This window comes from Corvus hawaiiensis, chromosome 18 (genome assembly GCF_020740725.1).
Source record: "Corvus hawaiiensis isolate bCorHaw1 chromosome 18, bCorHaw1.pri.cur, whole genome shotgun sequence".
In the NCBI taxonomy this organism is placed as follows: domain Eukaryota; kingdom Metazoa; phylum Chordata; class Aves; order Passeriformes; family Corvidae; genus Corvus; species Corvus hawaiiensis.
Genome location: NC_063230.1, coordinates 7,361,471 through 7,426,062, shown reverse-complemented (window position 1 = coordinate 7,426,062; position 64,592 = coordinate 7,361,471). Strand labels below are relative to the sequence as shown.

At 40.2% G+C, this 64,592-nt stretch overlaps 5 protein-coding genes across 8 annotated transcripts; 3 read left to right on the top strand and 2 right to left on the bottom strand.

Moving 5' to 3' along the window:
* Positions 1–7,271: 7,271 nt before the first annotated feature.
* Positions 7,272–19,609, bottom strand: CDC45 (cell division cycle 45). Its single transcript, XM_048322658.1, has 19 exons — positions 19,470–19,609; positions 18,172–18,231; positions 17,777–17,869; positions 17,190–17,327; positions 16,472–16,615; positions 15,504–15,559; positions 14,858–14,906; positions 14,189–14,250; positions 13,771–13,821; positions 12,875–12,994; positions 12,348–12,479; positions 11,875–11,973; positions 11,467–11,628; positions 11,138–11,276; positions 10,677–10,760; positions 10,088–10,206; positions 9,611–9,687; positions 8,934–9,000; positions 7,272–8,281 (listed from the first exon to the last, which is right to left on the bottom strand). Exons 1-18 carry the CDS (start codon positions 19,518–19,520, stop codon positions 8,936–8,938), a joined length of 1,701 nt encoding a protein of 566 aa, XP_048178615.1. The 5' UTR covers positions 19,521–19,609; the 3' UTR covers positions 7,272–8,281; positions 8,934–8,935.
* Positions 19,610–20,017: 408 nt separating this feature from the next.
* Positions 20,018–26,240, top strand: UFD1 (ubiquitin recognition factor in ER associated degradation 1). 2 transcript variants are annotated; one of them, XM_048323014.1, is made up of 12 exons: positions 20,018–20,124; positions 20,264–20,396; positions 21,110–21,142; positions 21,558–21,679; positions 22,002–22,132; positions 22,546–22,618; positions 23,123–23,191; positions 23,719–23,784; positions 24,072–24,119; positions 24,479–24,567; positions 24,942–25,023; positions 25,426–26,240. In XM_048323014.1, the coding sequence occupies exons 1-12, from the start codon at positions 20,122–20,124 to the stop codon at positions 25,498–25,500; spliced, it is 924 nt and encodes a 307-aa protein (XP_048178971.1). In that variant the 5' UTR covers positions 20,018–20,121; the 3' UTR covers positions 25,501–26,240. The 2 variants fall into 2 exon arrangements, with proteins under 2 accessions (XP_048178971.1, XP_048178972.1); XM_048323015.1 differs by lacking the exon at positions 20,018–20,124 and having other exon boundaries at positions 20,289–20,370.
* Positions 26,241–26,376: 136 nt separating this feature from the next.
* On the top strand, positions 26,377–28,044 carry C18H22orf39 (chromosome 18 C22orf39 homolog). 2 transcript variants are annotated; one of them, XM_048323017.1, is made up of 4 exons: positions 26,377–26,472; positions 26,559–26,726; positions 27,338–27,429; positions 27,693–28,044. In XM_048323017.1, exons 1-4 carry the CDS (start codon positions 26,446–26,448, stop codon positions 27,733–27,735), a joined length of 330 nt encoding a protein of 109 aa, XP_048178974.1. In that variant the 5' UTR covers positions 26,377–26,445; the 3' UTR covers positions 27,736–28,044. The 2 variants fall into 2 exon arrangements, with proteins under 2 accessions (XP_048178974.1, XP_048178975.1); XM_048323018.1 differs by having other exon boundaries at positions 26,378–26,472; positions 27,338–28,044.
* Positions 28,045–28,204: 160 nt separating this feature from the next.
* MRPL40 (mitochondrial ribosomal protein L40) lies at positions 28,205–30,957 on the bottom strand. Its single transcript, XM_048323016.1, has 4 exons — positions 30,898–30,957; positions 30,207–30,290; positions 29,021–29,176; positions 28,205–28,654 (listed from the first exon to the last, which is right to left on the bottom strand). The coding sequence occupies exons 1-4, from the start codon at positions 30,942–30,944 to the stop codon at positions 28,345–28,347; spliced, it is 597 nt and encodes a 198-aa protein (XP_048178973.1). The 5' UTR covers positions 30,945–30,957; the 3' UTR covers positions 28,205–28,344.
* A 366-nt stretch (positions 30,958–31,323) lies between these two features.
* Positions 31,324–63,980, top strand: LOC125335420 (protein HIRA). Of its 2 annotated transcripts, none has more exons than XM_048323032.1 (25): positions 31,324–31,459; positions 38,372–38,434; positions 39,200–39,310; positions 40,108–40,198; positions 40,700–40,794; positions 41,626–41,721; positions 42,550–42,710; positions 43,552–43,719; positions 44,249–44,362; positions 45,891–45,961; positions 48,300–48,405; positions 48,967–49,188; positions 49,795–49,880; positions 50,336–50,530; positions 51,919–52,089; positions 54,066–54,270; positions 55,044–55,148; positions 55,951–56,099; positions 56,817–56,978; positions 57,748–57,806; positions 58,780–58,885; positions 60,037–60,159; positions 61,097–61,260; positions 62,960–63,048; positions 63,551–63,980. In XM_048323032.1, the coding sequence occupies exons 1-25, from the start codon at positions 31,423–31,425 to the stop codon at positions 63,665–63,667; spliced, it is 3,066 nt and encodes a 1,021-aa protein (XP_048178989.1). In that variant the 5' UTR covers positions 31,324–31,422; the 3' UTR covers positions 63,668–63,980. The 2 variants fall into 2 exon arrangements, with proteins under 2 accessions (XP_048178989.1, XP_048178988.1); XM_048323031.1 differs by having other exon boundaries at positions 54,051–54,270.
* The last annotated feature ends 612 nt before the right edge of the window (positions 63,981–64,592 follow it).

Below are 64,592 nucleotides of genomic sequence, written 5' to 3'. Positions count from 1 at the left end.
AGTGTCTGAGGTGACAGAGAAGGCACAGACACTGTACACTGATAAACAGTTAACAGGAATGAGAGCCTGGAAACGGAAATGAACATATCCAGGGCAGAAGCAAAAACTAAAGAGCTCAATTAACTTAAAATGTAAATGTAGAACTGCAGTTAACTGTTTTTTCAGATTGTACCCAAGTTGAAAGTACAATAGGAAAGGACTTTTTTAACAGACTAGAAAATAGTACATAGAACATGTATGTAGGTAAGGCGGTGAACGCCCTGGACAGTGGGAGGGTTTAAAACTGATCTCAGCAATGTACAAGTTTTTTTGTTCTAAAAACAAAAGGATAGAACTAATATGAGTGATTGGACCCCGGATAAAAACCAGCACAAGTTACTAAATATAAAGGCATGAGATGAGACTAGATATTGCTTAGCTAATAACTAATTAACCTGTCACAGTAATGTCCTTTTGGGTCTCCCTGTCCATTTGAATGAGGTGCTCTCTAATGTCCATCCTGATGAAGGAAGAAGTTGAGGCAAAGAGGAAATACAAAGTTTAATGAAAGAAAAGACCACAAAAATGTGCTGAGTAACAAAAAAATGAGGGGTCATCACATTTTTTTTCCTAAGGGCTGTAATCAGGGAGGAGGAGGAGTAGCAGTGATTCTTAAATAGTTTCTGCCAAGTCAGTGCAGTACTCTTGGAGCCATGCACTGTATTTGCATCTTTGAAAGGCTCAGGCAAGGTACCCTTTCTAAAAAGGAATCATTTATTGGTTTTTTGGAGATAATGGAACAGATGAGTAAGCAGATACATACATACATGGAGACTGGTCAGAATGGGGTATCAGCCCAGAACACAAACAATGTCTACATTCACTGGCAAAAATTCCCAATGAAGAATTAAGAGGGCTGAGAGTTTATTAGATAATATGAGTTAAAAAAAAAAGAAGACAAGTTATTAAGACAAACAATGCTGGCTTCAGCTTCTAACTACTCCAAAAAGGTATACCTCTTCCAAACAGATCTTGTTGGCTCCTATCACCTCTTTGTGGAATGAGATGAGGGTTTTCAGACCGGGTAGATGACCCCCGTGCAGCTGTGCTACATTTCATTCCCCCTTTTGTTGCACAGACAGTTTAGTGGGACACACTCCCATATCCTATTCCCCTTCCCTCATTATTCACAGAAGAACCTTTCACTTAGCATTTCTAATAGCGCCATGTAGTGCTGTCGTTTCAGGAAATGCCTGGCTGTATTCACTGCTAAATCAAGCAGGAGTCGTGCTGGCAATTCAAGGAACACCTCATCAGAGGGAAAAAAGCAATTGCTGCTGAGCTATTGTTTTCCATTTCATTTCACACACTCAAAGAGCTCTGGTGACCACCCAGTGGGTGCCCTGAAATACAGATTCCAAGACACCTTCCTGAGCTAGAAAGGCACACCAGATTTACTGCTTACCCTCTATTGTTACTCAGTCTCTCTTTTCCTCTTAGTTCTTTATTTCCTATTTTTGTACTTCACCCTGTCATTTTCAGTCCTTTTCAGCTCCCCTTCTCAGTTTTGTATGCAACAGTTGGAAAGCTCTGTCCCTTTGACACAGTGTGCTATGCTCAGGGACTTTACTAAGGGGATATTCTCCAACAGGAGCCAGCAATTCCATGAGAGTCAGAAAAATGAGTCAGAATTCAGTAGCTTTTGCAAGGAAAAGGTCTCATAAAAAGGATATGTTCATTAAGTTATTGTTTTAACTACTCTGTCCTTAACACTGATATCAGCTAATCTACTTACATGGCTACACAGCAAGTGGAACCAGCTGAAACAACAATACTCTTCCCCTTCTTCGTGTTCATGAAACAGCACACAGTGGATTTGCAAAGCAGGTAACCAAATCCAACACCCATGTATGCTGTTTTTGTGGGTGTGAACAAACTGCAGCCCAATAACAGGATAAAGAAACCTAAACACGGGAGGGAGATTCAGCCCTTTGGTAGGAAGAATGGGAGGCAGTTTAGCTTAACATTGGAGGCAGATAACACAGCAGCAGAAAAATCTCACAAGGAGAGAAAACAGGCAGGCAGAGAGGGAAAAACTGCAGGATGGTTTGGCTTTTCCTTACAATGTTTTAGGGGGACAATATTTCCCTCCCTAGAACAGACATGTCTGGGAAATTCCATGAGTGCTTTACAATATGTGCATACAGGTCTTTAAAGGATTGTGCTTAATTTTTCAAAATGTAACTTTTACACAGTCCAGAAATGGTGCTGTTCTGATAGCACACACTTGCAGAGCCATTAACCCTGGAGGGTAATGCATTTTACTGACAAGAGCTATAAATAATGAAGAGCCTACCAGGTGTTGTATTTTTCAAGTAGAAAATGTTCTCAACCATGAAGATTTTGGCAAGTGAGAAAGTAAAGCTTGAGATGACAGGTAACATCTTAAAATTCCCAAAGAAAATACCACAATCAGTGTTGGGTGGTGATCTGGTCTGGTGCTAGATAGTCACCTGAACTCTCAATTATAGACAAAATTTGATCTTGTCTATAATCTGGATATTGATTTAACCTAGTAAGCAATGACTGTGTAATTGAGGCAAACATGGACAGTGTAAATTAAACACTAAACAACCTCTGGCTCTCTTTAGAAGGCAATTATTTGAGCAGTGTGGCACATACCAAATTGCACCATGAAACACCACAGTTCTCAACTAAAGTATCAGGTTGCAGAATCATATTACAGCACAAGTTCTGCAGCTGTTGAGATCTTGTTTCCATTGTAGGGCAACAGTTTTTCAAACTTGAGATCCTGTAAAAAAAAGCTCCTAAGACAGTCTGCCCCACACAAGGGATTAGCTGGACATTGCACTTGGCAGTTACCACTGGAAAAGACCAGAACTGTTGGGAGAGCATCTCCTTTTTTTTTTTTTTAATTTTAATGTATTAATTTTAACAGCTTCCATATGATGTAACAAAGCCACTTCCAGTTAAAAGAAACTTCCCTGAAGGAAGCACAGCAGCCTCAGGAAAAAATTTATAATGCTAATTTTTTTAAAGATGAATGTCATCCTGTACAATAAGGAGGGGACATTTTGGTCAGAGCATGTGTCTCAGACAAGGAACTTAGCCGGGGTCCAAGAAGGTCATCTCAGACCTCAGAGCATGCTTGATCCAGTGCATTATGGATTCTGGCTATTTGAGCCCTGAATTACTATACTGACCATTTTACATGCCCCTTCCTTCTAGGCTACTGATCCAGTTAGACTTTCAGATCAGACAGTAGATCGTTATTAATGGCATATTTATTTCAGGAGCCCTTTGGTGACTTCTTTCAGCAAATAAAAACATACTAAGAGCTGACTGTCCCTGTGAATTCTTTCCAATTCAATGGCAGGTACCTCCGATTTTCCACTGACATGCTGCAAATGAATGATTAAATGAAAGTAAATTCCACTGAGCTAAACAGTGGAAAGAGACACCAACACCACGAGGACTGGAAACACAGACAAGCTGCAGCAATGAGAAGAGGTGACTCTAAGTGCTACATCCACTTAAAAAGACAGCACCCTTTTGTTGTAAGGGAGTATTATCTCTTTTGCAAGGGCCAGAAAGGAATCATTTCAATTAAAACTGGTTTTGAAAAGAAAACAAATGACCCAGAATGTCATGGTACTTGTCTAACACAGGCAACCTAGCCATTAACGTGAAGGAATACCCAGAGAAGTCATCTACAGTTCTTAAGCAAGTGGCAAAGACTTCAGAGAAGGATGGTGTTGAACCAGGGAATAAAAAAATCCCCAGATCTCTTATTAAAATAAACCCAGACCCAGCACAGGAAGGAACTACGTTGTGATACAGCTTGTGTATACATTTTACCTTAGTTTAGTTCATGAGGTATGATTAGGCTTACCCATCGATTCCTACGGGATTGATTCTAATTCTGATTTAAGAATGACTTATGAGCCTTCAGCTCATTGAGAATAGCATGCATCAGCAACTCTGCTAAATGCTTGTTGTGATATCAAATTACCAGACAAGTCTTTGTCTCTCATTACTGAGATCACAGCGTATTGCCCAGCTACAAACCACAGGAGCAGACAGCAAGTCAAGGTAACATATGCCAGGATAAAAACCCAGCAGCCACAACTGCCTTGAGGGGGCAGAGGAAGTCAAAATTATTCTATCATACAGCAGCAGTGACTGGGAAACCCACATTCTCTGCTCTGTCAGACCTAGGGATGTCATGAGTTCGGGCACCATGAAGTAAAGGATCTTTTGCCTATTTTCAATATCTGACCTTTGCATTGCTTCTCTAATTCTGCCACCTTCTGAATGACAAAAATCAATAGTCAAATGCTTTAACAGAATGGGAGTCCAGTCTGAAATAAAAAGCTCACATAAATTTCTTTCCCTAGTGAATGTTCTGCAGAATTTCCTGCTAAGTGTTTATAACCCAAATGCTTGTACATAAAGGTGGCATTTTTGAGCTCCACCCTGGGCAGCTTTTTTTTCAGTTCTTGAATCTGCTCCAAGGGAACTTTTAGTACCACCTTGAAGCCAACAATGGTACACAAGTGCCAAGAGGGATTTCAATTTTTCCATTTAAAGAAACAAACATTTCACTGCTTTCTTTCCCTCAAGGCAAGCTTACTCACAAAGGAACTTTCAGAGGAATGTTTTCAAGAATATTCCTTCTATGAGGAAACCAAAACCATTGATTGACAGATGTACACATAAAATCAACAAATGATACTGTTTATTGCCGTGAGAACAGTCCTGGTGTTTTACGTTTTGATTCCTCCTCAGTTGTGATTACTCCATTTCCCTTTTAATAAATACTGCTCTGTACTACTCCCCTCTTTACAAGTTAGCACACCCTGAGAGGCCAATTCAACCCAACAAAACCATCTTCGAAGAACTTCTGTACAAAAGAGACTGATTTTAAAACTTCCTCTTCTGGACCTTACAACTGGGGTACTCCAGACTAGTGATTAGAGTGACGTAAAGTTTTATTTCTCTTGTATTTCTGGACAGGTTAGCATTGGAAAAGTTGTCCTGAAAACAGGAGTGGAAAAAGTGAAACTGGAGCATAAAAGATGTCAAACATGTCAATTCTAAGGTACTTTTCCTACCTGAGTTCTCTAGAGTACATGGGATTTAACTAAACAATCAAACAGCTCTCCTGCAATTCAACATTTTAAGACTGCAATGGCTCTCTCAGATCCTGTCAGGTTTACAAGTGATGATTGCTATCTACTAATATAAACTCAAATTGCTGATAGAGCAGCTAAAAACATCAGATTCTGAAGTAGCTCTGATTTATTGCATCTGCCATAAATGCAGAGCAGTAGGCTCTAAGAGAGTAGTCACAGGGAGTAGTGGGAAAAACCAGCAGAGACTGTAGCTAAATTTGATATGGCTCATGAACTAGAGCTCCTATTGTTGTAGTATCAACTACCTTTTCATCTAAGTACCAAAGCATAAAAGACAGTCTGATGATAAACATATATACTCCTGTAGATCAAGACAAAATCTGCTTATATCGCCAAATATTCAACCCAGGAATGTTTTCTGTTCTTTATAATAAAAAGTTTTATGATAGCAAGTAAAAATAATGAATATTTGCAAAGTAATTTGCTTAGAAATCACTGAAGAGATTTTAACTTCCATTAATAAGAACAATCAGCACTAATACACTATTCCATAGAGTTGTAGTTTTTCATACAATATCTAGCTAGGCTGCAGATCTACTCACCAAAAGATACTGCACAGGCAAGAATTTTGCAAGGATCTGGGAGGAAGTGAATCCAGATTCCCAGATAATGACTGACAGTGACCAAACACACAGAAACCACACCTGGCTCAGGATGTCCTTGAGCACAAGCACTGGGACAGCACTTGTTTGTATCTGGAAGGAAGCACCATATGCAACTGCTTTGTTTCTCTACCCTTCCCCAGCACCTGCTTCTGACATTAAAGAGGCCAAGCCACTGACCAAAGCCCACTGGCCTCCCCCTGTGGCTGTTACTGCCACAATCAAACTGGCACAGACCGTGTAGGTCTTTCATACAAGGAAGCTGTAACATTCCTGAATTTTCTTTTTTTTTTTTCCTCCTAAAGAGAAATAGGAAAGGAGGTAAGAGTGAATTCTTACCCACTATGCAACCTTGACATTGGTAGGTACAAGTCTATTAAGTCACCACAATTCTTTTGTGGAAAGGAATTCACTTCAATTCCAATCAGATCAGGTCCTTACTGTGCAATTTCAATTATGTGTAAATTTATCACCCCATAAAGAAACCAGCCATGAATTACTGAGCAGGAATGGTATAAATCAGCTTGTTCAGTCGCTTCAGTACTTTTGTATTTAAGGTTTTTCATCATTTTATTTTGTTAGAAAAACCTAAAACATTTTAAAGGATTTGTTTCATACTGCTATTGTTCTCAGATTAGCAGCAGCAGAAATATTTAAAGACCTGATTAGGAGGCTATTATTACAGCAAGCCAACATGTTGGAAGAGTTACTGCAGCTTCAATATAATCCTTAGGGAATGTTTCTATTTGCATTCAGAGATGGCTAGGTGGAATATAACTGTACATTTAAGAGGCTTAGTTGATTTCTCAGTGCTCTATTTATTTTAAAATGACTCATTAGAGCCGTAATTTCTGTTTGGGATCATCAGTCAAAAGCATAATTATCTCTTCAGGCAGAGATGGCAAGTGACCATGGGGTTTACCTAACCTCCACAAATTTCAGTGGGCCACTCAAACCATCAAGTTACTGCTGCTGAATGAAACTGCTCCATAATTTCCTCATACAATTATTCTCCAGGTAGTATTAACATATTAATCTACAAATTCTAGAGCCTAAAATAAACTACATAAGGAGCATTGGATTCTATTGCACACATTGTAAAATGCTGACATGCAAATTTTTTTATCTGTTGGCAGACTCCTACCTTTTACATATTAATTGGCCTGTTCAAAAGACAGCAGAAGCTTCTGTGTTTCCATTTCCAGAGATCTAAAGCCCAGTAAGGCACTTCGGAAAAGTGATAGAATTATTGTATGCTGTGTAAAACCCAAAGTGTGCTGGTAAGGGGCAATATCATTTATTGCCAATACTACCTAGTAAGCATGCAAAACCAAAATTGATAAAGCACTGCTTTATCTAAGGAACCACAATTTTTTGGCCATCCCAGCTTGGCACAGGGATTTTATTCAGATAAGATGACAACATATAAAACATTTTTTAAAAACTCAAACCAGGTTTTGTTTGAATAAAAATAGTTTAATTAGGTTTCTATTGGCTACATTTAAATCACATTTAATATTAAATTAATCTGTATTAAAATATGTACAAAGAATGATGTAATAATCCATAAACTACTTATTCATTATAATACATGAAAACATTGAAGTCACAGTGAATTCAAGCAAACACTTCAAGTAGAAAAGCATTCCACATGTACACATATACACACTCACCAATGCACAGCAGGGTAAGGCCAATAACCCATTTCATATGGCCAAAGTAAAATGAAAGCTGTTATGGAACAGGATAAGCTACTCTGTCAATATTTATAGCGCTACAGTCTACACAGAATTATCATAGTATTTCAGCCTCCTTCCAGGAAAACTATTCCCAGAGTCAAGCTACAAGTGACAATGCAGTATCACAATGCATGACTAAAAAGGCTTTATTAACACTGGCATTCCCCAGCTTTTTCATTTGGTATTTGGCAGTTACTCAGTATTTGGATTTTAAAAACCCTAAAATCTTAAAACTCCTCTCACAAAACAAGTCTTTCAATTAAACTACAAGACTTCAACCTGACAGTACTAAAAACCAGTTTCAATATTCTAGAACTTCAAGGAGAGTTTCAAATAGTTTGTTCAAAAAAATAAAAAGCATTCAAGACAATTTTAAAAGCACATTTGAATGGTAATATAAATATGGAACTTCAAAACCTATTTTTTGTTATGGGTCAACAACTGAACATCACAAGAGTATAGTCTACTAATAAAAGCAGGTCTGATAAATAGAAATCCAGTATACAAATACCAGGTGACAGCTTTTGCCATTACAAGGGTGGGATGTTTAGAAAATGATGTGTTCAGTATCTCTGTGCTGAGATCAAAATCCTTTTGACCTCCCAAAAGGCATAAAAACACCGGTCCAGGCCTGTACCAGTACCTAAGACACACCAAAACTGCAGCACCATGAACTTTGGAACATCCAAAATAATTTCAGAGGGTCTCATCCTCAGCTTCCAGCACAAGGAGCCAAAAGGCACCACTGCATAACAAGAGCAGAAGACAAAACAATCAGTAGTCAGAGTGTAAAGAAAGAAACAAACCAACATAGAAATCCTGTAAGCCATGCATGACTCTGCTGTCTAACAAGCAGCTTTGAACTAGTGTGAAGCTACTTGTCACAACTACGAGTCTTATATCCTCATCTCTGCTCCAGGCAAAAACTACACAGCAACATAAACTACAAACCTAACACTGTGAAAGAAAACTGCAAATTCTGCATTAATGTCAAAGCCAGTGGCACTGCTGTGGCCAAAATTCCATCCTGATCTCAAGCCATCAGAATTAAATGTCAGTAACAGAGTGTCAGCTACAATTGGCTAATATTGCCATTTCTCTCACAACACAAACACATGCTCCTTTTCCACCCTAAGTTAAAAAGCCACAAAAAGTTAAGAACAATGAAAGAGAAGCTCATGGATGACAAAACTTACATCTCTTAAGGAGGAAAAAATTTCATTTGTACATTGTTTGCCTCCTCCTCCTCCAAACGAAAACAATTGTCTTTGTAAGAAACTCCTAGCTTCAATTTATATTTTCACTAAAGGTTGCCACATTTTAAAAAAATATTCTACAGATAGCAGCAGGCTACTTGATTTGTAATAATTTTTAGATTAATCCTTACAGTGTCTTACCTTTAGGACAAGAGAGAAATGAGTGCATCCAGAAATTTGCTCCGATCTTCTGTTTTCAATTCAATTACTAAAATAGGAAATATTTTATTACAGGATGCAAATAACTGAAAGATATACCAGATGTCACACTTGAAGAACAATAAGCCTGAGTATACCAATTTATATTCTTACTCGACTTTAAAAAAGGAGAAGCTATTTGGACAAAATGCAGAAGAGATTGTTTATTTTGTGCTTAGATCTTAGCAAACTAATTTCTAGGTGCTCACTACACAATATAGCAGGCACTTCTTAAATCTAAGAGTATTTCTTTGTATGTTCAACATGCATAGATAAATATATATTGTTAAAAAAGCCTGTCTCTTTTTCAAGCATGTGCAAGTTGGGCTGATTTCATTGCCTAAGCGTCTCATCAGTACCATGCTTGGTTCGGCTGCTAAATTTACAGCCTTCACACATAACATCACGGACTGTAAAGTGAAGTGCAAATGTGAAAACCGTTGCTGCATGCAAAATGCAGACTGCCTCGAAAAGATAAGTTTTTGGTTTCTGCAGCCGGAGGCAGCGCTTTGAGCCCGGGCCGAGCCCTCCCGTGGGTTGCGTTTGCAGCACAGACCCGCACAAAGGAGCCGCGCCAGCACCGCCCCCTGCGGGCCCCGGAGCGGGGCAGCGCTACTCACTCGACATCTCGAAGTGGTTGTGCAGCGTCCGGGAGTTGGTGCTCTCCGCAGCCTTCTCGAAGGCTCTTCCAAAAAAGCTGAGGCAGAAGTAGAAATACAAATAAGCGTCACAGGAAAGGATGTTTGCCAAGGTAGAAGCATGGAACTTTTTCCTGGCTGAGAGGTGGAAATGGCTCCCAGATGTTTTTCCAGGTGTATTCAACACGCACCTCACTTATTCACGTGCACGATTATTTACATTGGAGGCTTTTAGAAGTGAAGTAATGGGCCATATAGTGAACTATTTCCCTTTTTTAAGAAGGAAGGAAAAGAAAAAGCCTTGTAAGGAAGGTCTTGAAGATCTGTATCTTCTCTTGAAGTATCTCATGCACACTGTATGCAAAAGGTGTGTTTTTGAGAAGGATACAATTCAAGTCAACATAATCAGTGTTAAATAAGTACAGGAAAGATATATTTGCTTGTAAACGTTATGCTTACTTCTTTTTGTCCGAGCTTTCTGTCTCCGGAGGAATCCCCACCATGATCACAGTTCCCTGTTCAACATCCATGGGTGCAGCCATGACCAGGGGCAGCAGCTTGCAACGCTTGTTTTTTGTCTGGAAGTCAGAAAGCCTCTTTGTTACACAAGGCTCAGAAAGCAATTTAATATCAGTTCTCCATGTGAGATAGTATTACAAATAGCCACCTAAGGATACAGCTATTCCACAGTTCAACAGAAGGTGGTTTCTTTACAGGATCTCTTAATCCACTTCTTCCTTACACTAAAAGTCACTTTAAGGACTAGTAGAAATTTCAGTGATGTACTCCCTCAAAACTTACAAAATTACACAAGTGTTTAGATTGTAATTATCTTAGTAATGAAAACTCAGTGCTATGAAGTGTCCCAAGTAGGTATCTTCCCTAGAGCAGCATTCACAACTATGCTAAAATCATCCAATCAATCAGCAGAAAAATATTATTAATAGTTTCATATAATGCTTTTAATAATCAGCTGCAAGTATCTGACAGAACAATAAGTACTACACCAGCCAGAAGGTTGAGAGTCAAAAGCTTTTGATTTACTTACAGAGCAAACAAACGATTTCAGTAAGTATTTACTAAGCAGGCACAGAGACACTGGTTTGGAAAACAGTTTCACATCTGGTGTGCCCTAGGAAAAGAAGAATTATTTCAATTACAATCCAAGATGATTCTTATACTTAATTAATAACTTAATTTTATTACCTACTGACAAGTCCAGAAGCTTTGTGTGGCTCAAAGAACACTAACAAGAACCATTACAATATAGGAGTTTGAGCTCACCCAGCTTTGCAGTGAAGCCCTCTCCTGTTTGTGAGGGCTGATTCTGCCTTAGGGAAGTTCAGAGCAATGTCGATATTGACCCATCAGAGGACAGCACGGTACAGAGAAATAGGTTCTTTCTTACAAAGTAGCTCTTACTGTGCCAAGCAGTCAGGGAAACTGCTACTCAAGGATGATACAGTCAAAAAGGAGAGTCAAATGAGAAGCCAAACACAGAATTCTGACCTCCATGAGGGCACAGTAGAGAAAGGGCCCCTGAGAAATGACAAGGTTGGTGCAAATACAGCTGGCCACTGTCTGCTGAATGGCACGTAACTGCTTTTTGGCTAGGTCCAGTCCTTGGTGCAGCTTGTCCAGGTTACCCCTGCAACAAAAAGAATAAAAATAGACACTTTCTTATTAAAATAAAGTTTTTCACATGAACACTATTCACGGAGATGTTTCGGTTTTTTTCTTCAATAGCTTATGAAGCAACAATTAATATTTTAGATCCATAATCCCAATACATTTCCCTAAATAAAATTGCAAAATACTTAAGAGGCATGTTTGAGTACCTGGAGAGACTGTCCAAAGCCTTAATGAAATTAGTTGTTTCAGGCCCCTCTTTCTCTATATTCTCCATGAGAGAAGTTGTTGCATAAACTATGTCACTTGCTGAGAATTTGTTCTTAAAGCCAAAGTGAATGCTGAAGGTCTGAACTCGTAAATCTTTCATTCTGCAAAATGAAATAAACCAGGAAAGTTTATCAACATTATCAACATTGACCAGTTGTCTCCTGAGTATGTTAATCTAAAGAACATGAAGAAAAGCCTTATCCTAACATTTGCAACAAGTCTAGTGTTACTTTGTCAATCTAAGAACCATATTTTTAAAAGAACATATTAGATCTTCTTCATACAAAAATATTTGAACTTAATTGAAAAGTACTTTGAGATAAAGTCTTTGTACTAAAACAATTTACCCAAATTTGTTTGCAGATTCTTCAATCATCTCCCGAAGATTTTCTTTCAAAGATATGTCCATGGAATTAAATTTCTGTTTCACTTGCTTCAAAGGCAAACTAAGAACAGAAGGAAAAAATTAATTGACAGGTATGCCAGAGGAAACAGGTATTTTGCCTTTTTCTCATAGGACTTATAAAATTATTAGATAATTTACTAAGGTTAAGTCTGACTAAACTTGCAGGCATTTGTTTTTTCAGTCATTGAAAAGTGGATGTGAGGAAGCAGAGGTTACTTTACTGATCTGCCATCCATAAAGGCATACAGCAAGCGTTCCTTGTAAACCAATACACAAGCTGTGTAACTCAGAGACACTGCCACCTATTCAGGGCCCCACAATCATATTTAAAAACCAACAGCTTGACTACTTGCAAGCTATATTTTCCTGTAAGTCACTGAAAAAAAAAAAAAGATCCAGATTTTTATAACTCACCCCATGTCTGCCAAAAACTCCTGGAGCCTCTTCTGCCCTTGTACAGACCAAAGCTTAAGGCTAGCAGAGGTGTATGAGGTGTTACAGAGACTTTCGTAGAGAGACCAGTGCTGATACAGTGCCAGGCGCAGGCTGAACAGGAGTTATGGCAAATAACTGCAAGCACAAATATCCTCTGACCCCACAAACTCCACAACAAGTAGGTAAGTATTCAGCTGCCCTTACACATTGCATGTCTGTGCTGCACAAGATGCAGTGAGAAGCTCAGGTGATGTAACACAAGAGGAGCAACACTGACCTCAGTACAGTACAGAACAGTAACCAGTTCTGAAAGGTTAAGCTGAACTGAAGCTCCACAAGCTGCTGAAAGAGGGATTCATGCACAACAAACATTCAGATTTCCCCTTATTTTATTTCCATTCTCAGCAGAGATGGTGCTGGGATTTTTTTTCCCCTAGATAAAAACTCCAGAGGGGTTCACCAGAGAGGGGTAGTGTGTATTTTCCCCAGACCTTCTTTAAGGATACTCATATTCAAATGCAATTCTCATGCAGTCAATGGACAGAGAATTCTCTTCATCCTCGTTGCGGTGGTTGTGGCGAGACACGTGGCGCTGCAGGACCCCAATGTCAGTCACATATTTCATTCTTAAACAAAAACAAGTTTGTCACTTCACTTTCTGCCTGGGAATTTTTGTTCTTGATAACAAGAACACAAAATTGCTTCCTAAAATCAGCAGCATGAAAACTGCAGATACATTTTTAAACCCCCCAACTTGTTAAATAATATTTTTTCAATATTCATCTATACACCCATGCAATTACAACAAAAACCAACAGACTGACCAATGAAATCAGTTACTTATTACATTTATCTCTTCAAAAAAGTCCATGTATTAGTAACAATAGAACACCAGAATTAAAGTCGACACATGTAACACTAGAATTCTGATCATATCTAGTAGGAAATAACAAAAAAAGAGGAAAAATATCTGAAATTTGTTCATTAAAACTGTAAAGGCAGCTGGAGGATACAGAACATACAAATTTTTCCTTTAATAAAGCTGTATCAAGTTCATGATTAGGTAAACTACTATTAAACACCATTTCTTCCCAGACCAGAGGCGATTGATTTATAATTTTGTGAAAAACAAAGTTAGCTTAAAAATTCTAAATAATAGAAAGTAATTTTTTAAGACATATATATTCTTATTTTTGGAAGGCAACAGATCACATTCAGGTATTAATATATTTAATATCACTGTTAGTTAATTACATCTGTTATAATAATACCCTTACGCTTCCTGATCTCTACTAATTGCTGTTAGTTACTCCCAAAACCAAAATTTTAAAAGATAGACAAATAAATAAGGAAGAAGAATAATAAAAAAGATAAATTTTAAAAAAACCAACATCTTTCTTACTGAGTGATTTTATCTTGGACCCATTGATCTGTTAGGCCAACAATAGCCCACCTAAAATTTTTTTGGAAGAAAAAAGAAATAGAAAAAAAAGGTTAAACTCACAAATATTCCAAGAGAGTGTATTATATTTAATCCTCTAAGTATGTAACAGAATGAATCAGAAACATTGTTTACTAGCAGTACATAGAAGTTAATAACAAAATCATCTACTATTATTCCCTTTTTTGCAGACATACACACATAGTACCATTCTCCCTTTTTCCTTTTAATTAATTTACACAGATGCATCCTCTAGTTGAAGACAAGTACAAAAGAAACTGAAATCTCATACTGAAACCAAATAATTTTGGGAAATCTTGCCTGTCTTTGCGACAGGTTTAAGCTTCCAAACGCTACAAAAATGATGATAGAAACCTACCACAACATGTCATTCAAGTCCTTAGACATTATCCATGCCAGATCAAACATCACCATCGCAGACTACAAGAGGGAGAAGCAAAAAAGACAGGATAAATGAGCACAAGACACAGTTCACTAAACAAATAGAACAGTTAAATCTGCCAAGTACTAGCACGTGTTATTAAAGCTCTAGAAATCACACTGGAGTCTGACAATCTGCCAGCTGCTTCCTAAGATACTAAGTAGAAAGAAAAATATTCTAGAGAGCTCTGTAAATCTGCATTATATATAAAGCAAACACTTAATAAAATATAATCAGAGAGGCCAAATGACAGAAGGAACAGTTTGATGTCCTAAGTGCTATGTTTAGGATAGCCTGACACTTTGAAAGACAAACAACTTTCCTACATGCTCAAGTCTTTGAGACAGTATTTTGTAAATTATAGATACCCTTTTAAAGATCTAAAAAACCCCATAAAACATTAAACTAAGTTAAACTACTTGTATATATATAATGTAGCTTATATATATATAACAATAAGATACAAAAATAGCAAGATGTAATAATATTATTATATTGAATAGTATTGTTAGGTAATTATATAATTGTAATTATAACATTGGATATTGTCCGATTACCTTTACATTCCCACCTTGAAGTTTTATAGCAAACAGAGTTTATACTTACTGAGGTCCCATGGTATTCATATTGCTCGTAATCAAAAAGAATTTCTCGTCTAAAATGGAGAAAAAAAACCACATTTGACTAAATGCTGAACTGGTCATTGGATCCTATGAAAAATATAAGCCAGAAATGGTGATTAATACTTAAATTCCATTTTAGCAATTAAAAATATTAAACTCAGGTTAGGAATTATCTGCAAAGCAATTAGTCTTTAGTAACAACGTGGAAGCCACAATGAAATGTACTCATAAAGCAAAAAGGAAAAATTTTTTACAGCATTATTCCTCAAATCCCATTTTATCTGATTTGTTTCTGCTCGTTCCTATTGACTACAGTGGAATTGTAAAAGTAGAAAACATAAGCACAAATTTCACCCCAAGACAGGTAAGAATATTACAGCTATTTGAAGTGAGCCAATCCACCTATTGGTACTCAAATTTTAAATTACTGTTTACAATTTCCTCCATTTAAACACTTTTTTATGTACTAAGTATCTCTCTCCGCTTTCTCTAGCTTTTGTAAACAAAATTACAACTAAAGCATCTTGCAAATCACAGCTTAGTATCTTGTGTTTGTATACTTAACACAATTTTAATCAAAGAATGAAAGAAGAAGATAGAAGCAACACACGAAACACCTATTTACACACCTGCGTGCTTCCCATTCTCGCCTTTGTCGCCTTCTCATTGTCCTCTCTATTACCTCCTGTAAATTAATTTACAGCATGTTAAAAAGCTATAAAAAATATTCTAACAGATTAGCATCCAAATACCTCAATTAAAACTTAATTTAAAAAATGTAATTAAAATTTTTGTTTTAAAGCTTTCTTTAAAAAAAAAAAAAGAAAAAAATAATATTGCCATTTACAACATCTAATGAGAAAAATATTACCAACAATATTTCCAAGGAACACACATAAGATCCTTGTGAAATATTTAATAGATTTGAGAAAAGTTTTTGTGTATTGGTAATTTTCCTTTGAATTTGGTATCTTCTTTTGCTAAGATAGTGCCTTTTTTACATTAGTAGTAAAAAAACATACAATGTTAATGGGAAGATAACGTGAAATATATATTAATCTAAGGATGTCTTCGTATTTAGTTGCCCCTTAATGTTGCTGGTCTCATTCCTCTGCTTGCTTCTATAATATAAATAGAAAATACGCTGCAAGTAACATGGCAAATTTAATTTCATGTGTACACTTAATATACTTTTGTTAGTTTACTGCTACAAGCACAGACAAAATGCATTGCTAAACTGTTTGAGCTTGTACCTTCACACTTTTGTTTTAGGAGTTCATATCTAAACAAGTTCTATTGCTAGACTGCCAAGCACATATTAGGAGATAGATCTCTCCAGTTCACTGATTATACAAAGAATTATGCATAAGCAAGTTCAAAACATTTTTTTATTTGGAGAAAATATTTCTGTGTAGTTCAGATAAATAATTTTTTTTTATGTGAAACTGTACCTGTTGTAGTAGATTATTTTTAAATTGTACACTTGGATTTGTGATCTAATGGAACACAATTTTAAAATTAAATATTATTATGATGTAAAATCTATGTAATAGCAGAGTTATTTTTCTTCCTTTCACAACACAGCAGTGAAACAAACCTCTTCAAAGCGTCTGCGCTTCTCTAAGGGTTCTGAGCCATCACTTTCATTCTCTGAGTCCTCTTCTTCATCCTCTTCATCTCTGAAGATGTCATCATAAGCAGGAACATCAAGATCATCATCTTGCTTGACTAACAGCTTAATCTAGCAAGAAGAAAACTGTATTTTAGAGTAAGTATCTTATATAGTGAGCAAAATGGACTCTTACTTAGTAAAAGAAACTAAAAATTCATTTAGGCTGTGATTGATTCCTGACATAAAAAAATATTGGTTTTTAGTACAAATACCATAGTGATTTATAGACAATAAGAGTAAAAATCCATATTCCTTTGTTACAGCATTACTGAAATAATTATCATTTTAATGCTTGTTAAAATCAAATAATTTGTGCTTAATACTTCAAATTCTGTGTGTTGCTAGATGCTGAGGGATAATACATGTTACATTCTGGAGGATGTTTATCCTCTGATTTATGGCAATTTGATTTATAACAACAAGATTAACAGGTGTTTACTACTGACAACTACCACATTGCTAACATTAGAGATTTTACTACTGGAAAAAGGATTTTTTCTGACCATGTACATTACTACTGCAAATATTTACTTACTAATGTTGCTTTCTGACCTACAAGCTAATGCTCTAATGTCTTGCAAACACAGAAAAGCACTACACTGCTCACCACCACACTGTGGGGAGAAGAAAGAAAAGCTTTTACCTGTGTGTCATTGTAAACATTCACTACATTGATTGGTCTGTGACTGTCACATACAAAAAAAAGAGTATCCTCTTCAGGCTGCAAGATTTCCAGGAGGTCAACATTGGCACCACAATTAATAAGAACAAAATATTTGAACTGCAAACAAAAGCAGAAAAAAAGAATCAGAGTGTTACTTAAATTGCCAGGAAACATGGAAAACTGAAAACACGTTTACAAAACCTCCAAAGCACTCATCATTGCCAAAACTTGTATTTACTTTCTGATATTTGATGTCTCTGAGACAGAAAAAAATTTTTGAGGCAAAACATACAATTCAGGGATGTTGGACATCCAGTATCACCACCTTTGTATCTCAAAATGTGTGCAAACTTAACTTGACTCTATCAACATTACAGCACAATTCAGTCAAGGTCATGTTAAAAACTTCACTAGTTTATTACTAGTATGTTGAAATGCAACCACAGTTTTGAAGTAACCACTAATAATCATGAGCTTAAGTGCTGATATTTTAAATTGGGAAAGGGAAGAAGTTTATCTTTACAGAAGATGAGCTGCAGCTTAAAAATTTTCCAGTATTTTTTCACCTGATCTTTATGCTCGAGAAAGGCAGTTTCAAGTTCTTGCCACCCAGACACTGGCACGAGTGTGTATTGCACATGGTCACATTGAAACAAAGCCTGCAAGGAAGCAACAGATGTTAGTTAGCAAAGGGGAGGGGAAAAAGCTTCTCCTGCAACGCTACACCACGCTATGATTCGACTCCATAAAAATCTTTCAAATAAAGACATCCAAAATGACAAATCTACACAAACTCTGAGAGTATGACTCACCAGATTTCAGTGCTATAACTCATGGTAATGAACGTTACAAAAGCAGATTAAACCTCCCCCCTTTTCCCAGTTCAAGCCCATTTATAGGATCCCAGGGCATACGTATTTCTCCTACGTTCAGCCTGCAATGATAATGAACCAAGACTTACTTGGAGTATTTTACAGGCACATAATGCATCAACATCTGAAGCAACAAGAAGAAGAACACGCTGCAAAAGCAACAAAATAATAGCATTAATATATTTATATAGGGGCCAAACAGAGTGTGCTGGTACATGAAATATATAGAACACTGAGACAGCAGAAATTCAGACAGAGATTATCATAAGCATAAAACGGGATTGCTTCTGAATGGACACTGCACCCAAAATTAACCAGTTTGGATACCTGTCAATATTAAAAATAAGCAACTCCACATACCCAAAAGATGTCAGCTGCTTTAGGGAGATGTAACTACTCAGACTCCTCTGAACCTCACATAGTTTTTAAGTTTCACAACTAGTCAAGCCCTACGATTATTTTCATTGTGTCTAGAATGGCATTCGTTTGCAGCACAGATCTGCAACAGAAAATCTGTAGCAAAATCAAGGGCAAGGCAAAGCAGGAAATAAATTCTTTTGCCTAAATTAAGGTTGGCTGGTATGGGTTTTTTTTTTTCGTTTCATGAGAGTGTTGGTTTTTTTCTCGGAGGGAGGGTGTTTTGAGATTTCCTCACAGCTGGAGAAATTAAGATAAATACTTCCATTTGCACAATCCATATCATTTCACTGGTAGAAATCACAAAAGACCGTCCAACAAAAGCTTCACCGCCTCACTGTACACATCCACTGTGAACGGAGTTAAGCAAGCCTGGGTTAAAAATAAAAGTAGTAGAGAGACGTGCCACAAGAAAGACTGCAAGAAAAACATTAAAGATGGCAGAAAACAGTATTTAGCGTCTGGGCAAGTAACACCGAAAGGGCTGGAAAGATACTTTAAAAAGTAGTTCAGAGATGTCATGGTTAAGCATGAGATCCAGAACACACAAAATCACTTGTGAGGAAGGAGGTGAACTGTAAGTGAAATCCCTGGCGAGCCCTCACCGCGCTGACGCTGCTTTGTCTCAGGTTCCCATGGGTAGAGAAGGGGAAAAATACCCAGGAAAGGGATTTTTAGGACCCGGGTGACTGCCGGGCCCGCTGCCCTCAGCGCGGCCGTCTGCCCGGTGCTCCCCGCGGCCGACCCCCGCCCCGCAGCCCCCGGAGCGAGGCCGCCACCGCCCCAGAGCACCGGAGGGCCTCAGCCACCGCCGGCAGAGCCGGGGACGCCCCGCACCAACCCTGCGCCGTGAGGCGGCGAGAACCGCGGCAGCCCTGAGGGGAGAGAGCCCTGAGAGGAGGCCGCTCCGCCCGCCACCGGGGCGCTTGGGGTGCCACTCCCTTCCCCGGTCACGGCCCGCTGCCCGCACCTGGGTGACGATCAGGTCGTAGAAATCCCGGCGGCAGTCGGAGACGAACATGGCGGGAACGGGCGCGCGCGGCGGGAACGGGCAGCAGCCACGGGCCGCCCCCGCTCAAACTGGGCGCCAAAGCAGCGCCGTGTCCCATTGGTCCGCGCCTCACAGAACGCTGGCCAATAGGAACGCGTCCACCTCAGCTCCCCTGCGCGAGCCGCCCAACCCCCTTCCGGGACTTCGCCAATGGGCTGGGGAGAAGGCGGTGACGATGCGCGCTGCTGGCCAATCCCAGGAGGGCCCCGGCCGGAAGCAGCCTCCTGGGTCTTGTCGCCGCGTCCGCCATCTTTGCTGCGGGCGAAGTGTTTACTTTGCCAATAACGCGAGCCCGGCGAAGAGGCAGCAGGGCCGCGCCAACACCCGGTGACCGAAGAGGAGCCAAGCGGGTAGAAGGGGCTCCCGGAGATGGTCGCCTCGGAGGGCTCGAGGGCTCGCGTTCCGCCCTCACCCGCAATGGCCGCGCGAGAGGCCGGCGCCGAGCGGCACTCTGGGAGGGGCGGGGCCGTGGGTGGGGCCCGGCAGAGCCCGTGAGGCGAAGGAGCGGCCCTGGCCCGGCCCGGCCCGGCCCGGCTGCCCCGAGGGAGCGCCCACCGCCGCTGCCGCCGCCATGGTGAGGCTGGGGGGCGGCCGGGGAGGTGCCGCGTCACGGCGGCGACACTTCAGGAGCTCTCAGTGGGTGCTGTGACACTTTGTGTGCTGTAGATACTGGTTAATGCGTTCTTCTCTGTGTGTTGTTTTTTCCTCTCTAGTTCTCTTTTAATATGTTTGACCACCCCATCCCTCGGGTGTTCCAGAACCGCTTCTCAACCCAGTACCGCTGCTTCTCGGTATCTATGCTTGCCGGACCTAATGACAGGTCAGATGTGGAGAAAGGCGGGAAGAGTATGTGCATGTTTTATTTTGACTAATAAACTAGTTGGAAGAATGTTTATGAATAGTGTCAAGTAATGCAGTTTTTGGCCAAGACAGCAGAAACACTGAAAACATGGTGACAGAGTGCTGAGCACCCTGGGTGGGGCTTTGAGGGAGGAGGAGGGGTCATCTTCCCTTGCATTACTCGGTAATTAAAAATGTTTACCAAGTGAATCGGGGTTTATGGGCATTAGAAGGAGACAGTCTTCTTTTATAAAGTTTCTTGTTACAATCTTCGATCTAGTGTAAGCCATGGAAGTTTATTACTTTCTGCCCCCACCGTGTTGTACCTCACTTAATCTGTATAAAGTAATAGATTGGCCAGCTTCATTTTCAGGTTGTCAGACTAATACTATGTTGTTTTGAGTTGGTATGGTTTGAAGAGCACCTGTGAGCCCAAACAAGTAAAATCAGCTTTGGGAAAATTTTTCTTTAGTAATGGTATTGTAAAACCTTGTCTTCTCTTTTATTTTTCCCCGATTATAATTCTGAAATCTCCACATAGCAGGGGTATTTGTCATGACTGATTCTACTGAAGTCTCTGCCTAAAAATGAATTTGCAGATTTTAGAATCTGCCCTTTTTTTAAAGGAGATTTTAGAGAAAGGAAGGATAAAATTGTATGTTATGTACTCTCATACAGACGTGCTTTTCCTAATTTTACATTCTTATTCATTTCTGCAGTAATTATGCCACCATCAGCTTTGGATCAACTCAGTAAGTGAATACTTTATTCTGGAATAACAACCTTAGAAATAGAAGCAAATGTATAGGCAAATACCACAGTATTTTAGTTATCTATTCAAGTCTTAAATAGAGACTGTGAGACTAATTAGTTTTAAAAAATGTATTTTGAAGGTATTTTTTCTGTCAGAATTAATGGGACTTGTCTGTCTTCAAGTACAGACATCTGAAGTCTTGGGTTGCCTGAGCATTTAGAGTTCTGAGTGTGATGCCAACACCGTATTTGTGTATCTGCTTTCTCTGTAGTTTTGAGCAGTTGGAATAATGGTGTGAGTGGAATCCTCTCCTATAGTCTGGCTCATTCTCTTGGTGATGTTTGATCTCTGAAAGCTTCAGAAATGTGCTAGTGGCTTTTAACAAAGAAAATTTTTTTTTCCTTTCTCACCAGGCCGCCTTAATATTACTTACCCCATGCTGTTCAAGCTGACCAACAAAAACTCAGACCGAATGACACACTGTGGAGTGCTCGAGTTTGTGGCTGATGAGGGCATATGTTACCTTCCACACTGGGTGAGTTGCCTCATGCTGGACTGTCAGAACCTGAAAAGTAGGATTAGCGAGTTGCCAAGTTTAATATTAGAGAGGTGGAACGTTTCCTGACAGTGCCTGTCTCTGCTGATCATGTTCAACAGCATGTTCAACAACAGCCTTCAGTTCTGGCTCAGGCTTCCCTCCACAGAAGTTTAACTGAGCAAAGCAGACTGCTTTTTAACATGCACCTGACTGTTCTTCCTGAAGTTGAATATACACGAGAACTGAGATACACAGGAGAGAGATTTGAAAACATCAGACATATTGAAAGGGCTTTGTTTGTTTGTTTCCATTCTTGCAGATGATGCAGAATTTGCTGCTGGAAGAAGGAGGCCTGGTGCAAGTAGAGAGTGTTAATCTGCAAGTTGCTACTTACTCAAAATTTCAGCCACAGAGTCCAGATTTTCTTGACATCACCAATCCCAAAGCTGTGTATCCTTCCTATTCAATTATGGAGTAAGGGGAAGAAATTTCTCTTCCAAATTGGAATGATCAAACAGAGCTAGTTTTTCAGGTGTGACTCATACGCTTCCAGTAGTAGGTGGCCACTGCTGCTCCTTCTGAAAATAGAAGGGATGGAGAGCTGATGTACAGAGATGTGATCAGCTGTTGGTACAAAGTGTGGTCTGGAGTGAAGAAGGAGGAGTGTTGGCTTAAAATCCAATGAGTTTTGAGTGTCCCTTTGAAAAACTTGTACACCCTAATATTTACTAAAATCCTATCTGCAGTACTGATGGCTTTTAAACCATGTTTGAGAAACCAGGGATTAGAGATCTACAGTATGGTAACTTTAAAGCTTTGATGTTTCTCTGAAAACAAATATTTTATCTTAACATACTCCAAAGACTGGAAAATGCATTGAGAAACTTTGCCTGTCTAACTACTGGGGACGTTATTGCCATCAACTACAATGAAAAGGTACAGTATAGGGTTGAGGGTTAGAGACTGAGTTCAGTTGTTGGATGTTGGTACTAAAACAATCAACCCAGAGCTGTGCCGTGCTTTGGACAAGTAATGCCACATGGCAGATTTCACAGTTGGTTTTCTATTGGAGGGAAAAAGGAGTCAGCTAAGTCTTTTTCTGAGCTGCTGTTTAAACTTTTAGAAACTTTAGAAACTTTAAAGAAAATAAATGTGCTGTTGAAGGTTTTACAAGTTAAGGGAAAGAATTTATCCTAAATTCAGAATTTGTTTTCAAAAATGTAGATTGAAGTACAGTAGGAGTGCAGCAAGGTACAGTAATTGATTCTCTGACTTCTAAGTTAAAAACTTTTGCTTTTAAGTTCTGTAGAGACCCTGAAGTGTACAGTCCTCAACCTAAAGAGCACTTACTGCAGTTTTCTTCAAGCTCTCTGAAGGGAAAGGTTTAGATATGCTTTTCTTATACACAAAGCAATCTTAAAATATCTGTTACTGTTCCAGATCTATGAGCTTCGGGTAATGGAGACCAAACCAGATAAGGCTGTGTCCATCATAGAGTGTGATATGAACGTAAGTTAAAGCTGATGTGGAAAGTCTGCCCTAACTGTGCCTTCCCAAGAGGAGAGGGCATTTGTGCAGGGATAGCTCTGCACACCCAGCCCCTCTGATGCTGCAAGAAAGGTGCAGTCCATGGGGTAGGGAAGATGACTCATTTGAGAGTACTCATGTGCCATTGTAACCCCATCTGTGATCTTGATTAGCACCTGGTGTACCATCAGGTGACTGCAGTGCCTAGAATTTAATGTTTGGCTTCAGCATGTTTTATCTGAGTTTTATTTAATAGCCGTGTCTTGACTCATACTCCAGTGATACTGTGATGCTGTTTTACTGCTCTGTTTCAATGACATGCTAAGGCTCGTTCCTAGGAGGCTTGGTCTTTTTTTAGTTCTGAGTAAAACGTTTAACAAGCAAACCTCAGTTCTTTTTAGATCAAATGTAGTGATAATAGTTCATGGAGTTTTGAGGAATAGTAGTATAAAGCTTACGATTTAAAGAAAAATATTAATTTTTTTTTTTCATGCTTTTTGTGTAAATAGGTGGATTTTGATGCTCCTTTGGGATACAAAGAACCAGAAAGAAGTGCACAACATGAAGAGTCCACAGTAGGTTAAGCTTCTCTTCTTCCAAAATGTATTCCCTAGAAGTCAGCATTGCTTGTGAAGGGGAGCAGTGAGTGCCAACATGTTTTTTCTTTAAACAAGTTCTTAAGGTTAAACTTTACTTACCAGAAGCTTTTGCATGTGTTACTTAGGAGATTGTTGTTTACCAGCTGTTGTTTTTTGAAAGGGATTGTTCTGAAGTTTTGTTTGGTCAGAAATACTTGTAACTGTTTTCATGTCATGTACATGTCAGAACATGAACACAATAAACTTGCTTTTTCCCCTCACAGGATGTGGAAGCAGACCACAGTGGATACGTGAGTGACATAGGATTTCGTGTAAGTCCCCTATTTCTGCTGGTTTGTGAATGCTGTAAAATGGTGAGGGAAAGTTGTTCTGAGCAACTACAAAATATTAGTACCTGTTCTTAGAGGTGCTTGTTATTTAACTGGCAAGTGCCTGTGAATGTTTTATGTGATCACAGCCAGGAACAGCATGACTTACTCTGCAAAGGGCAGATGGGAGACTGAAACAGACCCCTACACCCACGATTCATCAGCTTATGTGTACCAAAAAGAAGCATGCTGAAATAAATAACTAAATAAAAATTGCTGTAAGGTTTTACAGAATATAATGTCCTTGTGCAGGGTGCTTTCAAATGCCAGGAGTTAAATTAAAACTCATTATGTATCCACAGGCATTCTCTGGATCTGGGAACAGATTGGATGGCAAGAAGAAAGGTGTGGAGCCCAGTCCCTCACCAATTAAACCAGGAGACATCCGAAGGTATATCTGTTTCATTCAGTTGTCAGCAAGTGAAGGATCAGTGTGTGAGCAGTTTCAGTTTTTATCCCTGCTCCTGCAATATAGACAAACTAATTTCATCATGAGCTTGCCTTTAGAAAAGAAATATCTACAGGCTAATGGAAACATGCCTTTGGCCAAGCTTCCACAAAAACTCCAGTATTTGATTATTTACTTATCCAATCTGTGCCTACCTTCAGAAAATAATTCAGTGGTTTAACTCTGGAATTATTTAGAAAAGAAAATGTGCAGTCAGTGTTGGCACTACACTGACAAACAGAGAATAGGTCTCTCTGTGTTCAATTCAATGGTAAGTATAAAACTTAATTCATAATATTTTTATGCTTGTTTTCCAGAGGAATTCCCAACTACGACTTCAAGATCGGTAGAATCACATTCATTAGGAATTCACGTCCACTGGTTAAGAAAGTGGAAGAGGTAAATAAAGTTGAATCCTCCCCAGTTTTTGATCCAAGTTTATGGCCCCCCTCTCTTTTCTCTTGATTTTTTTACAGCATACTTCTGTTAAAAAGTGGTAGTAGTTTAGAATGGTTTGAATTACAGGAAGCAACCTCTGATGTCCTTGTTACTGATGGAAATAGATTGGCCTGATGTCGGTTTAATAAGCCAGTGCACACTTCTTTCGGTTGGCTGAAAGGTCACCAAAATGCTGTTTTACTTTCAGGAAGAAAGTAGTTTTTGTCTAGATTAAGGATGTGAAATATCTACAGTCAGTGGCTGCTCTGATGGAGTATTCTTGCTAACAATCATTCAGCTTTCATCACACACAAGCAGTGAGCAAAGAGGTAACAACCTTTTTTCCCTCTTTTGTTTTTCCAGGATGAATCTGGAAGCCGGTTTATTGCCTTTTCAGGAGAAGGCCAGTCCCTGCGCAAAAAAGGAAGAAAGCCCTAAGTTGTGGTACCTTCAGCTAGTTAGGGGGAAAATAAAATAACAGTTGCAGCATCTTGGGTCTTAGTTATTGCAGTTGAGAGATTGTTTTGCAACACTTAATAGGTGTTTTGGTTTTGGTTTCATGTTTAGAGCTGGAGATTTCAGGCTGTCTTGATTTTCAGTTGAAAATTAAGTTCTGGGAATTTGAAAGAAGCTTTTTGTATGTGTTGTAAAGATGGGAACATAGATCTCTGATAAATCTGAGAAGCAAAACTAACAAGCTCTACCTTACTAAGGGTCCGGTTCTTAGACTACATCCTCCCCTCATCTCCCGGGTGATGATGGTCTTATGTTGCTCTGTGCTTGATATTTTCCTCCCTCTGTATATATTTTGCCACAATTTCAGGTCAGCTTTTTTGGTGTGGTGTAAATGAAGGGTGACTTTGGTGTTTAGGACTTCTGTGCAGGGAGTCTCTTTGAGCTTAGCTTCGGGTGTTGGGTTATTAATCATTCTAAGCAAACCCCCTGTAACTGCTTTTTATATTTATAATTAATAACATGCCTTTTAATAGTTGAGATACTATAACGTAGTGTAGCAATCTCACGGTACGTGTAGGGAGAGGAGAGGCCCAGCTGCACTGCCCGGTGCCGCTTTGGAGCGGTGCGGGTGTATCCTGTGCGCCCTCTGGTCTGCCGGGGAGCGTACCGGGGTGCGGCCCCTGCGCTCTCCTGAGAGTCCGAGTAAAGGTTCCTCCTACCCAGCCGCGTCCCTGTGTGGTGATTTTGGAAAGACCGAAGGGCGGGGACTGCCGCGCGTCCCAGCGCCTCAGCCGGCAGCGCTTGTCACGTGCCGGCCGCCGCGCAGCCATTGGCTGGCGGGCCCGGGGCCGGTTTGTGCCGCCCCTCGCCATTGGGCGCGCCCGCGCGTGCAGCCGTAAGCGCGGCGGCCATTGGCGGCGGCGCAGCATGGCGGGCACGGGCGGCTCCTGGCGGGTGAGCGGGCGCGGGGCCGGGGGCGGCGGGGCCGGGAGCGGGCGGCGCGGCTCAGCTCAGCTCAGCCCGGCCATGTCCGTCCGCAGCCGCCGCGGTCGTGCGAGGACTACTGGGGGGAGTGGAAGCATTGCCGTGGGCTGCGCCACGCCTTCCACCACTACTACGCGCACGGGGAGCTGCCGGATTGCGGCCGCTGGCGGGAGGACTACGAGGCCTGCCGCGCCTGGGAGAGGGACCGCGCCGCCGCCGCGCAGGTACCGGCCCCGCTCCTGGTCTGTCCGGGGCTCTGTCGGCCGAGGCTGCTGGGACAGAAACCCCGCGGCCGCGGGGGTTGGGGAGGGTATGGCAAAGCAGGCGCCGGCTCGGAGCGGAGGTGGGTAGGGTTGTCTTAAAACGTAATAAAGGATCCAGGGAATATTTTCAGTTTTCAGCTGTAAAAGCTCTTGATTTCTGTTACTGTGACATTTCCTTCCTAATAAGAAAAGCCGCCACGTTACAGGCAAAAGTCATTCCTGAGGTGTCCAGAAATGCCGCTGGCTACAGCCCCGCGGACACTGGAGCACACGAGCCCTGCGGCACAGGCTACAGCGGAACTCCTCCCTCCAGCCAGCCAGGACAGCTGCTGGCAGAGACGGTTCCGCAGGAGTGGTAGTTTCCTTCATAACGTAGGAGCCAGGGGCAAAATATAAATATGAGTAAGTTAAAAACTTGTATCCTGGCTTAGATAGATAGCATTTAGCACTTCTGCTTAAGCATGATAAATTTCTATTTCTCCTTTTATCTCAACTATTCACAGCAAGAAATCAGCTCTGTATGACTGGAACATCCAACACTACTATGGCAATATTTTTTTCCTGTATTTCAGGAAGCTTTGTGCAAGAGTGAAAGAGCTCGAGTTATGGAAAAACAGAAATATGCTCCAGTGTGGAAACTCAGGAAGAGCCCACCACCTGACTGGTATCTACCACTTGACCATGACAAATCAAATTAACAAGACTGTTACCTGTGTTGGTCAGTAACATAATACACAATTCAGAATTATGCTGGCTTTTTTTTTTCCTTCCACATCATCTTGAAGTTATACAACTGTAGCTCTGCCCTGCAATACTTTAGCATTCACTCAAAAATAATGAAATTTTATTTAAACATGGAGTATATTTAAAGGGAGATATGAGGTGCTTAATTTGATTGTGGTCTTTTACTGCTGTCTTACACTTCAGGATTTCATCTCAGCAGGCAACTTCCAAATTAATGCACACATGATCTAGCTCTGAGGACGTCTTGCCCTACCAGCTGGCACTGAGCGCTTTTGGAACGAGGTACTGACCCCAGGCATGCCAGATGGAGAAAAAAAACCAAGCTGGGACTCTCCCCTGCCAGCTCAGGACAATCCCAAACACTGGCATTTAAAAGACATTTCCCAGAATCAGGATTGTGGTGGTTCAAGAGCTTCTCACCTGGGGAGAAGGTGCTGCACACCCTGAAACTGCCCCTTTGTGGAACTGCTCGAGTGGTGGTGTGTGTTGTGGCGATATTCAACACTACTGAAAAATAAAGGTTTAAATGAATGTAGAGAGAGATCTGGTTTGTTTTAGGGCAAACCCATGGAAACTTAGTTACAACAGTTACATGGCAATATAAGAAGATAAAAAAAATTGGCTTTGCCACTGTGTAAGGTCATGTAGCTTTGCTAGGCGTGTTGTTACCTGCATAGTCATTAAAAAACCCCAAACACAGAGATACTTCATTTATTTTTTTTACAGTCACATCCTGCAGTGTTGTAACCTGCAGGAAAAATGTTTATTCTTATTCCAATCTTTCTTCCTTCAGTCGGCTGAGCACCTCCTGGCAGCTGAAGCAGGACTTCCTCCATCACTGTGTGTACACCTTGGTAATGTCAAGGCACTTTCCTTCGGGGGGATCATAGCCAGGAAGGGGAGGGGTGTAACTGGGTCCGTCCCTCTCGAAGGGGAAAAGCCCCTCATCCCTTCGGATTGCTGCCTGGTACAGCTCCTCAGATTCCAGGCGCAGTTCCTTCAGTGCCTCTTGCTGAGATTCTACAAGGGCCTTAATTGCTTTCTTTTCTGCCTCATCTTGTTTCTGTTTAAACAAACACCACTTCTTCAAAAGTAAAACTCTTCTTTCAGACTCTTCAGGAGAAAGAGCGGGAAGACTTCTCACCCTGACGAAGAGAAGGATAACATGGGTAATAGAGGAATAGCCTGACTCCAAAGACCAAACTAAGAAAAACAAAATGCTGAAACCAGAAATCCCACCACCAAGCAAAAAAAAAATCCCCACCAAACCCAGAGAATACATTGAATTCACTAATAATTTAGTCAGTCTGTGAGGTCTTCCAGTCAATCTAACAGGAACTGCACATTACTGTTTTTTCATTACTTTTAGCAAGAACAAATAATATTTCCTTTCCACATTTTTGTCCTGATGGAAGTGGGTACGGTTTTGTGCTAAGGTCGGCACTATGTTCCAGTTGTGCAGAGAAAGAAATTCACTGTGAGTGCAGGTGCATGGTGAAAGACCTACTGACCTGTTGCTGTCTGAGTACTTAAGTGGTGTTATAAAATCCTCAATTGGAATCAGTTCTGGGGCAGCTTTTTCCAACTTTTTAATCCTTTTCTTCATACGCTCCTTTTGTGCTTGCTCTTTCTTCACATCCACTTTCTTCTTCTTCTTTGGTTGTGCTCTACAAGGGAAATGGTAAATGAAAGAAGATATTTTGTCCTTTAATTCAACACCAACAACTTTCACTTTCCTTTCCCATGCTTAATTTGGTCCCTGACACACGTTCCAGCCATTAGCTTTATTCAGGTAGTGTAATTTCCAGGAGTCAGTGACATGTCTGCTGAGATTTTCTGCAGAGAGAACTGTAACTGCCTGGGAAAAGCAATTCTGTGCTGAACGTCAGAATGACCTGAAGAAGTTCCACAAAAATTGGATTGGAATTGTTTTCACTGGCTCAGAGTGCAGCATAGCAGGTTTATCATACAGTGGCTTGTGTTGGAAAGGACCTTAAACCTCATGTGGTTCTAAGCCCCTGCCATGGGCAGGGAAACCTTTCCCTAGACCAGGTTGCTCTAAGCCGCATCCAACCTGGCCTTGAACAAATATTCCTGTTACTTCACATTAAAGAACGCAAGTGGTTTTACACATGCTTCTAAAATTTCTGCATTTGGAGCCCAGTTGAGGCTGTAGATGTTACTTCTCCATGCAGATCCAAGGTATCATTGCACACTCCACAAACACAAACTGACCCTCATTCCTGCCTTGCAGACTGAACAAACAACCTTTGTGGTGTGAAACAGTCCCTCTCCAATAGTACTTAAGAGCTACCTGGGTATTTTAAATCCAGCTGCATCAAAACAAAAACACAGACACTGAAATGTGGCACAGAAATACACGTGGGCTGCCTCTGCCTTCACAGCAAAGCATTTCTGGTTCAGCTGGGCTTTCATTGGTGTTGTCCAGCAGGGAATTCTGAAGCACTGCATAAATCCCAACATTTCCAGCTGCCTTCCGTGGTTGTGCTACCCACAAACACAAAGTGATAATTGTATCACCTCTGAACTCTCCACAAGAGGTCAACAGTTCCTAACTGCTTTAGCATATAGCGACTTAAAAAGGTATACTTAAAGGTTAAATTTAGACTTGGGAAAATTTGTGCTCTCCCAGTGGATGAGAACACTTCTATGTAACTCCAAAAAAGCTGCACTCACCTGACAGGGAGGGATGTCCTGAACTCCAGCAATGAGCTCTGCCAGTGACTCCCTCGGAGCGGGACCCTCTGGGGCAGCCAGGAGCTGCAGGAGGAACAGGAACATAAAGCATAAGGAGACAGTGACTCTGGTGTCACTGATTCTGCACAAGAGCTATTTGTTATTCATATATTACAGTGATGAGTTTTGAACCATCTTCGGCCACTTCATTCACGGCAGGATACAGCGTTTGCCCAGAGATGCCCTCAAGAGCTTGAGCAAGGTAACTGCTCCCAAATATGGACTGGTCGGTGTGAGCCCACAGGGTACCGAGGGGTGAAACAGATACAGTGTTTGGATAGGTTATAGCGGTTCTATTTTTAAGCTCTGACAAAGACCCCTTTGAGGAGCTGGTATGGGAGAGGTCAAACCACCGTCGTTCAGATTAGGAGAGCGACGCCCACGCTCATATCTCCGTGGGTGCCACGGGAGATCGAACCGGCCCGGGTGTCAGGACACCGACTTGTCCAGGTGCGGGAGCCCAGCGCAGGCCCAGCCCGCCGCGGGAGCCCGGGCGGGGGACCAGCTCCAGGAATGGGCGTGCGCGGGCTGGGCAGGCACCGCGGCTAAAGGGCGCTTCCCGGGCTCTCTCCCCGCGCTCCTGGGGCAGGGCGGCCGCAGGCCCGGTCCCGGAGCGCGGCCCCAGCCCTACCTGAGCCCGGTCCCGCGGAGCCCCCGCGCCGCCGCCGCCGCCCACATGGCCCCACTCTGCGCCGCGCCCCCGCCGGCCGCGCTCCGGCCCCGCGTCCCCCGTTCCGGCGCACAAACGTTCCGCCGGGCGCCCTACGCGGAGCTCCCGCCCCGCCGGCCCCGTCCCGCTCCGCCCGGCAGGGGGCGTCCGCCCGGGCTGTAGTGGGGGGCGGTGCCTGGCGGGGGAACGGCGGGGTCGGGGGCGCTGTTTCCCGCCGGGCCGGTTAGGCGGTTGCCAGGCGCCGAGTTCCGGCGGTGCCGGATCGCCGGCGGCGCCGGGCGGGGGATGCGGCGGGGCGGCGGCGGCACCGGGACATGGAGCGGCGCTGAGGCGGCTCGGGCCGGCCGGGGGCGCGGGCACTGCGGCGCCGGGCGCGGGCCCATGGTGGCCGGCGGCCGCTGAGCGCCGCGGCCGCGGAGGCAGCCCGGGCGGAGCCGCCCTGGGGTCCCGAGGGCGGAGGCCGGCGGGGGCCCCGGGCGGGGAACAATGAAGCTGCTGAAGCCGACCTGGGTCAACCACAATGGTGAGGGCCGGGCGGGCAGCAGGTGCCGCGGGTCGGGCGGGCAGCAGGTGCCGCGGGCCGGGCGGGCAGGTGCGGCGGGGGAGCGGCGGGGGAACGGGCGGGCGGCACTCGCAGGGGGCGCGGGGCGGGCGGAGCCTTGGGCCGCTGCCGAGCGCTCCCCGGGCGGCCGCGGGTGCCGGAGCCCCGCCGCCCCGGGAACGGCGGGTGCGGGCGGGGGCAGCGGCAGCAACAAGTCTGCATCCCCGCTGTCCTGGCGGACGGGAACGGAGCCCGGTCCCTGGAGCTGGCCGGGTTCCCAAAGGCCGTGCGCGGAGAGCTCGTCCCCAGGAGGTGGCTGGAGGGGGCCGTGGCGCCGCAGCCCCTGGGACCCGTCTCGCCTGGCACAGCGTGTTCGCTGGGCACAGCCGCGCCCGGGCTCTGCAGGGAGGGCTGCAGAGTCTGAGTGAACGCTGAGCTGCTTCCGCCGGCCAGGCACGGCCCCTGGGCCGCTTCGTGCTTGAGAAAGTGCGGAGGGATAGTTTGAATGGAGTATAGCCCGTGCAGGAGAGAGAAGGGAGTTTTGTGGAGAGGTCGAGGTGCCCCTCGGGAGGAGTGTCGAGGGATGAGTGTCCAGGTGCCCCTCGGGATGAGTGGGTGTCCAGTGCACTGCACTGACCACACGGGTCTCACGTTGCTGAGGCAAGTACAGTATTAAGTTCCCAAATGCACTAAGCTGTGTTATCATTCTCCGTGAAGGGAAAAGTTTCTTCCAATAGTTCTCTCAAAACAACGCCCTGAGTTTATATATTATCCTACCTGTCAGTCCTCTGGTGATGTTGAGGAGATGTGTGAGCTAAAACAGTTTAGAGTGAAGAAGAAGGCTCTGTACTTTCCTTGTGTGGCAAATACAGGACAGCATCAGTGTTTATGTAGTATTTACACTACTTAGGATGAATTTCCAGATTAATACCTGTACTGTTCCTGGTGAAACAGTGAGAAGAAATCTAATATGAAGATCTCACTTCTGTTTATGCAAGTTTTGCCCTCAGATTCATGGGTAGAGCTTTATTTCAACTGCAGATTTTATACTCTGTCAATGTATAAATGTCATTAGCTGGGCTCGTGTAGCTGATTGGTATCTAGAATAAAACTAAGCTGGAGACCAGCTTATTCAAGCTAGAAAAGTGTGCTTTGAGTTAAAACCCCCAGGTACAACTTTACAGCTGCCTTTCTGCATGTGTTGTGTTCTTTGTGTTCATGCTGCAGATTTTGACAACAGTAACTTAAGCCTCGAGTTGCCATTCGTGTGTGTGTTTACTTGGCCTGCTCTCCAGGGACTCTATAGGCAGCAGGTGGACTCAACTTTGTAACCAGAGGTTGTAGTGAACTGAAGAAATGTGGAAGTGCTTTATTTGAGATGTTTTTTACATTTCTGCTTGGTTACTCTAAACAAATGTAGCATTTACATCTTAATCTCTGTGGTCAGACTGTCCTGTGCCTCTGTGTATCTTCAGTGGGAGCACAGGAGCAGCTGAATAAAAACTTTCAGCCCAAGTCCTTGCAGATCACAAGAGATTAGATCTGTAACTTCTTTCCTTATTTCTTTAATGGGTGCACCTTTTGATATGGGTATGCATTTGAAATCTGTAGCAATTTAGAACACATCCAACCACTGCAGAACATAGGCTTCAGCCAAGCAGGGCTTCATCTATAGAGCACTGTGATACTTTGCCTGGTGGATAATGCACTATGCAGGACCTTGATAGTCCTGAATTTTACTCCCATTTCTGCCACTGACCTTTCGGGATGAGTTTGGCCAAGACACTTTGTCACAATTTCTCCACCTATAGATGTTCACCACCAGCTCCCTTTGTGAGATGCTGTCAGGGCTGCAGAGGTGTGCAGGACTGTGTGACAGTCACACATTCCTGTCCGTGGGGCAGGGAGTGCAGGATAAAAACCGGTGAGTTTAGTCAGCCTCTTCTAACGTACCCAGGTTCCGGATCCTCCAGGCATCGCTGCATGTGAGGAGTCTCTGTCACTCCCAATTTCTTGGCTCTGAAACCTCTCCAGAAACAGGGTGAAGAGAATTTACACTGTGTGCTGGATACTCTGATAGTTCTTATTCCTTTGATTTCTGCACGGGCACAGGGGGCTGCCTCACTGTTCTTATTTGTGAGTGAGTCCTGATAGCAGGGCTGGCTCTTCCACACACCAGATCCAGGGCTGTCATTGCAGTCTTTTCCTCTTCCCACTCAGTTTTGGGATTTTTGTTTTACTGAGTGGACTAGAATGATGCTTACAGTCATTCAGGAGATAATAGACACTAGAAGTTAGTGTTGTTGCCAGGTAATCCAGCAGACCTGGGAATTGCATACTGCACAGCCGAGATGCTGCATGCTTACAGTAAAAGCACTTCAGCACATTTTGGCTCTACAGGTTTTTGCCTTGGAGTTCTTAACGTCACTTTTTCTGAGTGCTTATTGGAATTATCTCTTGCTCAGATGCATTTTCTATAAGCTTTTCACGCACTTAATGTAGGTTTATTAGATTTTGAATTAAATTCTCATTATTGTTGTGTTCTTCTCTTCCACGTGTCTTTGACTTAGAGCAAGGAAGAATATTTAAAAGTGCAATCTAATGATGGTCTAATGACTGTAAGAAACAAGTGATGTGATTGGCTTCTCCTTCCCAGTGTTTCATTCAGTACCTCTATACAGATGCATCATGATCCAGCTGTTGCCTGTACATATTCAGCACACAGGGTTTTGAGAGCCCAGGTGCTTAAAGACAACTCATGCAGGCAAACACTGATCCCTGTGGGAAAGGAAGTCCCTTGCTGTTCCAAGAAACCCTTGCAAGCCCCAAGGTGCTGTTCATGTATAACAGCTTGTGGAAACTGGAGCCTGCTGTTGTTTAAATATAGGTATGGAGTTTATCTCTCCAAGCTGTAATGGTGGAATGTAAATATTTGAATTGATTTGTGAGTCACGTTGAATGTTACATATTAGATGGGCTGGAAGCAAATTCAGTAGAAACTCATTCATTTTGAGGTAGAAATTCACCTGAAACTGTTTTTATATTTCATTGATTATTGTATAAACAACAAACAAAAATGGTGCAATATTTAAAATTACTTTTATTCTTCGCTGGTGGATTTTTTTTAAAGATGGGACCTTCTCCTTGAGTTTCAATTATCTTACTTGGATCTTTTTGTTCCAAGCTTATTTCATTATCAGTATTTCTTTAAGTACATTATGTGTATTTGGGTACTTTAAACAAATGAGCCCACAGGACATCTGGTATATCATAAGGTGTTCTGTTTTTAATGAACCTGGTCTGCCTCCTCCTGCAATGTGATGCTGGGAGCTTCAATAATTTAAGCTTATCTTTTTTTAGAAATTATTGGAAGAGGTCAGAATGTCTTAAAACACACTGTGTTAGATTTTAGTGTTACTGCTTAAATATCACATTTTGTTTTGATGCATCATTACTGTTAGAAAACTCAACACATCTCCAATTAGGAGCAGGGGAAAGCTTCAGTCACTTTGAAGCAGGGACCTTGTGCCTTTTGGCTTGTTTCAACAGGCTCTAACAACATAATCTGATAAAGACATGAACTCGGGGAAGAAGGTGATTGCTATCAAATAATGGCTTCTTCATTATTTTGAGAAATTGAAGGAAGTGAAGAAAAATCCAGTATCTGTACTCAATTTATAAACCACAAGTAGTATGGAACAAGTCTTATAGCTTTAACCTGTTACAGTTATCCAACACTGTAAATGGCATTCTCTTGATAATGGTACCCTGGAGGAAAGAGCAGCCTGGCAATGACTTTGTCATGCTGAGTTTCTGTCCTGTGATCACCTCATCTGTTCTTTTCTTTTCTTTTTTTTTTTAGTAATTGGACATTGCGTACTGGGTAGATCATTGTGTATGATTAGTTACCTGTGGAATCAGATCCCTTCCTGGATCACAGTTGAGCCGTGTAGGAAACTTTGTTTTCCAGGGCTTCATTTATTACTGCTGCCTTTCCTGGGTGCAAAGTCCATACCTTCTTTAAACTTCATATCTAAAATAATGCCCTGTGACCTGACAACTTCCACTGAGGTTTGAGTTTTTAGGATTATAATAATTTATGAAAGTATCTGCTCAGTGCTTATTTGATTGAACCCCAAATTTATGCTAGGAAAAACCTAACAATAAAATGTTATCGTGCTGTGTAAATATATGGATAGTTTGTGTTTGAACACATGGTCTTCAATGCCAGTTCCCATTTATGCTGTAAAATAGAGGAGAACTGAAAGTGGTTTGGAGTGACCAGAATGATCAGAAGTGTGAGACAGCTTTTGTACAAGGAACAGCTGAGTAGACTAGGACTCTTTGGGCAAAGGAGTGGGATCGTTGGGCTGAACACAGTTGTGAGAGGCAGAAGAGGGATGAGTGTTGAGTGATTTTCATTCACTGCCCTTCTGTACAAGAATAAATTGCTTTAAAGTAACAAACAGCTGGTGCAGATCCATGGAGTAGGAGGTTTCTCAGAGTCCATGGCTGAGCAGTGGATCTGTTTGTGTAGGGGCTGTTGACGGTAATTATGGATCTGAGAAATGGCTGCTTGAATTTGTAGAAGAAAGTCCATTGAGGGCCCCTCATTCAAGAAGTCAGAATTGTAATTTCTTTGGAGTTGGAAGAAGCATTGTGTGCTTACCATTGTACAGATCCCTAGGGGCTTATCTAGTGCTGATTTCTGAACACACAGTACTGGGCTTGGTGGACATTTTCCCTGGTGTGGCTAATTTTAAGCTTTTATGATGAATTTCTAGCTAAGTTACCTCTGGCTTTCTAAGCAAAGTAATTTGCTGAGTTTCTTCAATCCCACATGTGGATTTGTGAAAAATCTTTGCCCAGGAGAAGGGAGAGAGCTGATGTTACTGCTCCTGTAGAGTTGTGCTCTTAAGATAAGGCAGCAATTGAAGAGGCTGTGGTAGTTTTAAACATGTAGTAAAGGAAATGAAAATTATATCATGTCAGTAATTTCTGCAAAGCAATGGGTGCAATGACAATTTTTTGGAATGTGTAGCATATCTGCTTTGCCTGAATAGTAATGGTAGACGTTGCTAGGTTGCTGTTCTTTCTGATTTGCTGGGAAAGTTTTCTCTTGGTGTGAATGATACAGAGGCAAAATGAGCCAGGTTATTAGAATTTAAAGGTCTTGGACAGCTGGTTTCCTACTCTCCCCTACACATTCTAATGGCAAATACCAGAGTATATGAGCTCTTCTTGCCCAAGACTTCATGCAGATTGAAAAGGTCACCTCTTCCACCTCTAAGGTCCCCAGAACAGCCTTTTCAGTAAGTGTCAGTGGGCTCAACTACTTCAAATGATGCTCTGGTTTAATTTAAGGGAACTTTCACATTTTGAAAAGGGTAAAGTAAATGTTTGTTTCTTGCTTGTGCTTTTCTAAATATTCAGCTTAGCCCTGAATGTTGCATTTGAGTTGTTAGAATAGAGAGAATCAGGCACAACAAGCTGAAGAAAAGCCACAGCTCATGTGTGTCTCAGCTCATGTGTTCTGTGCGGTCTGAAGGACTTGGAAGGAATGTAAGTTGAGTGCCATCTTTCTGTGCTTAAGGTCTTTGCTTGGCTGCTTGCAAAAATTTTAAGGGAAATCACATGTCAGAGTTGCAATATAAATCCAATAAAACAAACCTTAAAACAAGTCAACATAAAGGATACAAAAGTCAAAATGAAGCTGAATGTATATCCCTCAAAAAGTAAGAAATAGTGGGTATTTGGATGAGGATTTTATTAGAAGTTTAGTGTCAAGGATTTCAGTTGCTACAGTTGGACATAAAACTTGCTGTTGGATAAAATCCCCAGGTTTTATAATTTATGTCTTAACATTTCATGAAGATACAGTGCAAGATTGACACACATGGGAAATTTATCAACTAATCTTGGTGTGTGGGTACTGGTACTTTTGGCTGTTTGATAAATTGCCTTATTTTATATATGGCATATATGTGATCTTGCAGAGGCACTCCAGTTTGAAAGGGTTGGAAGTGCTGCCAGAAATTCTTTGGATGTGGAAATCGCATGCGTGTTCTTTCAGATAATCCTTAGTGGTAGCTCTTTGAGCATCATTGAAAGGCAGGAAGCTTATTGCTCCCCTCTTCCTTTTCCTCCTGCAAAGGTTAAAACAACTGTGAACATATAGAGAGCGTATATGAGCCAGTGGTTGGAGCGGAACAGGTTGGAAGTGAGGGATTTTTGGTTTCCAAAGCTGTTCCTCAACTATGTTAGTTATTTGTTACAGAGTTTACATTCTAGTAAAGTTATTAACTTTCTTCTGAAAGATGTAGCATGTGGAGAATTGAAGGATTTAAGAGTAATTCTATTGTTGGTTAGTCCTCCTCTTTCTATATGGAAGCCATAAAATTGAAGCTAAAAATATTTGGGTAGAAGAGTTTCATTATCAGAATTTAAATTTGAGACGGGTAATTGTGTGACCAACAGATGCAGCCTGAGACTTGGGGAGGGTTTTAAAAAAACAAAAACAGAAACCAAAAGAAGACTTGCTTCAGGTTGTCAGCTAATGAACTGGAGAAACCTGGAAGAAATTCCATACTCAAATACAGTTTTGCCTTGTTGGCACTTGCTTTGTGGTATTACTTTGCTTTGAGGTATTTGGCATATCCTGCTGGATTAAGTGTCCTCGGTTATCGCTGGTTTTTGTGGCATGATAACTTCCATATAGGCTTTTAATAGGCTGCCATTTCTGTCAGCAAGCTGCTCTCAACCCTTGTAGTCAGCTGTAATTCTTACAACTCGAGCCTTTAGAAGAAGTCACTTGCCAGCCAAGGTTGTGGCATTTACTGCATTCTCTTGACTGTAAAACGATTCACTGTATGGCTGCTTGTTCTCTAATTCCAGGAAAGCCAATATTTTCAGTGGACATTCACCCAGATGGGACCAAGTTTGCAACAGGAGGACAAGGTAAGTCTGTGTACTGATAGAAGGCAGAATTTTGGGCTATAATAATAATTATTATTATTATAATTATTATTATATTGTGCCTTCACGGCACTTGAATTGACCCTTTTAAAAAGACATCACTTTTATCTCTAAGAAACAGTTAATTGTGTAAGCTATTAAAATATACTACGAAGTGCTGCTGTTCCTGCAGAAGGCAGGGTTATGTGTTCTGATGTCCTCATCCTCTTGGACGTCATTGAAATAGTTGCTGCTATAAGGGATTGAGTCGTGGTCATATGGGCCAAATTTCTTTTTAATTTGAAGAGGAACTGGATGTGCAGTTGGGCTTTTTCAATTGCTAAATAGTACAGCTATTGGGACAGAAAAATCCAATTATACAAATAGAATAGCTTAAGAAATATATGCAAAAATATTATTTGGTTCACAATAGTGAATAATTTTATGTTGGCTACAGTAATTGCAATTTAGTATTTGAATATATCTTTTCTCTTTTAAAATATATTTTTATTACAAGTAGTTGTCCTTGTAGTTGGTATCAGTTATGTACAGTACGACTTTTGAACAAGGCTGTATAAAATTGTTTTTAATAGCTTCAAGAAAAATAAAGCACTTCTGAATTGGTATAATTATATCAAAGCAGCATCCGTATTCAAATGTTTCCAAAGTCCCCGCTGCCTGCATTTTCACATCTGTTCTGGAACTGAGATTAATTTGAAAAACGTTTTTGCATTTATTTAGAAGGGGGGGCTTTTTGTTCTCTTACAGGTCAGGATTCTGGCAAAGTTGTGATCTGGAATATGGCTCCTGTCCTGAAAGAGGAAGATGAAAAGAATGAAAATATTCCCAAGATGCTTTGTCAGATGGACAATCATTTAGGTAACAAAGTTGGCTGGTTGGGTTTTTTTGGTACTGACTATTGGTAATTTGCCAAAGCTTAAGACTTACATCTCTGTAATTGTAAAAATCATGCCTGTCCAGTGGTGAAGAATCAATAAAATACAGCAGAGTAGTCTTATACTTTGGCTGTACACTTTTCAAGACATCCAGCAGAAAATGTTGTTAAAATGTGAGGAAATGTGCAGAGGGCTATAGATACTTCTGGAAATCTCCTCCCTATAAACTTTTTTCAGCTGTGGCCATAATGTATTTGATAATACACATTCAGAGAAACTGGAGAGCTCTGAAGGAAAGGACAGGAGAAGAAATAAGTGTAAAAGATACATCATATGAAGTATATTGGTTATAGTTATAAATTACTACACTTACTACATTATAAATCATTACATTTGGAATTAATATGGTCACCTGACAAGTTGTCCCTTCTTTCTTCAAAATATACCTTTCCTTCTTTGCCCTCTTAATCCCACTTTATTTACCAGAATAAGTTTCCTTCATTAGAGGAATATTAATCTTTCTTCCTTCAAGCCTCTTTTGGTGAAGCTTTTTTAGATAAGGAATAGGGTTTTTTATGTAAGAAATTCCTCAACTGCTACTGAAAGATAAGTACCAATTCATTTATCTAAAGCAGACAGAGTAACTGCTTTGAGTGGAAAAAGCCCACTTAAATCCTAAATATCTCCTGTCAAGTTTTGCTTATTTCTATTATAAATCCTGTCTGCAGTCCAGAATGACTTACATATTTCATCTTACAGACTTTCTTTTCTACATTTCAGCTTGTGTGAACTGTGTGCGATGGTCAAACAATGGAGTTTACTTGGCTTCAGGGGGAGATGACAAGTTGATTATGGTGTGGAAACGAGCTGCGTAAGCATGTTCCTTCCTTCAGCTTTATATTTCATTTCAAGTAGGTTTCTCTGTGACATCTTAGTGCTTCCTCCCTGTCCTGGCCTTTGGTAAGCTCAGTGCTCCACCTGGTGTGTAAGGAGCCAGAAGCTGTGACACCAAAGCACTGGTGGTGGTGATGTGGCCTCCTGTCCTTTGGGCTGGAGTGTGTCTGCCTGGGCAGTCTCTCTCCTCTGGAGGAGCTGAGACATTTTCTTCTGTCCTTGAAGAAAGCTTCCTGGTGAGATTTGAAGAGTCACCTTAAATGTTACCATTTTATGCTATCTATAGAAATTGTACATTTTATTGAAGTGAATTTTTTAATAACAGGAATTACTCTCTCTAAAAAACCGCATTTTTTTTCTTCTGTATTGTAGGAATAACTGACCATAAAATATAAGTGTACTGTGCAGCTGATTTTCTTTAAAAAGAAAGTGAAGAGCTTGTGGTGATTCTTTTTATAACTGTTTATATTTTAATTAGGTACATTGGACCTAGCACTGTGTTTGGTTCTAGTAGCAAACTTACTAATGTTGAGCAGTGGAGGTGTGTGTCGATTCTCAGAAGCCATTCAGGGGGTAAGTTTAAAGGTGTTGAATGAACATAATTTGCATGTATTTGGAAAAAAAATGCTTTTAGGTATCATGTTTTCTTGTTTGAAATACATATATTTGGTGGCAAGTCAGTAATTAATATTAAGAGCAACAATGAAAATTTAAAAATATATAATTTTTAATGAAATACAATTTTCATACAAGTAACTTCTGGCAAGTATGTAGGAGAAAAATTAACAACTAAGGAACTTATATTTTGCTATTTTCTAGCTTAAAAATGAATCTGAAGGAAGTTAAACTGTATTTTTGATTAAATAAATGTTCACACTAGTAGTGAATAGTCTGATTGGCAAAAGACCAAGTTTTTGTAAACTAAAGAATATAAATGTTGATTTAGAAGAAAAATAACTAAAGAGCAATACAAAAGTTGAATAAACAAGTAATTTCAAATGCATTTTGTGTCTGCTGACATGAGCTATGATTAAAATCAAGATGGAAATCACTTTGTTCCAACACACGTGGAGTGATCAAAGTGAGTGCACTGTAATAGTTTCTGTTACTTTTTCATTCTAAACAAGGCAAAGTTCTTTGTGCAGCTGTTAGTACTTCCTACAATCACTAAACATTGCATTCTTTCCCTTTGGGTTATTTCTTTGATCCTCATTGAACATTGGAAGTTGCGGAGTCTCACTCCCAATGAATGTTGCTATGTTCTTTCTTACCTTCCACTTTAGTGAGGTGATAATAATTTCTCTGTGATAGCAAAATATTGCCACACAAGTTCTTTGTAAAAAGACCTTTTGACTTTCTGATTACCATCAATCTCTTAAATGGAAACTGCTTCTTCCCAAACAGATGTGATGGATGTAGCGTGGTCTCCACATGATGCCTGGCTGGCATCCTGTAGTGTTGATAACACTGTTGTCATCTGGAATGCTGTCAAATTCCCAGGTGAGAGCTTTTAAGATGTGCCAGTATGTAAAGCTTTGTGACAAACTCTTCCCTCCTTGGGTGTATTTCACTGACTCTTCAAATCTCTAGGTGGGAATGGGTTGTCTGTCTTTTGAGGTGAAACACCTGCAGTCTGGCAGGTCAGTCTTCCTTTCAGGTTTGGGTGGCAATGAGCAGTGGATTCCACACTGCTGCAGACAGCAGCTGCATTCGGGTTGTGCTGCTGCTTTTATGTGAAAGTCACGAATGCATGTGTTTTATTTACATGCCATTTATTTTAAGCCTGCTTCCAATACTTACACCAGAGTTTTTAGACTTTGAAGCTAATTGTGCACCCTCTCAGCCTCCCCTCCCACAGTCTGATAAGCAAGAGTGTGACTGAAAGTAGGTTACCAGGTCTGCCAACCTTGTGTGTCTGTTGAGTCACAACTTTGACTTGGTTCACACTTGCTGCACAAAGCTGAATTAGTTGTGATAATCTTTGGGTGTGGAGGAAAGGGTGAATGTTTAACTGAAATTCCAGTTCAAGTGCTGCTTTTCACAGCTTCAAAGTGCTACTCTGAAGTGCTGGGACTCTGCTGCTCTTCCTGCTCTGATCTATGTCTTCTAAAGAGTTTTGCACTCCTTAATCTGGCCAGAGTTCTCTTCACCACTTTTTTATATCAGTTTTTTCTTAAGTACAGGTTCCAATTTGGTTGATATGTTGTTTCTACAGTAAAGGAGGTTATACTTAATATACTGTTTCAAAAAGATCGTCAATTTTCTCAACACTCTGTCCTAAAGGAGACAGCAGTAACTACTCTCTGTTCTCAATTTTTGTGTGCACAGAAATTCTTGCCACTTTGAAGGGTCATTCAGGCTTGGTGAAAGGGCTGACCTGGGATCCTGTTGGAAAATACATTGCCTCTCAGGCTGATGATCGAAGTTTAAAGGTGTGGCGGACCATGGACTGGCAGCTGGAAACCAGCATCACAAAACCATTTGATGAGGTACTTCAGAATGTCTGACTATTCAAAGTGAATTCCCTTAGAATGAGTGAAAACTAGAAGAGTAACTCTGATTCTGTGCAAACATTAATTAATTGAACAGTGCTGAATCAAATTAAGCTTTCAGATAGCAGCTTCAAAAGAGGAGAAAAAAGGAATTACTTTCTCATACAAAATGTCATTGACTAGAGACTCTTACTGCTGTTGGTTATTGTGGATGCCTAAGGTTTACATGTGTTATGTAAACAATTAAGTAAACTTCTGGAAATGTAGGGGTTATCCTGGGGAAGTATTGGCACACTGATTACAATAGTCTGGCATTCTTCCCTACGGATCTTCTATTGGCCACTGTCAGAAATGAGGTAAGAACTTAGGAGGGATCTTCGGTCTGGCATCATAGGGCTGTTATGTGATGACTTTGATCAAGAGATCAAGCTTCTGGGGACAGAAGCTGGTGCTTGGTGACTATGGTATTGTGATTAGTGCAATTACTCTTTGTAGTAGACCTGATCTGCTTCAATTCACATGTGAGCTGGTGTTGCAGCCCTGTCACTATGACTGTGATAAATACTGAGGAAACAGTATCCAAAAGATGTAACATTTGTGTTTCTTTTCAAAAAGTTCTCTGAGTTCCATTTCCCCACCTCTTAATATGGCTTCTTAAGTTACACTACATCACCTGTGTAAATATGACCAAGTGCTGAGAGTTGTGAGGTCATTCTTTTATATTCACAAGAAACTTACTTTGTAATCATATTCTCTAAATCTGAAATTTCAATAGTTTGCATTTAAAACCCTTTGTTTGCCAAACACTTTTAAAGCTCTAGTATGTTTCTTTTGTCAGTGTGGAGGGACAACTCATGTGTTGCGCCTTAGCTGGTCGCCTGATGGTCATTATCTCGTTTCTGCTCATGCCATGAATAATTCTGGACCCACTGCTCAGATCATTGAGAGGGATGGATGGAAAACCAACATGGATTTTGTAGGGCATCGGAAGGCAGTTACAGTAGTGGTGAGTGAGTGATAGTAATTTATCCCTGAAGTTAAAACTTGCATGTGCTTTGCGATAATTTTATGTATAAATGGGACAAGAGGTGAAGATGGGTGTCAAGATTAGTAAAGCAAATGCATAGTGGTGATTTAAAAATTTCAACTTTACATGTTGGAAGCAATCAGGTTGCTCTTGTGATAAGAGAGCTGCGTGTAGATGAACAAGACAAGGGAGAATATAGGAGCATGTTAGGAATGTCAAACATCAGCTTTGTTGGCTGTTCAGTGACTTGATTAAAATGATTTAGGTTTCTAGTGGATTTCTGATCCCTAGTAAAATTAATATTGTTTGCCTTTCCTGTTAAGGCATTCAGAAAGCCCCTTAAGAAAACCTCTGCAAGCTTTTGTCAGTGCTCTTATAGAGTCTGGTTCGGGACTTTATTTCTGTGAAATGTTGCTTTTTCACTCTTAAGTGGAAAATTTGCTTTTAAAGCAGATCTCCTGCTAAAATGTAATTACTGTGATAAAATTTGAGCATCTCATTTGTTCAGAAATTCAATCCAAAAATCTTCAAAAAGAAACAAAAGAATGGGAGCTCCACCAAGTCAAGTTGTCCCTACTGCTGTTGTGCTGTTGGTAGTAAAGATCGATCTCTTTCTGTCTGGGTAAGTGGTTTCTTTCCTGCCTTTGAACTAATGTGGTCATTGGATAGCTTGGGGGTTTAGCACAAAGGTCACGTGTACAGCATTAGGTCTTACATTTAGTTTTATGTTTAGGTTTTTTTTGGCTCTGTTATTACAGGTTTAGCTGGGGGGGAAGGAAGTGGATTGGTATTAGTTCATTTCTCTAAAGGCAAGAGCAGTTAGAACCCAGTGGCAGAGTGTCTGCCCTGATAGTGGGGAGAAGCTGTTACAGGATAAAACATGTTACCACAGTTAATAAATGCAACCTTATTTTCTTCCTTTTACTTGTCTTTTGTCTTTGTAAAGGAAAGGGATATGAAAATGAATGAGCTTTTTAAGTATTCTTTCAAATTTTTGATATCTAGTTTGGGTTTTACTTTAAAATCTACACTAAAATTTTTATTCTGGCTAGAGAATATTCTGGCTACTAGAGAGGAGTAGCTATTTTCACATTTTTAAATGCAACTGGAAAATACAGGGAATCAATTTAACTGATTTGTAAAGCTTTGTGATGAGAACTTGTGCTAGAACACACCAGTTGCTAACTGTAATCTACTATTTATAGATTCCAGTGTGATATTTATCCATCAATCTCTGGATGCATAACTAAATCTGTTTCTGGTAATGGCTACCAGTGCATACCCATATCAAAGTATCACTCAGTATGTTTTACTTTCTATTTATACTATGAAGATTTCATTTGGAGTGGCTGTTAAGGTTGCAGAAGGTAGTACAGAGATGCAAAGTTATAGGTTGCCTTTGCCCTGAGGAGCTTAATAAACACATATAGAGCACAGGCCTATGGAAGCATAAATAACTACTGAAGGTGACAGTGACACTGCATCTGTGAGCATAAAACTTCCTTGACCGTATCAACTTCTGCTTCCTTTCAGTTGTACTATGCACTAGAGATACTAAATCCGTTGGTTTGACATTAAAGAGCTTAGAATGTCTGATTTAGAGCAGATTATTGGGAGTTTTCATATTCAGCTCTTTATTACTAAGCTGATTCTTAAGTGCAGAGGAATTCTCTTTAAGAGTAATTGTGAGTCAAATTCCCTTTGCTCTTGATATGTTTCACTTTCTTAGACAAGTAGTCCGAGTGAGGACATGGAAACCTAATCTATTTTCTGTCTTCGTGTGCTGGCAGTTTGCAACATCCTTATCTCAGTACAGCTTAGAATAGAAGCTGTCTTTTGCATCTGTGGAATTGCTTTTGGAGCAGCAGAGAGTGTTTTATGACTGTAGTGTAAAGGCAAAGTTGATTAAGAAATTCAGTCTGTGTTTCAGAACAGAGAGTTGAATGTCAGCTATTCTTCTCCAGAGCTTTTCTGTCCCAGCAGTGGGACGGGTGACTTGGTGCCTCAGATGCACCACCAGACATGCAGCTGTTTCCTGGCCAGATCTTGTTTGGTGCATATTGTGAGGCTCTGGGAGAGTGTTAATGTGATACTATCCATGGTAGTGTAAAACTTCTACATTTCTGAGTGTTGTTTCTTGTTTTCTTAAGCTCACATGTCTGAAACGACCCTTAGTTGTCATACATGAACTGTTTGACAAGTCAATCATGGACATCTCCTGGTAAGTTGATTTCTGCTGTTTGTTATGGAAGCCAAAGCATTGCTATCAGCTTTAGGTGTACATATTAGCTGGAAATGCCTCAAAACAGTACAAATTGTGGCTGTTGGAACACAAGTAATTGGTTGCTGAAGGTTTTGTTTCTACTGCAACATCTTTGGTGTAATATTACCAACTAGCACATGGTCACTTGAGATTATTAACTGAACAAAAAGTAATGTATTTAGAACATGATACAGTAAAATAGCTGTGGAATGAGTTCCTACTTATGTTAGAGTTATCATTCTCTGACATTTTTTCATAGAGCGTGTGTTTTGTAACATGACTTGGTGAACTTGGTTAACTTGTTGAGTTTCGTGTGTGTTACATCTAATGAAAAGCTGGTTAGACAATCCACTTTCTCAGCAGTCTACTGTCCCTAGTCTTGTTTTCCTCTTTCTGCAGTGAGTGGTACTCTATTCTCCTGCTTTCTTCCTAAGGCCTGGTCACAAAAATGCAGAAGTTAAAAATAGTTTTAAATTAACTGCAAGACTTAACTAATAAGAGAAAAATAACTGTGATACCACTCACCAAATGGTATAAAAAATTGTCTTCATCTATACATCAGGTGATTCAGAGACTTAAGGGTTATGTACAAGAAAAAGATCAGTATTTTTTATATGTTAGGCACACAGTTATTACATAGGTTGTCTTAATTCTATCGCTTCCTCACTTCTGAAATTCTCCCTTAATAGTTACAACAAAATCTTGGTGTATTTATACTGTGAATTTTCAAGCTTACAATTGTGTAACTTCCAGGTTTCTATGTGCCATGTGGATTTTGCCATGAAGCTCAGTGAACCACAATAAAAAGTTTTCCAAACCAAAACATTTTTCTTCCATCAACAGATTCAGGCTAGAAAGCCAGCAAGTGGAATATTTAATGAGAAGTACTGCTATTGTTATAATACAATAGCTTTGAATTATTTTGTTTTCCCTTAGTGTTTTTTATTTCTCCATCTGCAATTTGCACATTTTTCATGGCATGAAGTCATTTGGAGTAATAGCTGGTTAACATTTTGCAGTTTCTGAGGAAATGGTCTTGTGGGATACTTGAAAGACAAAGGATCATCAGGCAGCTTGATATTTTATATCCCGTTTACAAATTGAAACGGATGGCTAAAATGTCTATAATATGGAGTGTTCCCAGAAACGTGCTCCATTCTGAAAACAGACTGAGTAAATTCAGAGAAACCTAGTACTATTATATTGTTATATCTGTATAATTTCTGGTTTAGAATTTTAGACTTGGATCCATCAACATAATATCTGCGAATGATTATGCTTTTATGGAACAATTGCTTGGATTCAGAGGTCAATAGGAGCTCAGCAATTTTTGCTGCTAAGCAAGCAGAAAACTCTCAACATGATTTTACTGTTCTGTAACTTGGAGTACTGTTGGTGTACCTTATGGTGCACCTTCATGGTGCTGAGGCTAATTTCTCTGGATGTGATGCTATCAGGGCACCAGCCACCACAAAAATAAGGCTTTCCAAATGCCTATAGCCATGGTACATGTAATAGTTTTTTAATAACTTGGTTAGGACTTTGGAATTCTGTCAGCTTTCCTTTCCTCTTCCCTTCTGTGTAACAATTAAATTGTAAGCCACTGTGTTGCTGTCTCTGTGAGCTCTGTACTTGGAAGTGTCTGGGATTCAGTGTCAAAATTCATCAAGTATTTTTTCAAATGTGCAACAATAGGTTATATATGCAAGATTGTAATTCTATTAAGACTAGAATGTATAGTTTCTCCTCTCTGTCTTTGCTAAGGAAACCTTTTGAGACCTCCAGAAGAGGGTTACTACATATCCTCACATATAATCACACGTGCAGTTTGCTTAAAAACCCAAATAATGAACAATAACAAAAGCAAACCTATGTTCTTGCCTAGTACCAAGATTTTTGGACTGCTTGTCAACTGAGGGCCCCTTTCTTCACCCACTTCCATTAGCACAAAAATTTTGTTTATCTGTTGAAGGAAATACATTTATAATTTTCTCTCACTGTTCGTTGTGAACACTATTCTGGTTTACCCCTTCAGGAAAGTTTTCATGGTGCTGCTCATGCCATGGGCAAGTGTATTGTCCCAATGCCACTGTCCTTGTGCAGTCTGCAAAGGAGCATTGGCACAGGGACTCTGCTGCTGTCGTCCTGTCTCCTCACTGTCCCACTTCTTTGGTTCCATCAGTTATTGCTGTGATAATAAATCTTAAGCTGAGATTTTTATTGAACAATCCATCGTATTGCTACTTTGCATGAATGAGAGAGATTAAAAACAAAGTTGGACCTTTATTTCCTTCAGGACCCTTAATGGACTTGGTATCCTGGTGTGTTCCATGGATGGATCAGTGGCATTTTTGGACTTTTCCCAGGATGAACTTGGGGATCCACTCAGTGAGGAGGAAAAGGTACAGTAAGCACTCAGGGAACCTGTGATCATATTTCAGGGATGTATTGATTCAATTAAAATATTGGCCTATTTATAGAAGTATATAGTAACTGATTTCCATATTACAGAAAATGTGGTCTTGTCTGCTTTACAAATCATTAAAAAAGAGTAGTCAAGAAATGAATTTGTGGTATTAGTTTCTGTTCTGGAAAGAAAGAATTTGGAAAACATCCACTTGCTTACACATCATTATACATGTGAAGTAATTATTTGGCCAAGGCAACAAGAAGTGGGTGCTTCAAAACACTATAAAATTACTCTTTCACTTGCCTATATGCAAGTCTTTTAAAACTAATTGCTCTTGGCTGTTTTTCCTCATTGCTATTAGCAACTAGAGCTTTGAATTTCATTTATTTTACATATTGATTTAGTGTTAGTTGAAAAAAAATCTGGTGTATACATGATACACCAGAGGGCAGCTGCATTTTATGGATTCAATTAGATTTTTGTGATTCCATTGTATTCTAATCAGTGATGTCATGGTAGCACTGGTGGTCACTCACATCTTTAACACCCACAGAGCAACATTCACCAGTCCACCTATGGCAAAAGCCTGGCTATCATGACTGAAGCTCAGTTGTCCACCACCATTATTGAGAATCCAGAGATGCTCAAGTACCAACAGAGACAGCAGCAGCAGGCGGATCAGAAGAACACATCAATTTGGGAAGGCTCTGGGAATGCCACAGCTCCCAAAGTGGCAAGCATGGTTAATGGGGAGAGCCTGGAGGACATTAGAAAGGTAGGTGCTCTTGGGCACTGTCAAGTACTGAGCCAATAAATATCAAACTGTTAGGAAAGAACCAATTTCTGTGCCCTTATTTACATTGAGTGGCACTTTTCAGCCTGTGTATGGCCCATATGACCAACTTAGTGGGTCATTTACTGGGTCTTGTTGAAAAGTTAAATGCTTTTAAGCAGAAGTAAGGCTACATGGAAACAGGCTTGTGGATGTTTCTGTGATGGGTGCAAAATTCTTGGTGTGCAGAAAGGAAACCAAGAGAAGCTAATGGAAGAGAAGCTGTAGAACTCTGCTTCAGTTTCTCAATGACAGAGGTTGGAAGCATTTTTAAATTCTCTTCTAAACATAGTACACAACTTCTAATTAAAGATTTGATATGCACAATGTTTTAGACTTGATTCTAAAGTGGAGAGCAGATGACATTCTCCACAAATGCCTTTTCTACAGATGGATAGATTGAAAATTGGAAATATGTGTGTTTATGGGAAAAAGTCTTTGCTAACAGATTTTCAATTGAAGCACTTTTTCAAATATTCTTATCAGTTTGAGGAAAAAAATAGCGTTTTCCATTTGTCAGAAATTATGATAAAATGTATTTCCCAACAGAATCTCTTAAAAAAACAAGTTGAAACACGAACAGCAGATGGTCGGAGAAGGATCACACCTCTCTGCATAGCTCAACTGGACACTGGGTATGTTTGAAAGCAATCTTTAAAATCCTTCTTTACCTTCTTATCTTTTGTTGTTGTTGTTTTTTTCCTGTTCCAAACTTGACTTTTTGTCTTAGAGCATTGCAAAGCACTTATTGGAAATAAGTGTGTATTCTTATGAAATAGAGTTTCAACCTGTGTTCTTTGGCCATAAGGTCTCACTTCTAATAGATCAGGCTAATACTAGTTATTTGCTGTTATAGATGAACAATGCTGTAATGTACTGTTGATTCATATCTATATTAGTACTGGCTTTAATATCCTTTGAAGATGAGAAATTACTCTGGGAAGGTACTGGGGATTTATTTAGGTTGTACATGAGTATCCACATGGGGAAAAAGGAAGAATGGAATAAAAATTCTAGCTAAAAATACTATTTTTCAATTACTTTTAAAGTGTTTTTAAGAAATATATTTATTGTTCGTCTCTTTGTTTAGGGATTTTTCTACAGCATTTTTCAATAGCATCCCAATATCTGGAACTCTGTCTGGCTCAATGATGTCTTCTCAAAGTAACCAGCAGCTCATGTCACTAGATTCTAACACAGCAAATTCCCTTAATACTTCAAAGCCTTCTGTAGAGCCAACAGCAGCCAGTATAAAACCAACAGATGATGCAGCCAATAAAGATGGGTCAGTATTTGCTGTTTTGTTTTTTACTTACATGAGTCTGTTTAGTTTTTAGTTCTTGTTTATAGTTTTGTAATGAAGAAAATATTAAAGTGGTTTCCTTACTGCAAAACCCCAAGAATCTAACCTTCCTGAAAACATTGAGATTTTATTAGTATTTGGTTACTTTAAATAGTGATAAGTCAGGAATGAATAAATCCATATGCATAGTTCTGGCAGTAAACTTCAGTACAATGAAGTACACAGCTGATTACTGATGCTTTAACAAAATCACTTACTTATAGGTTGGTGGGTTGCTATTAGTAAACAATAGAAGGTTTTTCCAGTAGTGTAAGTAATGAAATCTATTTTACAGCGAATTCTGACCTGTGTCCTCTCTTCAAACATGGTAATCCTTCTTTCCTGTATAACAACCCCATCAGAGCACAGTAACATTGGCTTGTCAGTGCACATGTGCTGATTGGCCAGTGTGTCTTTCAAATTAATTACAGAACAACTGAACTTTACTTGCTTTTCGCTCAGTGGTAGCACTGACCTGACTTCTTGTCAGTATGTTTTTATAGCATTTGTAACAGCATCGTGTCATTGAAACCTCTACTTCTCTGTCAAATTTGGTTAAAATTGGCCACAGATTAAAAAGTGAGCAGGTGGACTATGAGAAATGATTGACAGATGAAACTATTAAGTATCCTTTTCTTTGTAAATTGTACTTCTAGCAGCTTTTTAGTACAAGCATCAGTTATTTTAGAGCTGTTCATTCTCTGAATTCATTCTGCGAATGAATTGAAAAATCTCTAAAGTAAACAGCTATTGAAATAACAGATCCCCGGAATGCTTTAGTGTGGGGAAAACACATTCCTTTGCCCTAGAGTTACGCTTGGAAAGGCCTAATAATCAGTTTGGATTTTTCAACAACAAAATCTAAACCTGGCACAAATTTTTTCATCCCAAATTGTTTGATTGATAAACAGTAAAATATAATATTGAAATGGAAATATTTCGTAACCTGAACAAGGGGTAAAAGCAGGAATCCCTGTGATCTTTTTAAAAAGTAGTCCTTTCCCTTTGCCTATGTAAGTACCAGCTGAAAGTATAATTTCCTTCCTGAATTTAAAATACATAATAAATGAATTAGGGTCTTTTAATCCAGATATGCAGCCACATGAAGCTCTGAGCTTTGAGGTGTATCACAGCTTTTGAGAGTAGCAAAGCTTGCAAAACACTGATGCATGAAAGAGTGGAAAAAGAATATCATAATTGACGATGTACTCGAGTGGAAGGCTTTCAACATGGTTTCCAGCCAGTAGCATGAGTGCTAGTTGTTATGAGCAACGCAGGTTACCAGTACTAAATTTCTTTCAATCCTTTTTTGCTGTCTCTTTTCATGACAGTGTAAATGCTACCTCTGCCTCAGCTGCTCCTTCTGCATCGTCTTCCTCTGTGTTGACAACTCCATCCAAGATTGAACCTATGAAAGCATTTGATTCCAGATTCACAGAACGATCCAAAGCCACCTCAGGGACTGCTGTTGTAACAAACACAAATCAGACTGTTGTGGACAGGTAAGACATAGCCTGGGGAGGGAGGAAGATAATAATGCAGAGTTGAAACACTAATTCTCTGTGGTGTAGATGTCACAGTGCTGACACTCTAGAAGTTGTCTTGGGTTTCTTCCACTACTGGAGGGAAGGGGACGGCTATAAATAGGTACATTCTGTGCTGGTGTTATCCCTTTGTACATTTGTCCCTGGCATTTTGATGTCAAGCAGATTCTTCAAGATACTCCAAGTTAAAACTATTGTTGTAAGAGGCTGTGTGTACGTATGCCTGTGTGACTGAGTGCAGCTGGGCTCCTTAGAAGACAAAACCAGCCAAAAATAGCCAGCCTGCATCTCTGTACAAGAGAGATTTACTTCAAGATAAATTACCATACATGTCAGCAGACAACCTCTCATCATCATAGCTGTAGTTGTATTTCAGTTTTATGCCTTGAAGGCATGTAGAGAAGATTCTCTGATTCTAAAGGGTTTTGGCTCTGGATCCACATGATTAAAAAAAAAAAGAAAGCATTTTGGTTTGTGACATAGTGTTATGGCATAAGTATTCCTGTTTCACCAAAACAAATGATAAAAAAATAGCAATCTTGAGAAAGAAGTATGTCGTTCCCTAGTTATTTTCAATAAAACATACTTTTATACATCAATATTTTTATGTCAAAGAGCTTAACCATGTGATGCAGAAGCAAGATATGTTAAATTACTCTCATAATTGCTTCTGATGTGTCAGTGAAATATGGATAAAAGTATATTGTTTGGCATAATTTAGATGCCAGAGAAGAAAGGTTTGGGTTATGTAAGGTATTTCTCTGAAGCCAAGTAGTTAAGGAATAAAGGCAAAACAGTGTGAGTTAATAACCAGTTATTGGAGGGAAGGAGAAGAGTATGATTAAATGACCTATTTTAGTGTCTAATGGTTAACAAGAGAGTTCACAGGGGTTGTGCTTTGTATTGGTTATATTATATTTAGTTATATAGGGACATGGATCTGTTGGACCCAAGTCCAGAGGAGGCCACAAAGATGATGAGAGGGCTGGAGCACCTCTGCTGTGAAGACAGGCTGAGAGCTGGGGCTGTACAGCCTGGAGAAGAGAAAGCTCCAGGGTGACCTTATTGCAGCCTTCCAGTGCTTAAAGGGGCTACAAAAGAGCTGGAGAGGGACTTCTCACAGGGACGTGTAGTGACGGGACAAGGGGGAGTGGCTTCAAACTGAAAGAGGGCAGGTTTAGATGAGGTATTAGTAAAAAATCCCTTACTGTGAGGGTGGTAGACACTGGAACAGGTTGCCCAGGGAAGATGTTGATGTCTCATTCCTGGAAGTGTTCAAGGCCAGGTGGGATGGGGCTTGGAGCAGCCTGGCCTAGTGAAAGGTGTCCCTGCCCATGGCACAGGGTTGGAATAAGATGGTCTTTAAGGTCTCTTCCAACCCAAACCATTCTGTGGTTCCATAGTTATGTTTCCTGAAATGGAAGCTGTAGCAGTGAAGTCATTTGTATGGTTCACAGATACACATTTTGCAGTAGTCAGAACTGGGCAGAACTTCTGGGGATAGACAACAGAATGACAGAAGTTCTACATGAATAAGCAGAAAGTCTAATGTCCGCTGAAGGGGAAAAGATTAAGTGCTCTGGCATCTTAGAGTACTGAATTATTTGTATCAGCTCAGGGAAAGAGATCTGATTGCAATTGGAACTGAATGCTAAAATAAAGTTGCTATTTCCAGCTTTTTCCAGTGGCTAACTCTGGTTTGATTAATTGTTTTTAAAGGGGAGAATATGTCTGATTGGTTCACATATATATTGCACATTGTACTTTTGGAAAGGGTTTGCCATACCTCTTCATCTTCCTTCTCCTGCCTTTGTGCATTTTGAAATACACTCAAAGAGGGCTAAGAAATGTCACTTTACCTGCAAGAGGGCAATGTGTAGGATACATGGCAACTTTTGGAATCAGCTTTTTTTTTACAGACTTTTTTTTTACAGACTGAAGGATCAGAATTTAATTAAAGACAATAAGCCCAAGGATATTCTGGAGAGCAGCAGTGACAGTGAAGAGAAGATTCCAGCTGTTAAACCACTCAGTGTACCCAAACGGAAACTGGAACTCGAGGGAGAAACAGTAGAAAAGAAGAAAAAAGGAAGGCCTCGGAAAGACTCCAGACTTGTACCAGTAACTTTAACTGTTCAGGTAAAATAAATAAGATTCGTTGTGGCTTTCAAAGTTCATTTTATTAAGTCAGTCCCATGTTGACTTGTTCATCGACTCAGGGAAACACAAGTAGTATCAGTCCCTCAGAATTTTTAGCCATCCCTCTTCCATGCCTTTAAACTTACTGATTTTAGAATTTAAGCTTAAAAAAAGCAGGTGCACATGGTGTGGCAAATGTGTTTATTTTTTACGTAGATACGTAGCTACTTACTAAAGGTCCCAGCATGCTAAGTAATGATAGCCTGCCAAAGGACTGTATAGAACACAATGAAATGTCATCAGTTTTTGGTGGTGTATGATGGAGAGTGGTCCAAGAACAAGAAACTTGACTTGGATATGATGACTTAAATGGTTATGAATTTCCTCAGAACCCTAAAGTAGTTGTATTAGAGTTTCCATCATTTTAGGGTCATTTATCTATCATATAGATACCTGTGTTTTCAGTATCTAGAGCTTAGATTTTCCATGTAATATACCAGATTTTTCATGAATTAGTTGCAGCTGAAAATAGGGTTGTTTTCAAAAAAAAAAAAAAAAGAGACCACTTCAAGTTTGTTTTGTTTTTCTTTAATTCTTAGAAGCTATATTAAAAAACTTGTATTCATACAACTAATTTGAACAAGACTAATATTTGCAATTGGCATTACTTGGAATTTTAAGAAAATTCTCTTTCAAATCAATGTTTGGTAGAATATATTTGGTTTTAACATTTTTAATAGAAAAATTTAACTATTTCTGCTATTTTTTTCCAGGCCCCAGCTACATTGGCCTCTGAGAAGGATGCTGCTTGCATCTCTGCACCAGCATTAGCACTTAAACTGCCAACCCCAATGCCACAGAAATCGTTTACTTTGCAAGTAAGTGGGCTATAAGGAAAAATACTTTAAAAACAAACAAAAAATCCTGCTTTCTTTTAAATATTCTAAGGTTATTCACATCCTTGGATAAGTTAACATTTGAATGCATGCGTTTGTTGAAGTAAGCAAGATGGTGGCACTTTAGCTTCTAAGAATATGTCTGTATGAATAAAGATAATGGCAAACCAGCTAAAAACAGGACACTTCTGACCCAGCTAAACTTCAAGGAGGAGTCAGTAGCTCTGGTTCATGAGTCCCTCCTCCTGGTTAGCCCAAGTTGTGTGGTGGAGGTAAGAGGCTCTGGTGGGAGTAGCTGCTGCACTGTTACTGCAGTGGTGTTGGGAGTACACCACTGAAGAATAAAAACAAGGCTTTTCTGAGAGCTCTCCGGAGGTGCTCTGTATCTGAACAGGCTGGCAAATAGTAGTGCTTTAGGTATTTGTGAAATAGTTTTTATGTGTGTTTAGGCTGTGGTAGTCTGGTTCCAACTGCAAGACTGTGGGGAGGCTGGGCACATACAGACTTGATCTGGTGCCCATAATTAGGAAGCAGAGACAGACTAGCACAACCTTTCCTTATGTTTGTGCTTCAAATACAAAGAAGTTATTTGTGTTCTAGACAAGGCCAATTTTCAGAGGTCTGCTCTTTTGAAGTGCCATGGTATATTTTGAAGCCACGTTAAACAGAGAATGCCATACTTAAATCTGTTCTTAAAGACATTGGTTTGGATCTAATAGTAGTTGTTGCTTTTTGGAGTAGTTTTTTTCCTCTTCCAAAAATTATTTTATTTTTTGTATTTCAGATAAGTTCAGATCCATCAATGTACCTTGAAGTGGAGAATGAAATGACCACAGTGGGAGGTTCAAAGTTGAGCAGGTTAAAGTGTAATCGAGAAGGAAAGGAATGGGAGACAGTCCTCACCAGTCGAATCCTCGCTGCAGCAGGAAGCTGGTAAGAGAGTATCTTTTGGAGGAAGGAGGTCCTGAAGGCCAGAAGACATTTTTAGGTGTACAAAAGTACAGTTTACAGTTATTTTTCATAATAAATGTTTATGGATAAAAGTGTGCACCTCTCTTAGTCTCAGGTTTTGCTTCAAGTATTAACTCTATGCAGTCTTAAAACATCACAAATTCTCATTAGTGAGTTACAACTGTTTTCCTGTAAGTTTACATTTCTCCTTTAAATTTCTTCATTAAAGTTGACTAAATCATAAGTGACAGGTTTTCAAGTGCTAGCTACTAAAGAACCAAAAATTTGAAATGGCCTGTTTTTGTCATGTCAAAGTATTTTCCTGAGTCTTTTGCTATTTTTTTCCTTAATTTTTCTCAATTTTGCCTAGTTTCAACTTCAGAGTTTGAAAGTGTATTTCTGAAGCCTGAGCCCTGAAAAAGAAGCAGCAGATTTTGAAGTTAAATACAAGTATAGGCTTGAAGGAGAGCTTGTGTATAACCAAAAGCTTTGCTGGTATTTCCAGCTATGCCCCTTGGTCTGTTTAGTTTATAACTTTTCCTCTTGGTATTGAAAATTTTTTCTTAAAGCTGCAATAGTTACTTTTTGGGGAATTTACCCCAGCTGTAGGACAGCTTAAGAATTCAGCCTGTTTTTATGCTACTTGCATTTGACAACATGCAAATGTTTCTTCTTTGTTTTGTTTTGGTTTTTTTTCAGTGAGATTGTGACTGTGGCCTGTGAGAAACGAACATTATCAGTATTTTCAGCTTGTGGTCGTCGCCTTCTTCCTCCTATAATATTGAACACCCCCATTTCCACCCTGCACTGCACAGGTTCTTGCATCATGGCTCTCACCACTGCTGCTACGCTCTCTGTTTGGTAAGGGCCACGTTTGGCTGCAGCAGCTGCCTCAGGCCATGTTCATAGGTACCTTCAGTTGTGTCACTGCACTGCTGTTGAAACTGGAGCTTAAACCACATCAGGTCTGAACACAAGTCCACTTTTGAATAGAATATGTAGAGTTAACTGGGCAGGACTGTTTCTGTTTCAGCAGAATCCTGTTTCTGTTCTAGGACAGTCCATAATACTGAACTTCATTCTAGAACAAAGATAAAGAATCAGCTAGAAGTCACTAGTTTAAGTGTTTGTGATGCATGTGGAATGGCATGGGGGGGAGGGGAAAGAGAAGCAAGGATACTTCCATCTTCCATCACTTTTAACCAATAAAGTACACAAGTTTTAGAGTTAAACTACTCCAGCCATTTTCAAGATGCCAAGATAAAAACAGTGGTAATTTATTTACAGTTGTTGAATTCAATCTAATGTCTCAGGCAAGTCAGAGCTCCTAAAGGAGTTATTTGGATCCTCGGTGTTTGCTTTGCTGTAATGAGGTTTCCTGATAAAGAGCCATAAAAATTGTTTTCTGCTATTAACTTCTGTCTTACCATAAGGGGTTTGATTCTGCCAAAGTAATTTTGTCTAAGCAATGAAGAGAGTGTCAAAACAAAAAAAACAAATAAAAAACCCCAAACAAACAAACTGCCTAATCCCCTGCTTTGTCATGAATAATGAAAAAGTGCATTTGTTAAAAGATTTTGGAGTTTTCAGTTGTTTGTTGACTGCAGACTTGTCCTTTTGTCTTTTTCAGGGATGTTCACAAGCAGACAGCCATTGTTAGAGATGAGTCTTTGCAAACAATATTTTCAGGTAATAAAAAAGTCCTTTAATTACCAACCTTTGAGCCCACCTGTACTATTTAGTGCCATTTATGAATATGCTGAAATGTTATGAAACCTGGAAAGCCTAAACAAATAATTTCCCTTCATTATTGTCTAATAAAGGGAAGTTCTTGAAATAACAGTGATGACAATATCAGTGAGCAGCAAACCTGTGTGAGATTCTGTAGCTTATAGTCTGCCTTGCTTCTGAATGTAGAAATTCAGTGTTGTGAAGATCATGAAATAAATATTTAATATAAATCTGCTATTACAGCAATTTCTCTGTGTAATTTGCATGTTTATTGTCTCAATGATGAACAACAACTGATTATCTTCTGATTCATTACTTTAAAATCTTCAGTTTCAATCTGGCACAACACAAATCATCAAAAAAGTAGTGTCTTAGAGTACATTAGCTTCTGTTTTAGTACAGTACTGATCCAAACTAGCTAGAGAAGCAGTTGTATTACCAGTTTGCAAATGTCATCATTAGAAGTTACATGCAGAAGTCCTGGGCTTGGAATATGCTGGGAAATGAGACTCCAGCTATCCCACTTATACTGTGCTCTTAGCACACTTTTCTAAATATGCTGGGGTTTATAATTTTAACTTAATGGGAAAAAGAAAGCTAAAGGTTTCTTGGGTTACAAAAGACATAGCAGAATTGCTGAAGATTTTCCCTAGGTAAGGGGAATGTTCCTCATTAAGCCCATGTTCTGTATAAATTGCAGCATCAAGTTCGATAATGTATTTTGCAAAATTGATGTTAATGCTACTGCATTGAGCCTGGTGCTTGCCATCATTAACTTGTGTCTTGACTTTCCTATCAGTACTTGAGAACAACATTGAACCTTTTTCTGTTGGTTGCTGTAACTGATAATTAATGGTGGATACAATTTCTGACCGTTATGAGTCTTAGGCAAGACTCCAAAAGAAACACTTTGGTTTGATTTGACTTGTAGGAAGTGATGCAACTGTCTCTCAGATCTTGCTGACTCAGCATGGAATTCCTGTCATGAGCATGTCTGATGGGAAGGCATACTGCTTTAATCCTTCTCTTTCTACATGGTAAGTCATGTACTGTTTCCTGCTTTTGCAACTCAGAGGAGCATGTGTTCTGATTTACTGGGAAGAAATCATTCTACCTCAGAGTCATGGAAGAGTTACTACTAAACACAGGAAAAGGTTACACAGGAGTCTGTGTCTTGTTGGGGATCAGATAGGCTTTCCCCATGGAAAGGCATAAGTTCCTATAAAAAAATTCCATGGTTAAATTATTTACAGTGTCTTTCCAAAACAGGTTCTTTGTTGTCCTCCTAAGAGGAAAAAAAACATGTTGTAGTCCTAATATAATTGTTGTAATTAGTGTAATGAGCCTGCTTGATGAAAGGGCTTATTTTAACTCCTCCTCAGAATAATTGTTGTTATTCAACTACTTGAGGCGAATCCTCTGGAAAAGGAAAAACACCTTATTTGTTCTTTATGTCAAGGGAGTAAGGAGCAGAGGATGGGCTCTCAGCCATAATTCTGAATTTGCTGCCATTTCTTAGTTTGTACCACAGTTTGGCAAATATTTGAAAGAGCAATGCCTTTAATCATCATACAGATTTAAACATGATAAAGCAGCAAAGGGTATTTTAAATATTTGTACCGTTTTACCCCCGTGCTGTCTGAAGCCTAAACTTAGCATTGGTTTGAGCCACTCTCTTTCTTCTGGCATCTCAAGCAGGTGAAGGTGATATCCTTAATTAGGTGTGGGAATGTAATGTCAGCTCCCTCCATATGAAGGGATAGCTGTAATTATAGAAAAGATTGTCAATGTGTGTGTCTGGTGGTGGGGGGACACCTGACATAAGGTAAAATCAAGTTCCTAATGAGAAAGTCATTACCTGTGTTCACTCCGGGCATCATTCAGGGTCATGGCTTCTTATTAGAATGTAAAATGGCAAGTAGAAAATTAATTTCTTTCCAAACTAATGGTAAATTACATTATACAATTAATATTTTCAACTTTGGAGGTAGGAGGGACATGGCACAAGCAGAATTTGGACGCATAGTGGGAATAATCAGGGTGCCTGGGATTCCTGAGCACTTCAGTGATATTTTTTTTGGTTATCTCTGAAAACACAAATCAGGCTTTGAGGCAGAACAGAGCTGGATCCACTGACGTTGCTGTTTGCAATCCTCAGACTTCTTTTTTGGTTGTTTGCTTTTTTCAGGAATCTTGTTTCTGACAAACAGGACTCTCTAGCACAATGTGCAGACTTCAGGACTAGTTTGCCATCCCAAGAAGCCATGCTGTGTTCTGGGCCCTTGGCTGTAATACAGGGACGGACATCAAAGTACGCACCCGCTGCCTTCCTGTCGTCAGCACGTTTGTCTGGGTTTTGTCATGTCATTTATTCACGTGCCTGGATCACTGAGTTAGTTCCTGAAATGCCAATGGCTCTGAAATAATCAGTCATTCATACAGTGGTTTTTTAAACCTTTGCATGTTTATAGTCTGTATCTTAATGTTGTTATGAGATTGTCTGGGGGGCAGGAAGGCACGCTCTACATGCAATCATTTTAAGGCTCCTCTTTATTGGATGGGTAAGGTATTGGACAACTTTGTGTATGTCATACTTTTATTACCTAAAACAAATTATTTACATTTTGCATTTTAATTTTTAGTTTACCAGCTTTCTGGAGTAGGCCTACAATTTTTGAGCAGTTCAGTTGGCCTCAAAGAATCTATTTAATGAAGTCTTTGAGAAAGTTGAGATATTAGTCATCTAGTGAGTATTTTTAACATGTGAAAATATCACCAAGGAATTGTGTGAGCCAGAGCAGATTCCTGTAGGTAGTTTAACAGCCCATCCTCACTTGGATTTGAATTAGATTTCCCAGGCAGATTTCTTTGCTATTTCTGCCCTTCACATCCAAGTTTAATTTTTTTCTGGAGAGAAACTGTGTAGAGCTGTATGATTTTATTGCTCTTCTCTTGAGGAGAAGGGGAATTAATTGTGAAAAGCATTTGAAATACAAACAAACAACACTCTCTTTTTGAGAGACACAATAACAGAATGAAAAATTCCGTTTGAAAAAAATTCTAATAACTGGTTACTTTTTTCAAATTAGCTTTCTTATGACAATACATTTATATGCAAGAAATCCTTTAAATGCCTTATATCTTGTGTGCCTCTGAAAGATCAGTGCAGTATAGCTAGTGCTACAAAAAGATATATTCCTTAAACTTGTATCTGATTTTATGGCACGTTAATCTTTTTGGTTTTGCAGTTCAGGAAGGCAAGCTGCAAGATTGTTCTCCATGCCTCATTTAGTGCAACAAGAAACAACACTTGCATACCTGGAGAACCAGATAGCAGCAGCACTTATGTTACAATCCAGTCACGAATATCACCACTGGCTCCTTATCTATGCACGGTACCTAGTTAATGAAGGTGAGACCTGCCAGCCTCTGGTACTTCCCTGCAGTTCTGATGGGCTTTTAAGAAACACTGTTCATGTCATGTATATGTATGATTGCCCTTAACATCCTCCTTTTAGCACTTGGCTTCTGGACTCAGAGTTTGCTTAAAACAAATTGGATTTGCTTCTGCAGTGCTCAGTTCTCAGGAATCCTGTTTTGACCCAGTGACTGGGAACAGACCATGGTCTGGGGAAGCAGTGCCATCTGCAGACTCCAGTAATGGCAATTGCATTGTAAAAAAGCCCAGTGGTCTGTGAGGCACATCCTGAGTGTTGTCTTGTAGCAGCTACAGATGTTTCAGGAAAACCAGCAGCACCTTGCAAAATACCTAATGTTCCTCAGCCAGCTGGCAATTGCTGCCTGATGTGAAATGGAGGAGTTGCTCAGTCTCTGACACTTTGTACCAGAGCCCATAAAACTGCAGAGAATTTGCTTGTATTGCTTGCACTTTATTCTTTTACATTCTAAAATTTCAACTGCCTGTACTGGTGAATTCCATGTGTTAAATTCTGTGAGGAAAGAAACACACAAGAAAGGTTCTGTGTGTCTATTTTATACTTGAATACATTTTAACTCTGTGCTATTATGTTAAATAAGGTTAACCATCTGACTTTACACTTTTTGGATTCTGAAGATCTCTCTTGTATCTCTGCCTGTCCACATTCATAATTTAGTAGTTCCCATTGTATTAATTCAGCCTTACTCCTCACCTTCCATAATCATTCTGCACCGAGGGAAATGAAATGGTTCATGTTAGGCCACCTAATAGGTGTCGCCAGAATTAAAATCAAACTCATTAATTCTTGCCTTTTGACCCTTACCTTATTTAACAGGAGAGCTTACTGAACTGCATGTGGTTCTCTCTGTCCTTCCCCAGCTGAAATTAAAATATTCATCTTGGGTCATGTGTTAAAGAGATGGTTGTACTTTTAAAAGCCTTCACTAATTGAGAACCTCTGCTGGGTTCCTCTGGCACCTCCAAATGTTGCTGCCATGGATGGATGGATGGATGGGTGTCACAAAAACTGTGCTTTGCCAGATGTGTATTGCTGCTTCACTAGTTTTCTAGAGCTGCTGAATTTTGAAAATTGCACATTCTATTATTGACCCTTTATTCTTATGATTATTTCAATGTCCACAGAATTCTAATCCATTAAAATATTCCATCTGTTATATGTTGACTGACAAGTTACTCTTGCATAGACTTTGCTTCTTGCAAGGGAATTCCCCCCTCTGATTTTTGGGTGAATAAAGGTGGCCTGGAAACTGTGTGGTTTTATTAAATGTGTTTTGGTTTTTTAACAGCTGGTATGTTTTTTGCGGGCGGGATGAGGGGGCAGTGGGAGAGAGGTTGAGATCAGGGCAGCTCTTAAAACAAGCTGGAGTAATTACTTCAGACTTCAGTTTTTCTCCCTGTTGTAGATCATCTTTAGTAGTGGTTTTGGTTTAGAGAACCTTAAATAAGACCCTTCAGAGCTCTAAAAATCATCTTGTATTTCCAAAGATTTTCTGTAAGAATAGTAATATGACTTTCCAGAACTCAGTATTTTGGGCTTTATTTTATTATTTTATTTATTATAATTCTTTCCTGAATGTTGTCTGCTGCATTGTGGAGTGGTTATATGTAGTGAAATGCTTATGAATGTGATTTTATTTCTGATTATCTCCAGGGTTTGAATATCGTTTGCGAGAATTATGCAAGGATTTACTGGGTCCAGTTCATTACTCAGCTGGAAGTCAGTGGGAATCAACAGTTATGGTAAGTCCTGATAGTAGTTTAATGAAGAACAAGGAAGAGTTTCCCATAAAAACTACAGGGTATTACCTTTTCCATACTCTGCTCTGATCACATAAGCAGGCTTTATCCCATGGCACTGAGATTTATTCCATGTGAAACCACAGGCAAATGCTTGTTGACCCAGAGTCAGCTCTGGTGCTGTCTTGAGTATCACACAGATGAAGGAAAGTTGCATGTTCAGCTCTCAGCATTGTTCAAACAGCAGCTTTGAAACAGGGACATGCCAAAGACAGGTCTTCCCTCTCAGAACACAGCTTGGAGTCTGGAACTGCAGAGACTGCTCCAGCTTCATGAGTGTGCAAATGTAAAGACAGTTTGTATTCTGGGATTCATGGAAGCTGAGTGAGAACATAAAACACACAGCTCTCTCTAGGCAGGAGAAAGGGCATGAATCTTAGAGAGCTCTATGAAACATGTTAATGATAACATAGATTCTGAGGATGCTTTTCTGTTTTCTGTGCAGGGTTTACAAAAGAGAGAACTATTGAAAGAGCTTCTTCCTGTTATTGGACAGAACCTCCGCTTCCAGAGGCTTTTCACAGAGTATCAAGAGCAGCTAGACATCTTGAGAGACAAGTAGCATGTCCCCAGATTTTCCCTGTGAGGCCTGGTCCGAGAGAAACTTCTGAACAGCATTAACCAGAGACAGAAGAGGAGCGAGAGCCCGGTCAGTGGGGACACTCCTGAAGAAGGGCTGTGCCGCAGAGGTCCCAGCGGATTCCTGAAAACGATGAGTGGAGGAGCTAGACAGTTTCCCAAGTGAAACTTGACCATTGAAGCTGTTTCCTCTGAAGCTGAGGCCTCTGTTTCTATGGAAAGTCATGGATATGTACTTCAGGGGGATCCTTTTGGATCTGGATCTCATTTAATATTAAAACGAGCTGAGAACTGTTTGTGCGGTTTCTTGGATGTCCTGTGAAAAGCACAGTACTTCAGAGTACACTGAACAGCATATTTAACCCTGTTTAGGGTTTTTTGCCTGAGGATTTATTGAGGCTCAACACTATATTAAATTAGATGAATGAGCCACGTAAAAAGAAATTTCATAAATATTAAGGTATTATGCAGCCAATAGACTCTTTCCTGTGAATATAATAATAAGAGGCTGTTCTAACACATGGACTATTTTTGTACGAGAATTTGCTAACTTGTAATATGGAATTTTATTTGGCCAATAATCAGGCTATCACTACAAAGTCATCTTGTAGGAATTTAATTACAAAGGCTATGTTTCAAAGTAATTCTACCAAATTAACATGTCATCATCAGGTTTTTAATTTTTCAATGTTTGTAAAAGGCATTTTGGGGGGAGGGGGAGGGATACAATGGGGTGGCTCTTTTTGTAAGTACAAAATAAAAGAACATTGCATTGGTTTAAAAAAACAAAAAGCAAAAACATGGTCTTGAATTATTACAAAGGGCACAGGCATCTCCAGAAATGTCAACACAGGCTGAATCACGTTAATGTGTCTGGAAATAAATAATTCTGTCTGGATGATCTTTCC

Bases quoted from the DNA above. Each gene is read 5' to 3' on its own strand.
- CDC45 (XM_048322658.1), bottom strand. From the start codon at position 19,520: ATGTTCGTCTCCGACTGCCGCCGGGATTTCTACGACCTGATCGTCACC. The intron at 18,232-19,469 runs GTGCGGGCAGCG...TTGCTTTTGCAG, and splicing joins ACGACCTGATCGTCACCCAG to CGTGTTCTTCTTCTTGTTGC. The intron at 14,251-14,857 runs GTAAGTATAAAC...TCCCTCTTGTAG, and splicing joins ATGAATACCATGGGACCTCA to TCTGCGATGGTGATGTTTGA.
- UFD1 (XM_048323014.1), top strand. The intron at 24,120-24,478 runs GTAAGTCCCCTA...ATGTATCCACAG, and splicing joins TGAGTGACATAGGATTTCGT to GCATTCTCTGGATCTGGGAA. The intron at 24,568-24,941 runs GTATATCTGTTT...CTTGTTTTCCAG, and splicing joins AAACCAGGAGACATCCGAAG to AGGAATTCCCAACTACGACT.
- C18H22orf39 (XM_048323017.1), top strand. From the start codon at position 26,446: ATGGCGGGCACGGGCGGCTCCTGGCGG. The intron at 26,727-27,337 runs GTACCGGCCCCG...CCTGTATTTCAG, and splicing joins ACCGCGCCGCCGCCGCGCAG to GAAGCTTTGTGCAAGAGTGA. The intron at 27,430-27,692 runs GTATCTACCACT...CTTACACTTCAG, and splicing joins AAGAGCCCACCACCTGACTG to GATTTCATCTCAGCAGGCAA.
- MRPL40 (XM_048323016.1), bottom strand. From the start codon at position 30,944: ATGTGGGCGGCGGCGGCGGCGCGGGGGCTCCGCGGGACCGGGCTCAG. The intron at 30,291-30,897 runs GTAGGGCTGGGG...TTCCTCCTGCAG, and splicing joins CTCCGCGGGACCGGGCTCAG to CTCCTGGCTGCCCCAGAGGG. The intron at 28,655-29,020 runs GTCAGTAGGTCT...TCTCTTCGTCAG, and splicing joins AAGTACTCAGACAGCAACAG to GGTGAGAAGTCTTCCCGCTC.
- LOC125335420 (XM_048323031.1), top strand. From the start codon at position 31,423: ATGAAGCTGCTGAAGCCGACCTGGGTCAACCACAATG. The intron at 48,406-48,966 runs GTACAGTAAGCA...TAACACCCACAG, and splicing joins CACTCAGTGAGGAGGAAAAG to AGCAACATTCACCAGTCCAC. The intron at 54,271-55,043 runs GTAAAATAAATA...ATTTTTTTCCAG, and splicing joins CAGTAACTTTAACTGTTCAG to GCCCCAGCTACATTGGCCTC.